The sequence below is a fragment of the Peromyscus californicus genome, unplaced genomic scaffold, assembly GCF_007827085.1.
Source record: "Peromyscus californicus insignis strain IS unplaced genomic scaffold, ASM782708v3 Scaffold_4__1_contigs__length_199733344, whole genome shotgun sequence".
Taxonomy (NCBI): domain Eukaryota; kingdom Metazoa; phylum Chordata; class Mammalia; order Rodentia; family Cricetidae; genus Peromyscus; species Peromyscus californicus.
This window is the reverse complement of record NW_026294562.1, coordinates 18691666-18752613: the sequence shown is the minus strand read 5'-3', so window position 1 is coordinate 18752613 and position 60948 is coordinate 18691666. Positions and strand designations below refer to the sequence as shown.

Here is a 60948-nt window from a genome sequence, read left to right as displayed (position 1 = left end):
TCAGTACCAATAGATCGACTGCCTGAAAGGAGCGGGGAACGCAAGCGGACCGGATTCTGGCTCAAGGTAAAAGAGTTTTTTAACTCAAAGCACTAACAGACTAGAGTGCCTTGCCAAGCTTGGAAAGACTTCCTCACCACACCCAGATGACAGGAGGGTGAGTCAGGGACATGAAGCCAGCTGTTCACGAGGGAAGCGGGGCTGGACCTGGTGACTTCCAGGAGCCAATCATCTTGAAAACTATAGGATTTTATACCTCACGGGAGTCCCAGGAAATACTGAAAAGCCACTTTGAAATATTTTGAAGCTTCCAAGTGGTAACTCTGTTTCTTAAAGTAAGACAACCTTACCAATTTTCCACAACCACCATTTGCAGAGTCCCTGGACTCTGGAAATTGTGACGTGTTTAAGCATCTTTTTTTAAGCATCTTTATTTTTTTCCAATATGCCAGGAGGTGCTCCAGCTCTTACGGGAAGGGCTGGTATTCTAGAATTACTCTAAATGACATCATCCCAGTTTCTTAAGAACATGGCTGTCCTCTGAATGATAAACCCATAAAAGCAACATGGATTCACAGCCATGAGTCCACTAGAGCTTAATATTTCAAGAACACATTTTGGTTTGGTTTGGTTTTCTTTTAGCCATTAGGGAATCCCTCTAAATCCTTCATTCTAAATTGTGGGTCACAACTCATTAATGGAACACAAACTCATTTCCATGTGTCTTGATCAACATTTTTATTTTTTAAATGAAACAGACCACAACAGAATAAACTAAGAAAATATCACAATGTGCTACACATCACAAGAGCAAGTACCATTTAGTGGGACTTTTATTTCAGTTAAATATGTATATCCATTTGTGTGTCATGATGTAAATATCTGTCACAGTTACCTTAAATAAACTCATGTTTCAGACAAGGGACACAACCATGCAGAAAGATCAGGGAGACAAGAGACTCGGGTGGAGATGATGAGTTTTAATGCCCCAGCCGACACCCACAGTCACACCCGGCTCCTCGGACAACTTGATCTTTGGGACTGGACTTTGTACAGAGTCAAGCAACATGCAGAAGCCCATGGTTCCATGGGCAGCACTCCTGCAGGATGCTAGAGGAAGGCAAGCTAACTCCATCTCATAGCAAAGTACTTTTTATTCTTAAGTAACCTTGATTTGCTCTGGCTTCCAAAAGGCTCTAATCCCCGGGCCCCGGCTCATTTCAGGAAGTCTTCTTCATGTGGGGCCAGCTAAACAGTGGCTGCCTCACCATAGTCATTCTAATCCAGGACATGGACAACTAGGTTTGCGCAGGCAGGGAAGACGGGACAAAAAACCGCTTTGGAGGTGTGGACTACGTGGTGTTTCTTCACTGGATTTTGGTAACAGCTTCATGGATGGAGGAAGCAACGTAACTTAGGTTTTTGGTGGTTAAGCCGCACATGTTGATCCGACCGCTGGGCAGTAGATAAATGTGCTTCTCATTGACCAGATATTCAACCTGCTTGGCTGTGAAGAAGACAGGAGAGCAGCAGGCTGACTTGAGCAGTGGACATTCAGAGACCACAGGACAGTTGCAATCTACCCTCTTTGACATAGACAAGCTAAACAAAAGGAGTTAGTTACTCTGTCCTTTTGTCCAATCAACAAATAGAAAACTACTTATTAGATCCTGGAAAGACTTCTCAGTACTTAACATTCAGTTTTCAGGATGTTCACAATCTGACTACAGAAGGGTAGCTTTGAATCTGGGACTACCTCCCAACTGGGCCTTGCACGTTGGACAGCCCTCTCATTAAGAATAACCATCAGACATAAGGACAGTACATTGACAGGGAAAGCTGGTTACACAACGCCAGCTTTGTGTATTCTCCAGTCTGGCTGCTTAGACACGAGCACCTAACGACCTCCAGTCAGTATTTCATGTCACAATACATTTGACAGGAGCCCATCAGGATGTACTGATAAATGACATGTGAATGAACCAATAGGCTGAGAAACTACCCAGACCCCGTGACCTAGGACCATCAGATCCCCATTTACTCCTCAGCCTCCCTGGATGCAATAATCTTTTTGTACACTGAAGATATGTCTTTGCCAAGGCACCTTCTGATTGGTTTAATAAAGAGCTGAATGGCCAACAGTAGGCAGGAAGAGGTTAGGCAGGACTTTAAGGCAGAGAGAGAGAGAGAAGAGATGAATCTAGGTGGGAGAGAGATACCAGAGGAGACGGAGAGGAAGCAGGACATTCAGGAGAGGTAAAAGCCATGTGGCAACATGTCGATTAATAGAAATGGGTTAATTGAAGTTATAAGAGCTAGTTAAAAGCAAGCCTAAGCTATAGCCAAGCTTTCATAATTAATAAGTCTCCATGTCATTTTTTGTGAGCTGGCACCTCAAAGAAAATCCGTCCACACATGGCGCCCAGGCACCACATACAAAAGTGGAAGTGGAAGGCCAGCCACTCTTCCTCAGTCCTACAGTCACTACGGTGATTTGGTTTCCTGCGAAACCGTAACAGAATCCTAGCAGATTTCTGCTTAATTAGCATGTTAAAGACGTGTAATAGAATAACAAAATCACGCCAGTCACTGGGCAAACCCAGCATGCTAGGCCATGTTCTAAGCACTTCAGTATTCTTGGTGACAACCTTATCATCCCCATTTCACAGATGGAGCATTGGAAAAGTTCAGCACCCTCCTCTGCCTCCCGAGTGCTGGAATTAAAGGCTGTGCACCACCACACCTGGCTCTGTATGCTTTCTTAAGAAAATGAGGGGAAGAAAAACACAGGACTGTTGTTTAAAAATGATGAGTGATGTCAAATGCTAAGAACAGTCAGGTTCAGTGTATTCCTCCCAAGTTTCAAGTTACGATAAAACCATTTCCTACTCTGAATAGTAGAACAAGGCTATCTTAGGGTGGGGCTATCCCTTCTTGTGGATACCCCTTTTAGGAGATGACACCCGATGCTCATTTCTGTATCACTACTTTTACGACTGCACAAAAATGACTTCTCAACCAACGGATTCTCTGTCCTCTAATGGTGAGGACACCTACACCTAACTGAGCCGTTCACTACTTTCTGAGGCAGCCCCATTTCAATACAAAGTAGTTCAAGAGGGTCTGGAGTACCATCTTGGTCACGTCTTTCTATTTATCTCCTTTGTTTTTTTTTTTTTTCTCTCTCAGTCCATTTCAAACTAGCACTCTGACAGCCTGACATGACCCTTGGCAAGAGCCTCTCGTTTCCCACCTACAACAGAACCCAACACACATCCATCCCTCGCGAGAACCCCCAGGAGGACAGGTGAGCGGCCACTGTGCACCAGGCTCACAGCAGGTGTCCAGCAGGTGCTCAGGAATGACTCGTTAAATAACTAGCTCCTCTAGCATAGGGGAGCTCTGCTGACAGCTGGCCAAAATCACGCCCACGAGATTCCCAATCAGCTTTTAATCCCAACTACCTATCCAACTTTTAAATTTATGAAAACTTTCCAACATCTTTTTGAAGGTACTACCTGGAGACTGCAAAAGACCTGTTAAGAATTTTGGTCCCAAGCCAGACAGTGGTGACACACACCTTTAATCCCAGCACTTGGGATGCAGAGGCAGGTGGATCTATGTGAGTTCGAGGCTAGCCTAGTCTACCAAGTGAGTTCCAGGACAGCCAGGGCTACACAGAGAAACCCTGTCTTGAAAAAACAAAAACAACAAAAATAATTTTGGAACCTAAGCAATCACGAAGTATTTATGATTAAGGTAAATGATTAAAGTAAAGCCAAAGGCGCTTGACAATTTATGAGAAACTGATTATAAATTAAAGATCCTAGTTATAAATCCTGAAATTTCCCAGCTAGCTCTGACCCACTTTCTAACCCATAAAAATGAAAATACCACAGTCACGGGTGGGGACGGCAGAGCACAGCAGTGCTCCTGAGATTCGAGTAGCTCGGGAGATAATGACTGAGAAACCCTAGCTTGTTCAGATCCACAGTGGCATCTGACCAACTGGCAGCGGCTGACTAAGAACCATTGCATCCACGTGCATACATGTGCTCAAGGGGTTGGGGGCCACTTACGGTTCAACCCAGTAAAGCTGAACATTCCGATCTGCTCGGTGATGTGAGACCAGGTCCCAGGAGTCTTGAGGGCTTCTAACCGCGCCCTGAGTTCAGACCTCATAGTCAGAATCCGGTCAGCCATTGTCTTCACATTACTTGTCCTGAGGCATGAACACTGGTATCAACACCCATTCACATAGATGAAGACAGTTCACAGAAATACATGGGTTTAAAAACTGTAATTTAGTCGGGCAGTGGTGGCACACACCTTGAATCCCAGCACTGGGGAGGCAGAGGCAGGAGGATCTCGGTGAGTTTGAGGCCGGCCTGGTCTACAGTTCCAGGCCAGCTAGAGCTACATAGAGAGACCCTGTACCTAAAACAAAAACAAAAACAAAAACAAAAAAAAAGCAAACCATTCTGCAATTTACACCGAAGGCTTACCACGAGATCACGACCCGTCTACTATGGTTCCTGTCCTGTGTTCCTGGACAGATGGATTAACAGCAGACAGACACAAGGAAGAGCCGGCAAACACTGTGCTTACGGATAGAGCCCAGAGCTGCTCTACGGTACGCCGGCTGTAATACACTAACATCCCTTTCAGGCTTCACTGGGGTGCTGACACCAACAGGATCATGTACTCCATTAGACCTAATTGATCTAACAGCATTACATGAAAGCCACGGTCTTCTCAAATAAGATAAGACACAGGTCTTCACCCTCATCTATGGTTTCACTTCCTGTCATCTCAATTATTTTCAGGTAACCCTAGTCAGAAAACTGTAAGTGGAAAATTCTAAAAGTAAAGATTTCCTAAGACTGAAGTATGTTATCATGGCTCCATTTATTAGTTATTATTATGAGCCTTTTCTACTATGTCTAGTCTATCTATAAGCCAAATTTCATCCTCCTGTATATGCACAGGAAGAAAGGGGGGAGCCCCAAAACGGTCACACTGCCTTGAAGTCGGACAGTCTATCCTTTCGGGAATTCCTGTCCTCCAGCTTACGAAAGGAAGACTGGACAGTGAAGGAATGAAGAACGGAGATCCATCACATTGCAGGACTACTCTACATCTCAGAGGCTGTGCTACCACACACGTGACATGGGTACCAGTCCCACTTTATGGAAATGCCTGAATTTCAGACAGGTTAAAATAATAGCGTTCTGCCTCTCCCACAATAAAAGGACAAGACTTAGGCAAATGTAACTGAACAATTCAGTTCTGCATTCCCACCCTCACACATCAGGATTCAAGCCCCTTACCACTCCTTAAAGAGCTCAGGGTCAGAAAGGGTGGAGGCCACTATCCTTGCTCCCTGGGCAGGAGGATTGGACCAAGTGATTCGCACAATCTTCTCCATCTGGGAAAGGACCCGCAGGATGCTCTCAGATTCTTTTCCGACCACGGTCAGATTCCCCACTCTCTCGTCTAAGGAGAAGAGAAGAGCCAGGCTTAGCAGCTGACACGGCATTGAAGGGCAGGGAGGCAGGGCTGCAACTCTGGAAAGCACTCACTGTAGAGCCCGAAGTTCTTGGAGAAGGACTGGGCACAGAAGAGCTCGAAGCCTTCAGACACAAAGTAGCGAACAGCCCACGCGTCTTTCTCTAGGTCTCCAGACGCAAAGCCCTGATAGGCTGAGTCAAAGAAGGGGAACAGAAAACGGCGCTGCCGGGAAGGAAAGCAAGTCAGGGCAGGACGTCCTCTGGAAGCAGCCTCAGACGCGGGCCCTTCCTTCCCCATTTGGCGCCTGGGAGGAAGTTCTACCCTGAACCTTCCTTGTATGTCTTGTCTGGCTGCATTCACTTATCCACCTGCCACTTTGCATCTAATTCTGTTTCACTGAACAGCAAGCAGGAAACAACCAGTTCAGTCCACCTTCCTTCTCAGCAGCATGCTGCACTCCGGCATCAAGGGGCAGCTTTGCCAGCAGGGCTGATTTCTGGAGGTACTACCAGGTACTGTGTCTGTGGATCCCTCTGCAGGAATTCCTAGTATGATAAGTTAACTGGCAACCCCGGGGCCTCCTCGTCCCAGAGCTTCCCTACCAGCTAGTCAAGATGAAGCAGGCTCTCTATTCTGATTGACCTCATCTCTTCAGAGTCCCCCGCAATGCTGAACCTGTGCCTTCCACACTGAATGAACAAACCTCTTCCCTCTCCTGAACTGTCCAAACCAGAAGCCTGAGTGTACCTTTGCACAAATCCTGCAGCTCATTCCCCACATCTTAGCACCTAATTCCTGCCAGTAGAGTCTCCTGAGGAGCTGCTCGGATCTCCCTTTCCCTACCACCACCTACTTCATCTGGTTGCTAGTGACGCCCTCTCTGGTTGCTAGTGACGCCCTCTCTGGTTGACACTGGCAACATCTAACTCCTCTCCCAGCTATCTCATCTGGCTCCCCTCTGACATATTCTGCACCGTGATATCAGGGTGATCTTAAGGGTCAGTCCTATTTACTCTCTAGACACATCACTTACCCTCCCTTGATCCCCCCCAGAACTCCAGGCGATAATGAAAATGTCCTTCACTTCCTTAAATGGACATGCTGTCTGCCTGAGTGGGGCTGTGGCCTTGACCCCCTCTATCCGCCAGCTTTCCATCAGTTCCCTCCTGACAATATCTTCTCATCTCTTCCTTTCCAAGACTCAGCATGGAGACCACTTCTTCCAGAAAGGCTTTAGCCTATCACTAGCAATAAAATCTGGGCTGTGCACCCCACAGACCTCACCCACGCAGCATCTCACATTATCAAAGTTGCTCTAATACTATACTGTTCTTCCCAAACAGGCTATGTGCTCTTCAGAACAGCGGCTATATCTGCTATGTTTGCTACCAGACCCCAATGGTGCCCAATACCTAACAGTTGCCTACTAAGTATCCCACAAGCATGCTGATGGAAATATACACTTTAAGCTAGAAACTCTCGAAAGCAATTCTAAAGAGATAAAGTTTTGCTACATAAATTGATATCTACAAACAATTATCAGTCCAAGAAATCTAAAAGAAACCTAAACATTCCTCAACTGATTTTCTCAATCCCCAAGATGGCATATCCATGAAAAGGATCATATGACTATGAAAAGTGATGCTGTAAAACATTAAATGGTGTGTATATAAAGAAATAAAAGGGGGAAATGCAGCAAAATAATATTAACAAAATGATTCCACCTCTGTAAAACATATATACATTTTAAAAACCACACAAACCCTAATATTCCACCCACTTAAACACTACTAGTGCCTGTCGGGGTAATATGATTTACAGTTAATATCTTTTTTCTTCTTTGGACTTCTCTCCACTTTTCAGATCCTTCAATAAGCAGGCTGTGCTTTTAAATAATTAAGCAATAATAACTACATAAAATGAAGCCCTGCGTCCTATTTAACAGAGATGCTCCGGAGAAGCAGTTACCTTCATGACAGCAGCAATCTGCTTCCACTGCTCTGGAGTCGGGTCGGTCCCGGTTGGGTTGTGTGCACAGGCATGGAGGACAAAGATGGAGAACTCAGGAGCGTTCTGGAAATAAGAAAGCGACATCAGCTCTGACAGAGCAGGGAGCTCACGAGGTGGTCAGCAGGACACAGTCACAATAAAAGGGCAAACAGTAACCAGTCTTAGCCTTTCACCTCTCTCTCTTACGAGATCATTCTCTGCATGCTATTTCAGAATGCACTATCTGATTTGGAGAAAAGGTCTCAGAATCTCACTTATCAACTGATCCAAAAGCTTCCCCTACTGCTCCTGACACTGTTCTTCTATACCACCTACCTCCAAATCGTCCAGGAAACCCTGGAGGTCAAGTCCTCTCTTCTCTGCATCCCAGTAGCGATAGGACCGAATGTCTTTAAAACCAGCAGCAGAAAACACAGCATTATGGTTCTCTGAAAAGCAGAGGGACAAACGTTAAGAGCTTTTACAAACACAAGGTGGTGGCGTAATCAGAAGGCACACAGGTGAGCCCCAGGCCCTCAGGCTCAGCGCCCACTGGGTGCTGTAGAGGCTAGCCAGCTACTGAGTTGGAATACAAGGAACGAGTAAAACCAGTTACAAGAACTTCAGCCTTGCAGCCTCCGGTGCCGCCTCCTGCATCCACCCTTATGGTGGATGCCCTCAGCACAGACTGAAATGCAAGAATCTTGGGGAAAGGTGTTCCTGGCTGAAATTTGAGCAGCAGCTTTCTCAAGATGCTGCTATAATCCAGTGCCCAAAGGCTCCGGAAGCTGCCTTCCAGGGATGGATTACACCTTCCAAGCCATCACTGAGTGTCCTGAGGCCTGCCCTCCCAGATGCTCTGCTCCCCTCTCCCACAGCTACCAGGCTCACCCCAGGTTGGCGACGACACATAGATGGGTGTGATCTTGTTGTCTATACCGTTGTACCATCGCCCCAAGAAATCAGCTCCGATTCGAAGTGCACCTGTTCCTCCCAAAGACTGCACACCTCCAACCTGAGGGAGATTTGGGGTCACAGATTGACAATGGTGAGATCAGCTAATAGTCACAAGAATAAGACAATAATGAGAACTTACTTTGTGCCTGTTCTTTGCAAATCCCCTAATGTATGAGTTCACCAAAACTTCCAACAAGTACCCAAGGTCCTATTACCTGCTTGTGTTCACAAGTGAGGACACAGAGGTGGAAAGGTGAGAGATTCAGCCCCTGCTCTGTCACCAGCCAGTGAGCAGAGTGGCCAGTTTGAGCCCACAGTCCTGACTCCAGGAGGAACTTCCGTTCTGAACATAGGAAGAAGAAGGACCTAGGCCACGTCAGTGTGCACCTTGGAACGGGGCCCCTCCTTTCGGCACCCATCCCAAGATCACTCCTTTTAGTGGTAGTCCTGGAAACGTACGTCCAGCTGACTCCACTGAGCTCCAGAATGCAGTTTATTAATCCGTGGTCATGTGTTCTCCCTAACAAAGATGACAGGCAGATAGATGCTTCGTTCCCTTCCTCAGTTTCCTCTCAGCTTAAAGAGTCCTAACACAGCCGGGCGGTGGTGGCGCACGCCTTTAATCCCAGCACTCGGGAGGCAGAGCCAGGCGGATCTCTGTGAGTTCGAGGCCAGCCTGGGCTACCAAGTGAGTCCCAGGAAAGGCGCAAAGCTACACAGAGAAACCCTGTCTCGAAAAACCAAAAAAAAAAAAAAAAAAAAAAAAAGAGTCCTAACACAGGCAATACTAAAAACCCCATTTTTACCATTTACAAAAATACCTTCATTGAGGGTCTTATTTGCGCCTCACATACCCCAAAAATAAATTCTATGTCCCCAGTTGACAAATGAGGAAACAGACTGAGAGAAATATATGGTTAGGGTCATGGGTGGGCACAAATGAGGTCTTCTCACTGTGGATCTGGTCACTCTGTCTTCTGTATGTCACTCCATCTACCTCTGATTTGACCCTTCAAATTCTAGTGAGGCTTCAGCATAACTCTTTCAGTAGAGAAATGACATAAATTAGATGTTGTCTAATATGTCTACAAGGTAAGGATCACAAAAGGATCCCGTGGAAAAATCTATAAATAAAAGGAGGCGGCTGGGGATGTAGTTTAGTGGTAAGGCATTTGCCTAGCATGTGAAGAGCTCTGGGTTCAATCCCCAGCACCATGTAATTAAAGAGAGAGAGAGAGCCTGGCGGTGGTGGCGGTGGTGGCGCACACCTTTAATCCCAGCACTCTGGAGGCAGAGGCAGATGGATCTCTGAGTTCTAGGACAGCCTGGTGTACAGAGCAAGTTCCAGGACAGCCAGGGCTCCACAGAGAAACCCTGTCTCCTACCTATGTTGACACTGCTCTACAGGAGATGAAAATGGACATTTTGTCGGAGTCCTAAAGTCTGAAAATGGAAAAGTAATAAGAAGCAGCAAGAGTCCTAGAAATTGGGCTCCTTCAAAACAGGTGAGGAACCTGGTAACGGTAACCCTGGAAAGGAACGCTGTAGAAGGAAGATACCGTTACTGTTTGCCTTCCGGCTCATTCTTCATGTCTTGTCTCCACTCCTCCTCCTCCTATCCTGACCACTCCTGTAAAGAGTGAATCCAGCCTCCCTCCCTCCCCCATGGCTAGCACGCCTCCCTCTCCTCTCTTTCTACAGCTCTGTCAACTTTAACACAGTAAGCTGAAACAAAGGCTGTCCATGTGGCCACCTGTATGGTCACTGCTGGATATGAGCAGCGTCTAGCAAAGTGTCTGACCCTTCTGACAAGCAAGTGAATGACTAACTCAAATACCTGAGATTCTCAGAAGTCCCATGATCTAAATGTGCAATGTGTGCAAAGTAAATAAGCAAGCCATGATCCCTGGCCAGGATCACACACTCAGAAAAAAGCCATATAAAATTAGACATTATAGGGTGCTGGAGACACAGCTCAGCAGCTGCTGCTCTTGCAGAGGACCTGGTTTCGGTTCTCTGCACCTACACTTCAGTTCCAGAGGATCTGGAACATCCCTCTGACCTCCATGGGCACCAGGCACCCATTCAGTTCACATATACATGCAGGCAAAACACTCACACATATAAAATAAAATAAAAATATTTTTTAATCAGACATTATAGTTAGAACATAGACAGCAAACAGTCACACCATAATCAGAGACCATAAAGAACTGGCCACACCTGAGAAAGTGAACAATTCAGCACAGAGGTGACCCTTGGTCAGGTCTTGAAGGTCTCAGAGGTGGGGACTAGAGAGTTGGTGAAGCGAGAAGGGCTTTCTACACAGAGGGAAAGGTCAGGCCGGGGTTCTGGGGCCTGACGGGCCTGTGGGGCTGAGGAACAGCAACACTCTTAGAATGGCAGGATGCACTTGGTCCATACTTTGCAGGCAGCCGTGGAGGAGCACGGTGTGTATGGGAGCACGGTGTGTGGGAGCACGGTGTGGAGGAGCACGGTGTTTGGGGGAGCACAGTGTGTGGGAGCACGGTGTGGAGGAGCACGGTGTGTGTGTGAGCACGGTGTGTGTGTGAGCACGGTGTGGAGGAGCACAGTGTGGGGGGGAGCACGGTGTGGAGGGAGGAAGCAGCTGACACAATTGGCTCTTTTCATAAGGAAGATCTCTCTAACTGTAGTGTGAAAAATGTACTGAAATGAAAAGGAGACTAGAGGCCAGAAGGTCAAGGGAGCTCTTATAAGCCTCTACACGAGCTGATGGCGGGCTGAACTAAGATATGGAGAGAACTTCCAGGAGAGAGAGAAGCTCAACTCTCAGGAGCAGCTGGTAATGCAGCTTCTGGGAAGTACCCCAGAACAGGAACTTTACATATTCGATGCCATAAAGACTGATACTTAAAGTTCTGTAATCAAAACACAGTGTAGATGAACTAGACCAAGGCTATGTTCCCAGGTCAAGGCCATGAACCCCAGCCCAGGTTCTTACAGTAGTCATAAGAGGTCAAAACCCAGATCCACAGACAGAGGAACACTGCCAGCAAAGTAACTGTGTGAGAATGCAGTCTTCTTGGAGGAAACAGCTCCCCAACGTGGCCTCTCATTTGCCAACAACAGCCCCAACTCAGTAATCTATGGCGTATGCAGAGCCAGGCACCCACTCCCAGTCCCTCACTTTCAAAGTTCATTAAGATTGTCTACTACTGGTCAGTCTGCAGAGTGTAAATGTCAGTGGAGTGTTCAGTCACAAATAGGACATCTATAACACACCACACACACACACACACACCCATAAGTCCACACCAGTCAACATTCTAGCATGGAGTGGGAAGGAGTTCATGAGGCCCCACCCCTAAGTGAGGACCTATTGAGAGCTGATGGCTTCTGGAGGAAGAAAAGGTCAGTTTTTCTCAAGGCTGTGGCCACTGGTAGGTAGCATGGCTGGCCCCAGGCTTCAGGGGATGGCCTTACATCCATGAGTACATGGGCAGTAAAACTGGACTTGATTATCTTTTAAAAGACAAAGGCACAATGTTAGAGTTGGGGGAATGGATCTGAATGACATGGGGATGAGTATGATCAAAATACAATGCATGAAATTCTCAAAGGATTAATAAAACTATTATATATAATTTTAAAGAGTGTCCATTTTCTGTCTGGGGAAACACTGGACTTTCAGCAGCTTTTCCATGCCACCTCTACCCCCTAACACTTATATCCCACACCTTCAGCTCCCTGAGGCAAGTCAAACCCTTCCACAGAAACCTAGTCCAAACGGTTAAGTACTTGTCTAATCAGTGGGCTGGGTTCCAAGACCTTGACCAGAGCCTCCCCGCTCAAGACACGTGTAGGAAGGCATGTGCCAACCTTAACTTCACCTTGCCGCAGTTCAGCTTATCAGGGCATCTGGAGAGGAGAAACCTGCTCTAAACAACAGGTGAGGAACACCTCAAATGAGTCCACAGATGTGGTCCTTTCGATGTGTGAACCGTGACCTGCATTACAACGTGGCCTGGGAGGTAACAAGGGCAGCGGGCTCAATTGCATCACACCTATCCGGACTACTGCTCTTCCCTTTCCCGCCCATCCAGCCGGGTTTACCGTCTCAAACAACACTTTCATTAGGTAAGCCCTGCGCAAACTTTAGTCTTTAGGCAAGTCTCTATACACCTAGACTTGCTTCTGTCCACCTCTGCCCCTGGGCTACTCCCCACACTCCTGTCCCAAGAGCAGTATTACTGATTTCTTATTTCTCTACTTTGTGGTTTTCAAACCCGGATGTACTTTGGAGTTGATGGGTGTACTTTTTATAAAAATAATCCCACTGGGGTTGAAGGGAGAAAAGAGGGCGTGCCCCTCCAAGATTCTGATTAAAATGGCTTGGCATGGTGTTCCCAGGGTCCAGTTTACAAACTGGAAGGTAACACTAATAACCGGCAAGAGCTGAGCATCAGAGTCCTGGCTGGCTATACACATCCTTCAAACTCAGCTCAGGTCCCATCTGCAGCTTCCAGGGTCTCCCTCCTCCTCAAATCTCTACACCACCACCTCCTACCATATACACCCTACTTCACAATGTCCACTTCTAACACACTATTCTTCCACGTGTCTGTAGTTGTAACACGGGCAGTTAAATGGGAGCTTCTGAGGGAAAGGCTAGAAGAATTACCAAACATAAGAAAGGTCAGAGAATTCTGGTTCTTGAATGCTGAGGGATCACAGATAGATTTAACCAGATTTAAGAATCTGGTTAAAATGAAGGAAACTTTTCCCCAGAAATAAACAAAATTCTGCATATAATTTCAGAGAAATCCCCTATACAAGAGTGGCGTCCAACGTGGTGGCAAGAGTTTCCACCTAAAAACTGAGAAAAAAGATTCTAAATAGGAGCTAAAAACAGTTCCTAATTGTCTCTCTCAAATGAGCGGCAGCTGCCGGTTTGAGCTACTGGCGGGTTCCTAGCGTGCGTGCATGCTCGACCTGCAGTATGGTGGGAATGAAGCCTCTGCAAGTGGCACATTAAGCTGTGTGGTGAATTTAGCCTTTGCTAGTACAAAACAAAAAAAAAAAAAAGAGGTTTCTGGGCCACACGCTGCTTTGATAGAAGCATAGACCCACTATTTCTGAGAGTTGATGGCTCCCAGAGCTGTCGGAAAACGTACCACCACCGTGTTGGGAAGCTGAAGTGGGCGGAGCCAGCAGCCATAGCGCCAGCGCCCTTTCAGGCTTAGAAGGCTGCAGTTTAAAACAGTAGGCTCAAGCTAATATAAAAAAATAAGCCACGTAAAGATGGCTACCACACAGAGAATCTGGATTATGTTCTCTTTGATATTCGTAACTGAAGAAAAACATTTGATTACAAAAGCTGTTGAGTTATGCCAAAATGTATATTTTAAAGGTACCTTGACTTCAAAATTTGGATGTAAGGATATGTTGCTTTGGAAAGGAGGCTCTGCTTTTGTTTCCACAGAAAGTCAGAGGCTATGGATTTGTTCCAGATTAAGATACATCAGGTTTGACCAGCCAAGACCACCTGAAAGGTCTCCGATGACACCATGGCCCAGATGATCCAACATCCAGAACCGTTTCAAGGCAACTGGCTCAGACGATACACCCTCATGGACTACTCCATAATCCTAAAATGTTCTTTGTGTCCCCATAAGATACAGAGCCCCCCTCCAGCAGGAAGTAGTAAGAGAAGCTACGCCCAAATTCCCAAATATACCAAGCTGACTTTGGAGATGTGTAAAGGTTAAAACCTTCCTTTTTAAGAAAAGAAAAGGGGAAGTGCTGTGGGATGGTCTGTATGTCAAATGTGTTGCTGATTGGTCAATAAATAAATCACTGATTGGCCAGTGGCCAGGCAGGAAGTATAGGCGGGACTAACAGAGAGGAGAATTGAGAGAACAGGAAGCTGGGTGAGGGAGACACTGCCAGCCGCCGCCAGGACAAGGAAGATGTAAAGTACCGGTAAGCCACAAGCCACGTGGCAAGGTATAGATTTATAGAAATGGATTAATTTAAGCTGTAAGAACAGTTAGCAAGAAGCCTGCCACGGCCATACAGTTTGTAACCAATATAAGTCTCTGTGTTTATTTGGTTGGGTCTGAGTGGCTGTGGGACTGGCGGGTGTCAGAGATTTGTCCTGACTGTGGGCCAGGCAGGAAAACTCTAGCTACACAAGAGTTCCTAGTGGGATTATGAGCTGCAAATTATTTTCTTTCTAAAATGAAGATACAGAAACCAAGTAGGTAAATGACTCGCCTAAGGCCAAAAGCAGTGGCAGAGACGAGTCTATGTATCCCCAGATTCTTCGGATTCCATTAGCTTCCTTTTGCTCGGCATCTCCAGTAACTACTTCAAATCCAGCAGCTAACGATGATGTACTGGACAAAACTGAACAAGTGAAGCTAAGCTCTGGATATGGCCATGTTATCTGTTCACACTAAGTAAAAATGTACTTGCTGGGCTGGAGAGATGGCGCAGTCCTTAAGAGCACTGGCTGCTCTTCCAGAGGACCTGGGTTCTAGTCACAATACCCACATGGCAGCTCACAACCATCTGCAACTCCAGTCCCATCTGCAACTCCAGTCCCAGGGGAATGCCCTCTTCTGGCCTCCTTGGACACCAGGCACTCACATGAAACACAGACATACATGCATGCAAAATACCCACACATACAAAATAAGTAAATAAATAAAATTTAAAAGAGGTCAGCTTGCCTTCAAAGAAATAAATAACAAAAATATATGTTCTGACAATTCTCAAGACATAAAATTCAATACCTTCAAGTTGAATTTTCAATCTTTTTTTTTTTTCAATATTTATGGTTCCTAAACAAAAACTATCCACACTGCAAACTCACCCGATTCTCCTTGAGAGCTGGGCTGTTGTCCCCAAGAACTAGGCGAGAAGCGCAGCTCCGGAACTCTGCCAGGCCCAGGATGGGCAGGTACTCGTGGTTGAGGTTACTGTCGTTAGCAATCTTCTGTTCTACCTTCCTCACGACTGGCAAAACCCAGGGCTGAGAATCATCCGTGCGGTATGCTGAGTAGGGGAAAAGAGATATACATGAATCTCAGGCATCATCCAAGCCGGGAGTTTGGAACTGCGAATAGAGAATATTCCACTGCTTTCTGCGAACAGAGAAAATTCCACCACCTTCTAGCCAAAGTAGAATAGAGACAGAAACACAAAGAGCATTCACTTGCTGGGCCAAGTCCTGAGTTAGTGCTGGCCACACGGGACAGCCCTGCTCTTCCCCCTTGCAGATCACACAGCTTTTAATGTGATCTCCAGAATTAGAATACTGAGATAATTGGGACATCACAGACACTGGCCAAGTGAGAGAGGGAGATGTCTATGAACCGCAGCCATCTCTGAATGCCACTGATACCAAGAGTGCACACTCTATAACCATACCTCCAAGAGAGTTCCAGAAAAGTCTAGGTCAGGTGTGTCCAAACTGCAGCCTACAGCCTACATGTGTCCCAGGACAGCTATGGACATGGCCCAACAGGTTTGTAGACAATGACAATGTCATATTGCAATGTCAAAAGGTTGGAGACATCTGGCTTGAAACTACTTCACAAAATCTCTGCACCTCCAAACACAAACACAGAGAGAGAAGGAGAAAATCAAAGAACATTTGCCTCGCTGTTGTCCCAAAGATGCAGAAGCATGTCACACAGGAAGCCAATGTCCTGTGCCTGGTGTCCAGCAACCGGTTACACAATGACCAAGGACCCACTTAAAAACATCTTTGTCCTCTCTGTGTATTTTGAAATCCGCCGATGTTTACCGTTTTCACTGTTCATACACACCAGCTGCCTCACGTTGCCTTGCACTGATCCCATTCTATCTACTTCACGGCATATAATCAGCCTACATAGTACATTTCTAAGCATTTCTTCAACATTTTAGTGTGTTTAACACATCCTTAGGCCACTTTGATCTTTCCTACTTCCCATTTCCCCCTACACTACTCTAAAGTTATGCTGGATTGCAGCTTCAGCAAGCAGCTGCTTTGGCCTTGACCCTCCTCAGTAATCTCTCTGAGCTGATTGCCAACGGGGTCACTTACCTCTCCAGTCAACAATCCTATGCCGGAGGTGAGACCAAATTCTAATACTGATTCTGACTACATTTTATTTTGTTCATTTCTGTCCAACATCAGTCCCTGTCTTTAAAAAATAGAAACTCCTATTTTGGGGTGACTTTACTGAACAATGCACATTAACTGTAAAAAGTTTAGGTTAGCCAAAAAGTAAACAATGCAGAACACAATCTCAGCATTCCAATATAGGAGCATGAATACACATCCTTCTCATCTTTAGTGCCAGTATGTATATTCTTTTATAAAATATGGATCACCCTCATCATCACAGGGTTTTTTGACATGCGGCTTTTTTATTAACATATTTTATGAGTATCTTTTATCATCAGTAACTATTCTGATAGGTAAAAATCAGGTTCCTCCTGATGAAGTAAACTTTTTATATTTGCTCAAGGGAGTTAGTTCGGTTATCGGAATGCTATGAATCATACTCTGAGATTGATTCACCAACCAGAGGCTGTAAGAGAGGGAGTGGCTGTCCCAGTTTGGAACCCAGTTACGTTTCTATTACACACTGATACATTTCTCAGATTTATAGAGCTCTTGGCCCAGATCACCTAGTCAGATCCCATGGCTATCACTGTCAAAGTACTCCTGAAAGTCTCTGGGGGACTTGATTTTAGAGGAGATGTCACTACTGTGAATGTCTTCAATACTGCCAAATCTTCATCTTTTGAAAAGCAATTTCACATTGGGAAATGTGGAACTTAACGTCAGTCCTGGTGAGAAGAGTTGTTCAAACTGGATGGCATGTTATGGAGAGACAATTCTAGAGAGATGGTCTCTTGTGGGAGAGAGCCCTACCGCTCAAGGCCACTTCAAAAGAGGGCTCCAGAAGTCACAGAATGGACGCATGTCTAGACCTCGCAGAAAGGATACCATCTAGACTCACCAAATGTGAGCATTTTTAGAAAAGTCAGGCCTATCAACTTCAGACCTGTGACTGAGTATTACACACAAGATACAACACAGCTATGCTGTATGTTAATATTTACAAAAATGCCATTCTTAAGTTATTGTAAAACATGCAGAAGAAAGAAAAGGCCATTGTACTGCTGTTCTTACCATTGCTATATACTCTAAAACCCTAAAAAACAACAACAACAACAAAAAAAAAACCCAACAACCTGCAGTGCCTGAGAGGAGGGTGGAGAGAGACACTGTCAACTACTGTGAGAAGAGGCGAACTGCCCAATTCAGCAGCTCCCTTCTCACCTTCTCGTCACCCAATTTCTCCCAGGTTCAGTTCCAGACCCACCCTAGGGTGTTGCTATCTTAGTGAAGCAAGATTGTAGACTACTCCCGAATGACTGGAGCACAGAAGGCAAGCATTCCACACAGCCCCCGTTCCTCTCGGCTGGGGAGTTCTTATTCCTGTTCTGTTTGGTTCCTGCTGCTCCTCCTCCCATCTCTCACCATCATTCAACAAGCTCTGCTGCCTATACCAGGCCCTGGCTGGGCAAAGCCACACCGAGGTACCCTCTGTCTTCTAGGAAACACGGCAGCACACTGGGCCTGAACTCTCCACGATGGGTCAGGGGAGCTCTTACCGAGGATGACGTGGGAATAAAGAAGGGTTTAAAAGGTGGACAAGGGAAGAGGGCCATTCCAGTCCAAGGGACGGCTGTGCAGGGAGGGACAGGACGGCAGAAGACGTCTGAGGCTCTGCATTTTTCTGCCTTGTGGGGAGCAGGCCATGTGGAAGACCGGCAGGGAGTTCACGGTCAAGGATCTTCTGTTCTAATGGAACATTCAAAAGCAGTGACATCAGCAGCTCTACATTTTAACAGAATCATCTGTGTGACACCATGGAAAACGGACTCCAGAGAGAAGCAGCTAAGTCAGGAGGCTCCCAAAAGGAACCAGAAGAGAAATAATGAAGAGCTGAAATAAGGCAGTGGCGATGGGGGATGAAGACCAGGAAAGATACACAGATGGACTTCGGAGGACGCATAAAACTAGAACCCAGCGACCAAACACGTACAGGTGGACCAGGGAAAGGGCTGCTACAGATCCCGATACTCATCTAGTCTAGACAATGAGTGGGTACGTGGGGGGGTGAGGGATGGGGGGAGTTGATGAAGACCCAGAACATACGGTGAATAAGAAGAAGGGTACTAGGTGAGGAGATCCAGGATGGAAAGCTCTCATAATTATAGACACTAGTGGAAAGTGAAGCCACGGTAATAACAAGGATTTACTAAATACTCTGCACATTTCTTTATTCTCATTTAATTATTTTAACAAACCACAAAATAGATGGGTATTAGGAATCAGGAAACTGAGGCCAGAAATTATTTGCCAAAGATAAGAAGAGTTAGGCTGGTACTACTGAGTTCAACAAAAGCTTGCTTCCTTTCTGATTTTTTTTTTTTTTTTTTTTTTTTAGTTTTTCAGACAGGGTTTCCCTGTGTAGCTTTGCACCTTTCCTGGAACTCACTTGGTAGCCCAGGCTGGCCTTGAACTCACAGAGATCCGCCTGGCTCTGCCTCCCAAGTGCTGGGATTAAAGGCGTGCACCACCACCGCCCGGCTTCTTTTTGACTTTAATAGGCAATACCTAAGGAAATCCCAAAGCACTCAGCACAGAGCACTTTATCAGGAGCCTTCTTATCAGCATGCCGCTGAGCTCTGCTCTGTGAACCATGGTCTTTCTTCCTGAGTAAGCTTCTGGGGCAGTCACACAAGCTGTAAGCAGGCCCAGCAGTCTTGCTTTGCAGAAAGGAAGACCAGAGAGTTAAATGATCCAACTATCGCCCCTCATCTCCTCCTAAGGGTTCCACCTCCCTCACCTGTCCACACCCAAGAGCCCGTACACATATGCCCCTGAGACCCTTCTCCACCTTGTGTCTGAGAAACACCCGATACAGCTCATGTGAGCAACAAATAACATCTAAGGAGAGAAAATGCCACACGGAAAATAACTACTAAACTAACTAGACCAAAGGAAGGATACGTTCACATTTAAAAAAAAAAAAAAGGACTGAGGCTGGAGAGATGGTTCAGTCGACCGAGTGCCTACCACACACACATGAAACCTGACCAGATCCCAGGCACCACATAAACAGCTGGGCATGGCCGTGTCGCCTAAAGCTCAGGTATATAGTTATTGTATTTATTGTATATAGTCTTTTTTATATTGGTTATCTTTTTTTATTGTAGATATTTTGTTTGTGATCTAACAAATAAAGCTTGCCTGAAGATCAGAGTACAGAACTAGCCACTAGATAACCATAGATGCCAGGCAGTGGTGGCACACACCTTTAATCCCAGCACTTGGGAGGAGGAAGCAGGAAGATCAGGAGTTCAAGGCCACCCTGGGCTACACAAGATTGATCCAGTCTAAAAGAAACAGAGCCAGGCAGTGATGGCTCATACCTTTGATCCCAGCCTTTAATCCTAGCACTAGGGATGTGGAGACAGGAAGTGATAGAGCTGGGCAGAGAGAGGAATATAAGGCAGGAGGAGGCAGGAGTTCAGGTCCCTTTTGGCTGGTTGCTCTGCTTCTCTGATCTTTCAGCACTTACCCCGATATCTGGCTCTGGGTTTTTATTAATAAGACCAATTAGAATTCGTGCTACAGAGGAGACAGGCAAATCCCTGAGATCACTAGCCAGCTAGTCATGCCGTCAGTGAGCATTGGGTTTGGTGAGAAACACTGTCCCAAAAGGTAGAAAGCAGTAGTGCAAGGCAGTGTTAACAGCTGGCCTCTGTAGATGTAACCGTCTCATTAAATAAGAAACACGAAGCCAATTGCAGAGTTAAAAGCCCAAGAGGTCAGAGCAATAGCTAAAAGCTAAAAATCCTTTCTTACCCTACTGCCGCTGCTGTCCTTCCTCTCAGCAAGAGGCCTACTTCCTGTCTGTCTGTCCTTTTATTAACTTTCTGTTCTGCCTTCTCATTGGTTGTAAATCCAATCACATGACCTCCTCATCACTGCCTGTCTGTACAGACCTCAAGGTCTCTATGGTTGGTATTGAGATTTAAGGCATGTGTCTCCAAGCTGGATGTATCCTTGAACACACAGAGATCTGCCTAGCTCTGCCTCCCAAGTGCTGGGATTAAAGGTGTGTACCACCACCGCCCAGCTTCTGCTATGGCTTGCTACTAGCTCTGACCCCGCAACTTTATTTATTAACATACAAATAAAATCACATTTCAGTACAAATAAAATATCACCATAGACCTCCACCTGAATATATACACTCACAATACACACACACACACACACACACACACACAGAAGAAAGAGAGAGAGAAAGAAAGAAAGGAAGGAAGGAAGAAAGAAAGGAAGAAAGAAAGGCTTTGCATCAGGCTGGACTTGTGTCTCTCTGTCCTTAAAGGTACTCCAGACAGCAGTCTTGAAAAACACTAAGGCCATCAACTCCATAAGCATCGCATTTCACAGTGAAAAAAATCGACACACTGCTCTGTTGAATGACAAGAAAACTATTGGAATCAGTCCAGCAAGAAGAAAAATCTCTGGGGAAACTATCTGCAAGCGGGAACCAGCTAACAAGATACAGTAGCAGCTTGTTCTAAAACTGTCCAGCATCACTAGAACCGAGAGGGGAGCTTCTACTACCTTTGACCTTGGGAGGAAGCATCATTCTCAAGGTCAGTAATTAATCAATCTCCTTTAAAGAGTGCACTGGAGTGTGTGTGTAAGTAAAACAGGGCATACAAATGCAGAACGAGACCGTTTATCCTACTGTTTTGATTAGACTCCTATCTGCCATCTGTCACCCACACAGAACAGGTCACAGTAATGACCATATAGGTTTATATACCGCACCTTTCATTTATATATCACATTTCACACGTAACTGTTCTTTCACTCCATGGTTAATTGATGGGGTCAATACAATTACCCCACACTGTAGAATGACCCTAGTAATAGAATCACAGAGCGTGCTAGGGAATCTTGGAGTAGACTTTTGATAGATTCTAATGGTCATTCAGTCCTGATACCTCATTCTTCCTCAGCTTCAAAAGCATCAAGTAACCCCCATTAGAGCACCCAGCTGCCAAGCACCCAGGACTCCTGCCTCTTCTCCCTGCAGGTTACTGGTTACCCCCAGGCCAACTGAAAGTATCCCAGGCAGAGATGAGGCCAGAGACCCCAGGGCCTGAGACCTGGCTAGCATACCAGCTCCTCCATCTAGGGGTCAAACTATACTTTCTCCCGGGCTGAATTCAGCCTCCTTCCTTGCAAACAGGAGAGCCAGAAAACAACTCCCAGAACTGCTGTGGGCAGAAGTACACTTACTCACACAACTCGCTTGCTCATGTTCTTAGGTTCCCGGAAAAAGTGACAAAAGGCATGCATGTCACTGCTGAGATGGGTATCTGAGCTATGATTGATTCGGACTGTCTGGACTGGATGCTCCAGCAGGGAGGTTGTGGAGTGCGTGAGCATTTTATTTCTGAACCAGTGTCAGCAACTAGTTCACTTCTCAGTTCTTAGGCTGATAATTTTTATTCAACTTCTTTTAAGAGACCCACTCAAAGAAAAGCCAAAATAACAACAGAAATAGCTGCAGTTATGTAACTCCTGCTTATCCACCAGACCTCATTCAAAGCCTGTGACTGCATTGAGTTTCGGCAAAAAACCCTGTAAGATGGGCCACGGCAATCGACCTCATCAGTTCTTCTACATAAATTAGGCTGTAAATAAACACTTGGAGGTTCTGGACTGGATTTCAACAGAGCTTATATAGTGAGCATTCTGATTTTTATTCAAGACAAGTAGTATTTCTCCTGTTCTGCTGGCTGCTAAAAACATATTTCCCTCCATTGGAGGGACAACTAACACTGACTTTTTAATGCTTTTATTTTGAGAAGTTTCAAACACATAAAAGTTGAAAAAATATGTATGTCATTTACGCCCACTCACCATCAATAAAACAGGACTTCAGGATTTTCTCTCGCCCCTCTCTTATTCCTTGATAAAGTGTGTGTGTGTGTGTGTGTGTGTGTGTGTGTGTGTGTGTGTGTGTGTTAAAAGGGTTATGTACACACATTTCCTATAAGAATCTTGATTCTGAATGCCCTTCACATCACCCTTGGCTACAGAACAATTCCGTTTCTTCTTTCAAACCTTCTAGAGACTTCGATCCGTCACCACCTACTCACTCTCCTCTCTTGGCTGGCCTCTGTATATGGGCAAATGCAAACCAAACTCCGTGAGCTTCCCACATCAAAGTGACAGTTATAACAAAGTCGCTGGAGGCTCGAGTTAAAAGGAGTGTCAGACACTTTCCAACGTCCTTAGGAGAAGGCTAAACTGGTTCAAGGAAAACCATCAGGAAACGACCAGATGTGTGGGCCCTGAGCTGGGCTGCATCTGCTCCATCCTGAGAATAAACCAAACCCAGATCTCCTCCCACGTGGTTTGACAGGCTTCCTAACTGGTACCTGCTGCTCACTCAGCCCAGACCACAGCTCCATTAGGCTAACAGCTCTTTCATTTCCCACTCGCCGGCTGACCACGACCCCAAAGCTGTTAGAATTCTCCCTCCTTTAGAACGTGGACTATAAAGAACGCAGGATGGAGAAACAGAAAAACTACGTTTGTGTCCCAGATTCTACACCTGTTCTGCGTGACCTTGAACACACTGCCTCTTTCCAAGGACTCCGTATCACCATCTGCAAAATGGGTAGGTCGGTGGATGCCCTCGTGATCCCAGCCTTCTCTCCCGGGTCCCCTCTCGGGGGAGGCACCAAAGTAAGCCTCGGCTCCTCCCACGGTCCCCCCCATGCTGTTCGCATTCCAGGGCACTGCATCCTTACCTCCCACGCCGAGGTTAACCTTGCGGGGATCTGGATCCTCCCGGAAGTCCGCAGTGAGCTTAAAGACCAGAACTGGAGGGGCCTGCGGGACCTGGGCAAAGACTGACGGAGGCGCCATCGCGACGGAATCTGCCGAGACCTCGAGCGGGAGCCCAGAGCCGCTCGGTGCAGTGCCGGGCGCGGTGACCGGAGGAGACTCTCACCTTCACCGGCGGGCGGGGACAGCCCGCGGCTTCCAATGGCCGAGCCGCGTCCGGAACTTGGCAACGCGCTTAACCAATCACAACCTTCCGACGAAGATGGGTTAGGCGGGACAAGTCTCTATTAGCCAATTCAAGAAGAGGATCTTATCGGAGGCTCGTATGATGCAACCAGTGCGATTTACACCGGAGGAGGTGTGGGCGGGGACAAGGGTGATTGGCATAGCTTGTTCCAATCGCTGAGGCTTTTATTCCTTGGGGTGATGAGGATGTTGCGGGTGGCTGGAGTCCCAGAGGACAGACTCCTTGCCCTTCTGGCGCCTGGAGACCTGGGGCAGGGGCCCGCCGGTGGGAGTTGCAGAGGACAGGTGTTCCTGTACCTGCTGAGCAGGTGGTTGTACCCGCCGGGCCCCCGCAGTGCTCACGTTCCTGAGCTGGCCAGGCAGGGCTGACAGCCAAGCCCCCGGCATTTGTGCGCAGAACTCGAGTGGTCCGCCTGGACACGCTGTACCCGAGCGTGGGTGACCTTGACCATCTCCACTCAGTGTTTCCCCAGAAAGAAACCTGGGAGTGCTTTCTGCCTTGAGCGCTGGCCGGGGAGACCCTGCAGAAAGTAAGGGATGAACGCATGCTAGTTTGAGAATTTTACTCCCCGGCTACTTACAGAAAGGGGGGGCCTAGTCCTCAAGGACCTTGAAGGATCTGGCGAGGCCTCCCTCTGAAGCGTTCCTCCCACGTGTTCTGTCATCGATTGGCTGATACCCAAGCTACTGCTTCTTGTTGTCAGGCGGCTCCTTCCCCGAGACTATTTCTGCCCAGATCCTTTCTCCACCTGTTGACCTTGAAGATTCCTGTCTGTCAGCCCTCCCTAAAACCTTTCCTCAACCCTCAGGCAGGTTAGAAATCTCTCTTTTCTATGCGTCGGACGTTTCGTTGTCGACATTACAATTTTAGAAAACGTCCTGATGAGTAGGAACCTCGCTCGGGAGCCAGGAAGGTTAGATTTGGAGCTGGCTGCCACTTACTAACTTGGGCAGGCCTGTTCCTGCTCTGTAAAGTGGAGATAATAGTGTTTTCCTCGGGGTTGTTGTGGGGATTATGTGAGTTAATACACATAAAGTGTTTAGTTGCATACAGTAAGTGCTCTCTAAATACTAGCTTTGTTACTGCACACCATCCACACCCCCTTGTAAATGATATGCCGCTTTGCCTGGGCTCTGGCAAACCTCCCTCCGTTCTTACGCTAAATATTCAACAGATGTTGGAAGGAGCCAGTTCCTTGGTATTTCATGAGAAAACAGTATCATGGCTTTCTTGGGAGAACATAATAAATCTTCACAAGTTTTCCATCCAAACATAAGCCTGGGAACTTTGAGCAGTACCTGCTGACCTTTTCTGTCTTTTTCTTTTTAAAAACACGGCCTCGTTTTTTAAGGTGACTGCCCACAGTGTTTCGCTGTTTCCCTCTAACAGTCACAAGCTAACACTGAAGGTCCAACAGCCTTGGTGTACTCTCAGTGCTTCCAAAAATCACAGCCTGAGGGCAACTGTGAAGAGGGGTGTTTCTGCAACCTAGCCTTCCTGGAATTTGATTTAGAAGTATGGTCTTCATGGCACTAGCCAACAATGTCACGGTCACTCCCTGCGTCATTCCCAGAGTGAAAAGCAACCCTAGGTTACCTAAACACTGTCAGTGTGGCTATGCTCAAGTAAATATTTCTCTGTGTGTGTGTGTGTGTGTGCGTGCGCGCATTCGTTCTGTTATGTACAAAGCAGCACTGTGTGGGTGAATATGCACATGTGTGCACAGGTGTGGGGCCCGAGGTGAACGTCAGGAGTCTTCCTCAGCTCCTCTCCACCTTATTATTTCAGACAGGGTCTCCCACTGAACCCAGAACTCACAAACTCTACTAGATTGTACAGTCAATGAGCTCAGAGACTTGCCTGTCTCCGCATGGGAGTTACAAGCATGCTATCACACTTCGCTTGTTCATGGGTGCTGGGGGTCCAAACCCAGGTCCTCCTGCACAGCAAGCACTTTGACCAACTGCGTCATCTCCCCAAATAAATATTTATCGACGGTCTAATCGGCTCCATAGTCACACCTGTGGTGATAGTGTGCTGGGGAGTTTCATGTCCACTTGATACAAGCTAACGTCATCTGAGAGGAGGGAGCCTCAGTTAAGAACATGCCTCCATAAGAGCAGGCTGTAAGCAAGCCTGCAGGGTATTTTCTTACTTAGTAACTGATGATGGAGGGCCCAGCCCATTGTGCGTGGGACTATCCCTGCGCTGATGGTCCTGGGTTCTATAAGAAAGCGGGCTGAGCAAGTCATGAGGAGCAAGCCAGTAAGCAGACCCCTCCACGGCCTCTGCATCAGCTCCTGCCTCCAGGTTCCTGTCCTGTTTGAATTCCTACCCTGACTTCCTTTGATGATGAACAGTGCTGTGGAAGTGTAAGCCAAATAAACCCTCTCCTCCCCAAGTTACTTTTGGTCATGACGTTTCATCATAGGAATAGAACCCTAACTATATTGGGACAAAGAAAGTGTTGTGTGCGGTTTCTCTTCCTGTCCCATTTTACACCTGAATTTTAGGGGATTAGAAAGGTGAGGAAGGAAGCCTATGTTATGTAGGACTCAAATGTTCATCTTTCTTTCTCAGTAATGTGAGTCTTGGGGATTGTGTTCAGAACTCTTCTGTCTTGAGCCTTGTTAAGCTACCCCCTAAATAAAATACCAAACTTGAAATAAACAAAATGCCTTCCAGGTCATTGCTAATTTTAACACTTTGACTTAGAGTTGACTCAACACTGCCTCCTGGCGGAAGAAATAATTCAAGCAAGAGGCAGATGAAGAGCAGAACCAGGCAATCAGGTAAGCCAGGGAAAGGGAGGCTGAGGTCCTAAGAGGGAGGCTGGGAGTCTCAGTGCCTCCGACAAGCTTCTAAAGCTGTCCAAGGGAGTCAGTCCTTCTGGCTCCCACCCTGACCTCTCTCTCTCTCTCTCTCTCTCTCTCTCTCTCTCTCTCTCTCTCTCTCTCTCTCTTTCTCTCTCTCTCAACTGTAAAAGAGGAATTGGGAAGCTACGTGACCACAGCTGTATCCGGAATGAATTCCTTTAGAATATGTTCTTTTAGAAATCGGAAGCCTCCAGGGCCAGCAATATTGTCCCAGAACACAAGACCCAGAGCATCGGTGGCAACTGACCAGACCTCTAAGCTAATCCACACTTGCTTGTTTTACTCAGTCTTAACCCGGAGCAGCACCCAGGATGTTTAAACTTAGCAGCAACAACTCAGGGGAGAGAAGTTTATCACCCATGGCACTCAAGCACAAAATGCTTGGGGGTGGTTATATTTGGGTGTATGGATGCTGTCATGATGGGGAGGATGTCATTTACAAGTTGAGTTTTCTGCTGAACACATATTTCTTTAAAAACCGAAGTTGTTAGGAAGATACATTCAAGAGTCACTGTGTGGCCAAATGGTGGATTCAATAAGCACGAACCCGCTAAGGGGTGTGTCCTGGGATGGTAACCGGGCTCTCTTGCTAAAGAGAGCAGTTTTAAGCTTCTCCCGGATTAACTAGCTGGTGTGCCTGGGTGAGCCTTGGTGAAAGCTTAACTCTGTGCTTATCTCCAGATTGTCTTTCTTCTTCATGTACAACTCCTCCGCCAGCATAGCCCAACCCCTCTCCCAACCCCTACTACTTCATGGTTCGTACCAAACCAGGATGTGCCTCGCTGTGTCTTATCTCACAGAAGGACATGCCCAGTGAGGCCTGGAGCAGGCGGGATCTATACTTAGTTCCTGAACTGGATACTCACGTGTGCAGGTTTTATTTAAGGCTCCAAAGACCTTTGTGTTCCAAAGATACCAACGGGCCTGTGCTGTGAGCGCTATCATTTACTGTTGACTGTAATTAACTCCCAGAGCGCCATTTAGAAATTGTTATGCTGTGTAATTTTTGTACTTAAGTATCATAGTACAATGGTTAAAAAGGCCTGACCTCTGGAAGTGGATTTCCTCTGTGTGTCTCTGTTTCCTCTCCTGCAATATGAAGCTAATAATAGTTCTGCCGGGTGGGGGGCGGGGGTGCTGGGGAGATTAACTTGTTTAATGCAACTAAATGGTTTCATGCGAGAACTCTTTGAACTGTAATTCACAAGAACGCAGCAAATGTTAACGGGGTTTGCCGAGTGTTAATAAGATTCGTTGTCGTCATCATCACTAATGTCAGACTCTTTGCTCTGAGAGGTATCTGGCTTTTTATTGAATGAGGAGCTGCACGGATGCATTATACCTACGCGTGGACTCAGAATCAGATTCCTCTTACTAGTTGAGATGCTGAGTTACTCAATTTTGTCTGAGTTTTACAATTCCTAGCTGTTACATTGTAGCAGATAGAAATGTATTACACAGCATAGCAGTAAAGTTATTATTATTGTCATAGAGATTACACTTCAGTCCCTAGGCAGCTGGAAAGTAATGGTTGAGCTCTCTTTGAAGTCTCCTTGATCTGGCCTCTTGGAGGTATATACTCAGATATTTTTTAAATGGAAAAGAGGCCAAGTGTGGTTGATGCATGCCTATAATTCCAACACTTACAAGGCTGAGGTAGAATTTGAGGTGAGCCTTAGCTACTTAATGAGTCTAAGAAAGAAGTTTTTGTAATTGCTTGCAAAATTTAAAGGAAACAAGATAATATATTCAAAATGAATTAAAATATAAATATATTAATAATAGTCTTTTATATCTTTCTCTGCAAGAGAAAAAAATGCTTTAGAAACCATCCCATAATTCTCTCAATATCTGGGAAAACCTTCATTTCCACTTAAGACAGTAGTGATCAACTTACTTAATGGTGTAACCCATTAATACTTTTTGATATCTTTAATATGATTGGGGGCTACCTCAACAACATAAAATTATTTTGTTGTTACTTCATAACTGTAATTTTCCTACTGTTATGAATTGTAATGTAAATATCTGATATGTAAGGATCTCTGATGTACAATCTCGAAGGGGTCAAAACCCACATGTTCAGAACCACTGACTTAAAACACCACCAACAGCCGGGCGGTGGTGGCGCACGCCTTTAATCCCAGCACTCGGGAGGCAGAGCCAGGCGGATCTCTGTGAGTTCGAGGCCAGCCTGGACTACCAAGTGAGTTCCAGGAAAGGCGCAAAGCTACACAGAGAAACCCTGTCTCGGAAAAACAAAACAAAAACAAAAAAAACAAAAAAAAAAAAAAACACCACCAACAAAAAAAAAGTCCCAAAGTAGATTGCCTTAGCAAAACAAACAAAAAAAAGAAAGAAAGAAAGAAAGAAAGAAAGAAAGAAAGAAAGAAAGAAAGAAAGAAAGAAAAGAAAGAAAAAAATCACTTCAAAATGACAGAAGAATGGGAAGGCCATAGGCCTTAAAAATCAGAATGTTCTCCTCACATTGTCCTGTTTCTACCTAGATGTGTTATAAATGTGGTGACTTAACGCAATGCCTACTCCTTTGAAGATTTATTTTTATTTATTGTGTTTTTGTGAATGTATGCTATGTGTGTGCATACACTTAAAGAGGCCAGAAGAGGGCATTAGATACCTTGGAACCAGAGGTACAGGCAGGCCTGGAATGGAGTCCTTGGAGCAGGTTACAGGCAGGCCTGGAATGGAGTCCTTGGAGCAGGTTACAGGCAGGCCTGGAATGGAGTCCTTGGAGCAGGTTACAGGCAGGCCTGGAATGGAGTCCTTGGAGCAGGTTATAGGCAGGCCTGGAATGGAGTCCTCTGGAAGGAAGATCAGGACGTGGCCTGACAGCTGAGCTCTCTCCAGCCCCAGTGCCTTACTTTTATGTCTGAGTTGTGGTGTCCTTTTCCCCTCTAGTTGGACATGACCTCAAATCCTGCACTTTGGTGCAAGGTGGATGCAAATGAAAAGACAGACAAAGAGCACATCAATGTCTTTGCCGGGAACACGGTGTCTCTCTCTTAACTCCTAAAGAAATATTTTAAGACACTGCGGGATAGATGAGATGGCTTTACTCTGGCTGAAAGCCAGCAGAGACACAGTTCTAACATTTCAGCATCCAGCAGTAGAGGGCAGCACTACCCTTTTTTTTGAAAAATGTTGAGCATCAAGGGAAGTGGGGAGGGGGGGTCCCCAGCAGTTGCGATTTTTGTTTTGATTTTACTTTATCCATACATGTCTTTTCAATTTTATTTTCCTTAATGCTTATGTGATTTTTTTATAGGAAGAATTCAGTGTCTTCTATTGCTTAGTACAGGAAGACTGAGGAATTGGTGAAAAACAGAGAAGGTTTCAGGTGTCCTGCCAGCTTTCTTTCTGTCTGGAGAAGGTAAACAGTGGCTTGACCTTAGGTAACCAGATAGCGGTATTATATGAACAAAGTAAATGCTTCTGAACTTTCTAGATAGAAGTGTTTCTGAAGCAGGGTGTTTTGGCTTTTTTTTTTTTTAAATGTGTGTGAATCATATGGTCACACCCCTGATGATGGCTTCTAAATTCTTACTGATTTCATTCTGCTGTGTCAGCGTTCATTTCTAGCACACCTGGAATGGATCAGGGCAATCACTGATGTAACACAGGTATTGTGACTTTCAGGAAAGATACTCCGCACAGTGGGGAAGGAACTTCTTTGCTGAAGCGGCCGTTGACTGAAAGCTGTTCAGAAACAGCCACCAAATTAGTCTTGTATGCTAGAGCCTCATTCTATTACACTATGGTTTGAATTTCCCTAACCGATAACAGGGGGGAAAAACTGACTTTTGTACTAAATGTAACTAAATCTCATTGTCAAGAACACATAGAGGAGGGAATAATCCTAATTTTAGCAAATACATAACCAAAGTATTCTTAGCATATTTGGGTTCTGTCCTGACCCTGAAAAGATTTTTGGCAGCAAGTCTTCAATTCCAGCTTAAACAAACCTCGGGAGGAGTTAGCGGCAGCAGACATCAAGTCTGGTCCCGGCTCTGCCTTGTGAACTGTGTGAATTATACCCTCTGAGCCTCTGTTTCCTCCACTCTTAAGTAGAGATACCTCTGGATTTATTAGAAGGGCCAACTTAGAAAATGCATATGAAACCAGGCGGTGGTGGCGCACGCCTTTAATCCCAGCACTCGGGAGGCAGAGGCAGGCGGATCTCTGTGAGTTCCAGGACAGCCAGGGCTACACAACACAGTGAAACCCTGTCTCAAAAAAAGAAAGAAGTGAGGAGGGAGAGAAAGAGAGAGAAAATGCATATGAAAATGCTTTGACTTACCTTCTTGTAGGAGGGAATAGGGAGTGGGTTGAGGGGGAGGCTGGAGGGGCAGGAGGAGGGAAGAGAGAGATCTGTGATTGCTATGTAAAATGAATAAAAAATTTTCTTAATTAAAAAAAATGCTTTGAAAGGGCAGGAGAGGTGGCTCAATGGTTAAGAGAGCTGGCTGCTCTTCCAGACAATCCTGCTTCAATTCCCAGGACCCACATGGCAGGGCACAACTGTCTGCGATCTAGTTCTAGGGGCTCCAATGCCACCTTCTGGCTTCTGTGGGTAGTAGGCACACAGACATTCATGCAGACAAAACACCCATACACATAAAAATAAATTAATAAGTTTTAATTGGTCTAAAAGCCATTTAAGTACCTAACAAGTATTTCTTTTTTTTTCTTTTTTTTTTTTTCTTTTTTTTTTTTTTTTTTTGGTTTTTCGAGACAGGGTTTCTTTGGAGCCTGTCCTGGAACTTGCTCTGTAGCCCAGACTGGCCTCGAACTCACAAAGATCTGCCTGCCTCTGCCTCCTAAGTGCTGGGATTAAAGGCGTGCGCCACCACCGCCCGGCCCTAACAAGTATTTCTATCATTGTAGCACAAAGAGATTAATAACTGTTCGAAAGTCCTAAGACTGTCTGTCTTTACTCTTACCTGGTGTCTGTACATTGCCTGGGGTTGTTAGTTAATTGTCATGTATATTTAACTATCTCCTTTACTCAATTACTAGTTTCCTAAGACTCAAAGCCATCAGACCTAACTTTACATTTCCCATGACAGAAAGGTATTTGATGCATAATTAGAACATAAATATTTGTTGATTGATTAAAGACAAGCTGCAATACAAAATTAGCTCTTTTACTGTGGTTAAAAAACCCACGTAGCACACTATTTACTATCTTGACCATTTGAAGTACACTATACAGTAGTGTTAGTCATGTTCACATTGTTGTGTGCCAGATCTCCAGACCTTTCCATCCAGAATGAGCTCTTCATAATCCTCCCACATTGCTAGTTCCTAGTCTCAAGAACCTTCTTCACTGATTGAGTACAACACAAAAAGAATACAGGAGTTCCTCTGTGTGTGTGTGGGGGGGTGTGGATGTGGTCACCCGAGGACTTCCAGCCTGCTTTACATTCCTTTGGTTCGGCTTCCCTTGTGGACAGTCTGTGCTTGTCTCCTGAGTTGTCGATCAGCCACAGGCTAGAGGCCTGGGCAGAGGCACCAAAGAAGGTACCGCTGAAAAGCACTTTCTCGGACTATTTCTCTCTTATTCATAACTGAACACTTAAGAGAATGATTAGGGTAAAAATATAAAATTTATTCTCATAATTGTTTGATTTTTCAGGATAACTGAATATTGTTGCTTACTGAAAAAATATTTTTTCTTTTTTTTTAATGTGTATGACTGTTTTGCCTGTATGTGTGTGTGTATGTGTATTCACCATTTGTGTGCAGTGCCCTTGGAAACCAGAACAGGATGATGGATCCCATGGAGCTGAAGTTATAGACAGTTGTAGATCATGATGTGGGTACTGGGAACCAAACCCAGGTCCTCAGCAAGAGGAATAAGTATTCCTAACTACTGAGCAATCTCTCCAGAGCCTCCCCCAACCCCAAGAAAAACAGAAATTGATCACAAATAAAAACAGCCAACAAACATCCCCAAATCACCCTCATTATTAAACTGGAGTCATTCCAGTTTGTCAATATTTACCCACCAGGCTGACAAAAATGTAAAATATTGGTTAGCGTTGGGGGAAACAGCATTGGCATCACTGTGGAGTCAGGGCCTCTTCAGAGACTCTAATACAAATTAGTCAAGTTCAAGTGTGCACGCCGTTTCTACTGTAAGAGTTTACCCCAGGGAAACGTATACAAGTCTGCGAAGACAGGGAGGTACACAGACGCTCTGCAGTCTCTACTTTAACAAACATAATAAGTAGTGGGACCATTTTTATAAACTCTCAAATCATACTTTTGTTGAAAACCAACAGGTTTGAAAAGGATTTCATAAGGATACAAATTAATGTAGAGTCTAACAATGAAAATTGGGTAGAAAAGAGGAAAAAGTGGAATATTGTACTGTCAAACATATACTTTCAAACTCAGAAAATATTTTTCCATAAAGTTCACAAGGCTGGCTTGGAAATGCAGAAGCCTTAAAAAGCACTTGCTAGCCAGTCATGGTGGAACAAGCCTTTAATCCCAGCACTCAGGAGGCAAAGGCTTCTCTGTGAGTTCGAGGCCAGCCTGGTCTACACAGTGAGCTCCAGGACAGCCAGAGCTATATAGTGAGACTCTGTTTCAAAACCAAACAAACAAGCAAAGCCCTTACTCTTAAAGTGATGATTTTTAAAAATATAAATCCTAGGCCAGAGAGACGGCTCAGCAAGTAAAGACCCCTGCCACCAAGCCTGGCCACCTAGGGTCAAGATCCACATGGGTGGAAGAAGAACACCGACTCCTATAAGCTCTCCTCTGACTGCCACATCCGTGCTGTGGCATGGGGATGCATGTGCGCACACACAAATTAATAAGTAAAAATAAATATATGTCCTAAGATACTCCTTCCCAGGATTTAGATAGCTCCGAAAATAAATAGTAGCTGTAAAATGAGTATTACTGTACTACCAGAGTTTTTACAAGAGTTGATGCCAATTCTCCTAAGTGACGAGTGCCTACCAAACACCAGTGTTTAGCAGGTAGCAGGAGTTCCGTGTTTTCCTGGATCCATTGGTGCTTCCAACTGCCTCACCCATTGTAGGGCTTTATTTATTTAACAACAGTTATATAGTGCTTACTGTCTTCCAGGTACTGGCTAAGTGCTTTACAAACACTAGCTCATTCTAATTGTATAACAACTGAAGTAGGTGGTCTTATCCCATCTAACAGATGAGGTAATTAAGGCAAAAAGCAGTCAAGCAATCCATCCAAGTTGGCACAGTTAGTCAAAATACTAGGGATATGAACACAGGCAGTCTGGTTCCAGGGTTCCCATTCCACTTTGCCAGGCTGCTTCCCACGTGACAGCATTTATCCGAGGCATGCATTACTGGATTGTAAAATCATACTGTGATAGCATTTATACAAGGCATGCGTTACTGGATTGTAAAATCATACTGTGCTTTTGTCAGAGGATCTTGGAATGGTTTGTTGTCATACCTGGACATCATTCCCATAACCCCACTTTGAGAGAGAAAAGAGCCTTGAAAACGTGTTGCGGTGTGTGACTGGGCCATCGTTTGTGGATTCAGGCGAGGATGGCTTCTGCTGTTTTGTTGCTTTTTTGAAACAGGATCTCACTGTGTAGCCCAGGCTGACCTCAAGCTCAGGTTCCTCCTGCCTCAGTCTCTCAAACGCTAAGATTGCAAGCAAATGCTACCACACCCAGATATTATTTTATAAAGAGAGGGAGGTCCTGTTCCCATACATGATCACTGTATTTTCTTTCTGACATCATATTAATTTCAGTAACAACAGTTACAGGTTCTGCACAGAAAATTAAAACAAAACTGCTCTAGAAATGGAAGAAGCATGAGAAGAATTATGCAAATGCCAGAACTATTTAGAAGGAATAAGGTGTGTGTGTGTGTATGTGTGTGTGTGCTGTATATATGTGTACTGTGTGTGTTCTCCGTGTGTGTGTGTGTGTGTGTGTGTGTGTGTGTGTGTGTGTGTGTGTGTGAATTTCCATGTAACTAAGACACAGGGGTCTCCAGTCATCCTCTAGTCCTAAGTTTGGTAGACTTTTGAGAGTTTGCATTTTCTTCAAGTTTCATTTAATTTTTGTTTTACTCTTAGTTTAATTTCCTCCCATAACCTAATATCAGTGTTTCTTTATCTTCCGACTTACTCATCCTGTCCACAGGTATTTATTGAACATCTACAATGTGCCAGTGTTACATTTGATGCTAAAATAAAATAATCAGCAAAAAGACAAAATATCTATCCTCAGACATTCTAGAATATAACAGAGGAAGACAGATAATGATGACATGGCAGAAATAAAGGCGCTGAGATGCATCTGTGATGCATGCTGCATTTCTTCATGGAGGGGTAGAGGACAGCTCATGAAAGGGGAATTCATCCAGTTAAAGCCAATTCTTCTTCCCTAGGCATGCTCCCTCCTGCAGAGGTAGCATTAGTTCCGATCCAGACCAAGGAGAACTCTTACCACCTGCATATGTTAATCTTAAAGAAAACACATTAAAAGTGTTAATATTTCTTAACTAAATATTAATTTAATATGATGATAGTCAAAGTATTATCTTTGACTTATTTTGTTTTATTGTTTTTAGCTCTTGTTCCTAAAGACAAAAAACACAAAGGTATCACTTCACATATTATAATTTGTATTAGCAAAATACAAATATTTTTATTATGTTAAGGAATTGAAGAAAGTTAAAAATATAAGCATGATATACGTCTTTCTAAGTCATAGAGAGAAATAGATGTGGTGGTGACATGTGATCCTAGCTCTTGGGAGATGGAGGCAGGAGAATCGGGAATTAGAAAGCTACAAAATGAGTTCATGACAATTCCAGGCTATGGGAAACCCTCTCTCAAAAGTGATAGCTAGATGGATGGATGGATGGATGGATGGATGGATGGATGGATGGATGGATGGATGGATCAGAAGAGGAGAAGGAGAGGAGGAGGAAAAGGAAGGGAAAAGGGAGAGACTGAGACTGAAACTGAGGAGGAGGCTGGGGAAACCACTTAATAACAGTGTTTGCTGCTTAAGCCTTGGAATCCGAATTCAAATCCCCAATGCCCACGGATAAAGCTGGACGCAGTGTGCGTTTGTAATCTAAGTGCTGGTGTGATGGAGACAGGTGGATCCCTGAAGATCGATGAGCAGTAAGCCTAGCTGAACTGGTGAGCTCTAGGTTCATGAAGAAACCCTGTCAAAAAACAAGATGGAGAGCCAATGAAGAAGACACCAAACATGAGTCTTTCAGCCTCCACACGTGGGCATACTCACATCAACACATACGTACACACAAGAAGAAAAGAGGAGGGGACATATCTATTTGTGGTAGTTTCTTTCATTCTACATAGGATCCTTAAAGAAGCTCAAGGAGAATTAAGGACTGGCATTGCCCAGAGAAGTGAGATGGGCAAGGAAGCCAAGAGGAGCTGCAGGCTCTTCTCTGGAAGATCTTACATCTCAAAGAGTAGATGATGGCAGAGACAAGTTCACAGTCGGGATCTCTGGTTTCCAGGGGTGATGTCAAATGTTAATATGGGAGGCCAAAGGACATTTTGCTGTGCAAACTTCTACATATCTTACAAGAACATTTCCACATACTACTAGTGTAACTATTCAGAACACATTCCAAGGTTGTTGGTTCTCACACCATCCGTAGTCCTGGATAAAAAAAAACTACTTAATTACTATTTTAGTATTGTTATATTCAATGCAGAATTATGTAGTGACTGGTAGAGTTGGCTGGTAAAAAATAAAACAGCAAGCCCTGGAAGTGCATAATGAGGGAAGCTACTTAGGAATCCCAGTCTCTCCGCCCCAGGCCACCTCCACGGCTCTCAGAGAAATCACCCCAACAGCAGTGAATAAAGTTAGACCGAGGCAGGACAACAGGGAGAGAGGCTTCCAGCCCCCAGAGAGGCCCAGTGGACAGCTCATTAGAACCTGTCCGTCACCCTCGCCAGCTCCCCTTTCAAGTTACGGAGCCTGACAGAGCTCGACAGGAACACTAAGGCAGTGACATCCCCCGAGGGAGGAGAGTCCTGCTCATCTTTCTTTGATAGTTGACAATAGATGCCACCTACAAAACACTACTCTCACCTGAAACAAGCACACCAGGACAGTCCTGTCACCCTCTAAGGAGCCAATAGGAAGATACCAGACCGAGACTCATCTACCACGATTGAGATTTCTTGAGAAATAAACTCATTTTTAAGCAGACAGTCCCTGCAAACGGAGTACTCATTTTCTTCAGGACAGTGCGGAGCTGCCAAACAACGCAGGAAGAGAGGCTTTCACTCCACAGCCCTTTTCTCCAGCAGCCCCTCGGGCTGGTCTTTGAGGGCTGATGGCCATTTAAGCGCTGAGAAACCAGCCGGATGTTCCATGATGGGGAGTCTGGGCCTTCGGTTTTCTCACCTCACATAGAAGAGGAGTGTAAAGAATCAAAAAACACCTGGCCACGCCCCCACGGAGGCGGGACTGGCCAGCGTCGCCAAGTCTTCTCAAGATGTCCCTTGTTCTCTGATTTTAACATGCCTCAGAAATAATGAAAAAAAAAAAAATCCACTTAAAGTGCAGAGCCCAGGGCCAAGGAATCTGCATTCCATGATTAGCTAATTCTGTTTATTTGTTTTTGAAACACGGTCTTATTGTAGCCCAGGCTGACATAAGGCCCCCAAGTTCACACAGGTGGTAAGTGGCAACCACAGAGTTTAGAATTCAAACTGTCTCTAATCTTGAACTCAGTATCGCAAATATAATTTTTCCTCAGTATCTAAAATTAAAGTAGATATAAAATATCTGGTTTTTTTTTCAGGAATTCATTACACAACAAAAAGTCTGTTGTGTAATTATCGAGAGCATCCCTGGGTTCTGTTAAGGAAGCAAACTCCTGTCTTCTGGTTGCCTGGCCTCATCCTGTGCGGCAGCCATGGCTTCTGCGGGGCTGGACCTTATGCTTTACCTCAGAGTGTCCCCTAGGGGATGTAGCCCATTAACAGATACTTAGGAGTTTTCCTCAGAAGTCCTCCCATATGGCACCAGGGCATCTACACACATCCAGAAGTCACTCTGGATAGCCACAATTCTCCAAGGAGCAAACTAAATGTTAGTGGTGATCTTGTTTCCTATGCCAACACATATGTCTCTTTCAAAAGGCAGATTAATGAGTGCCACTTCTATTGTTTTATTAAAATGAGCTATTCTTATTCTTAAACATGTGTGTGGATAGAGAGATGATAGAGAGATAATGATAGATGTGAGATATAAGACATTCCAGGAGTGTTGACAATTTTAAAGGCTTTTAACTTCCCTTTCTACCCGCCTCCCTACCCCACTCATTACTATACCTTCACTAATCTCATTAGACCTTGTTCTTTAATTCACTTGAGAGTAGGGTGCAAGGGTCGGAAGCCAAGGCTTTGCACATCCCATGAAGGCACTCACCACTGGACTACACTTCAGCCTGAGACTTGCTTCTTCAGCTGTGTGATGGCCGGTCTTCTCATGTCAAGGAGGATGGCTTCCTCAAGCTATCCCCTTCCTGCCAACCAGCCTGTGGGGTAGAAAAGCCATTTTAACCATCCCGTTGAGTCTGTGTGAATTGTTCCTGGGAGTCTTTGGACTCCTTTTGTTCTGCAGGTGAGGAGCCCAAAAGAATGTTGTTTTGCTAAGTTTTAGACTATGAATTGGCCAGGTTTGTCCTTCCCTCCCTCTCTGAACTTGCTGGGTGTTTCCCTCCCTGCCTCTCCCTCTAATCTTGCTGCTACTCAGAGCAAGGGATGTTTGTTGTTTTAATGCTCTCCTTACAGAGTCTAGGACTCTGGAGGATGTAGGTTCAACAAACAAACTATTGTCCTAATGTTACATTCTTATTCTAGAGGATTCAGGAGGCACTGGAGAAGGTCTCCTGTTATCTAGGAATCGGCTTTAAAACTCTAAGTCATGTTTGAGTTGTGCTTTTCAATCCCCTTTAAAGAACATTCTACCTAGAGACTGGCTGGCCATATTTAAACTGAAGCCATATCCTATAGCCACAAAGGGCTGATGCTCTAAAAGTCTGTTAAGGAGGCAAAATTAGCATTAGGGAAGCAATTAGAGACAGGTTGGCTGCCCCGTTGGGAACGATAAGCCCCTGGGCAATAGAGAGGGGAGCTACCTCACACACAGTAGCTTGGCCTCCAGGGCAGAAGTGGAGTTTGAGCTAGGGTTGATCAGACCTGATAAACTTAGGCAGAAGGAGGCTTTCCAAGTCCCTGGTAAGCAGGAAGTGATTAATATCTTCTTATTATCTGAAATTTTAAGTTTCTGTTTAGGGCCTATCTAAGGTAAACTTGATAAGTGCAAAGACCCTGTTGTGTTTGTTCACTAATGAATGCCCAGTTCCTGGAACAAGGCCTCATACACAGTTGATACCCAGTGGATGGATGGGTAGATGGAAGGGTATGTGGGTAGTTGGGTGGGTGGGTGGAGAGTAGATAAATGAGCAAACAAATAACCATGTTCAAGTGAGTAACAGATCGGCTTGTGTCCCTCTCTGTTGGTGGGGTATTTCCACTTGAAGCACAGCCAAGTGAACTAAGAAGATCAAAACCTTCAGAGACGTGGAACCAGTCAAGAGGGACAAAAGAGCTGCCCATTGCAAAGCTGGTCTATACATTACAATAGGGAGCTTAGGCTGAAATCAGCCGACACACAAACAAGACAAAATTAGTCTGCACGGCCTTCTCAACTGTGTGCCTGGTCCTCAGGCAATAGTGAAAGAGGAAAGGAAGGAAGGAAGGAAGGAAGGAAGGAAGGAAGGAAGGAAGGAAGGAAGGAAGGAAGGAAGGAAGGAAGGAAGGAAGGAAGAAATGAGGGCGGGTGGGAGGGAGGAGGGAGGGGTAATTAGATTTGCTCTGTCCCACTCTAATTTCCCTTATTAACAGCACTACCATGACAGTGTCACTTTTATTGACACCCTGCTGTAACTGCATTCACTGGTTAAGCTCATAGTCATTGCTGTGTCATTAACAGCCAGCCCCAATTTTTTCCTTCTCCATAAATTCATAGGTTTTCCATCCTCTACCTGTGTAATTGATTACTGAAGCAAAATGCAGTGTTTTACGTTAATTCCCAGTGTGTCTTCTTATTGATTTGAGACCATCTTCCAGTTTACACAGTTCCCTTGAAACCTTGACCCTATCATCAGTCACAGGAATGACTCCTTTTCGACTGGTGTGGTCCATCCGGACAGATGATCCGCAAATGCCCCCAAGGATTTGAATGCTAAAGAAAACTAGCAAGTTCTAATGGAGGCGTGGTCACCACTGACACAGCATCACGTGTGGAAAAGAGAATGTTTGGAACTAGGCTTGGGCACATGGGGCAAAATCTGAAGGTCCAGTTGGGAATGCAAGAACTGCCAAATTCTAGGTTGAAGGAAGCCAAAGTGGGAACTTGCTATATTAGTAACCTGTGAAGATTGATCAAGGAAACCACATTTCAGAAGTAAAGGGGGGGGGGGGGGGTGGCCAAGTTTGAAGCAAGTAAGAAGGGGAAGGAGCATATTGTTCTGTTTAGTGGCAAAAATGGGGGCAGAAAAGATGGCCTGGCAGCTTCTATAGAACACAGGGCTCCCCTAAGGGGCATATATTAAGTTCTCTAGAATTATGGATAGGCATCCCCTTAACACTCCAGCAGGTGCTCCTCCATCAGGTGCCCTTAGCTCCTTCCCTTGGATCCTGCACGCTTCCTACCTTTCCTTCTGCTCTGCCTGTTGCAAAAATCAATTACAATGTGTTTACATCTCCCGTGATTGATATATTTTCCATCTGCTCCAAATGTGCACAGGCTTGGACCGGACGGCACCATCCGGCCCCTCCCGCCTCTCCCCTCTCCTGTGAACTGTCTTTCTGCACAGCATAGGCACACAGATGTTTTCACCCCGCTGCTCCAGCGCAAGGGTAATTTCCCCAGTGCCTCTGTGTGTGTGAGCTCCAGGCACTGTCTCTCTGGGGAGAGAGAGAGTAAATGTTTTCATTCCAAACCCTCAGGGTCAGGTCTTGTTTGTCTAAACTGTGTTTGTTGTCGTAATTATCAGATTAGCTGATCTCTGGCAGCAAGTTGGGGGGCAGAGGAGGGAGGATATTAACCCTGAGTAGGATGGCGGCTCTGCTTTGTCTTAGGAATACCTCTGAGAGGAGCTGTCGTCTCCTCCAACCTGAAAGATTTGCCTGGAATTCTTCTTGCCAAATGGGCCGGGTCTTCTCATTGACTGTTCTGAGTAAATTCATGCTTCTGCTGGGATCCAACAGGTATTCAGCCCGAGGTGGGGGGTGAAAGGTCATCTCTCTGCCGATCTGCTGAGGGAGGAAAGAAGGACACTCTAAGATGTGCTTAAGTGATTTCATGAAGGTGTGGGTGTCTCTCAGACCCAATAAGGAACCAGGAGCTTGAGCCTGGGGACTTCAGTTTGTTCCCCAACCCTGTTGGCCATTCCTCCCCCTGGCATGCCCAGAGTACATAGCACGACTACTGGTTCCATTTAGTGTTTGGGGATTTTCTGTTTCTGAGAAGGTTAAGATAGTACATTTTCACTACTATCATTTTAACAAAGTCAAGAGTCTCCCCCTTGTATAGACATTCATGAATCTTGTTCTTCAAGCCCAGATGACTGGTTATCTCAGTTTCAAGATGTCCCCACTTCTCTTTCCTCCTACCTACCACACCTCTGAACGTCTGTCTAGTCTCCAAAGTTAAAAATAGATAGATTCTATTCCCCCACTCCCGATTACAAAAGTACCATGCCTTTGCATCCTGATTACCCGATTTACAAATGAGTAAGTCTGGTCTCCTCAGGTGTATTATAGGCAGTCAGGAAGGATGAGGGCCACATGCTGGTACTCGGCAGGGGATCCCAAATGCACAAATAGGTCTGCATTGTAAGCACTCCTGGCGCTTGCTTTCTCACTTCTGTTCCTCGCTGATTTTGTTGTTATTGCTAGCAGTGTTTGTAGTGTTGACGGTGATAGTAGTGTTTTATTGGGGGGGGGAGTGCTTGGACAATGTCTTATTATGTAGCTCAGGCTGGCCTCCTCCAACTCTCTCTTTTTTTAAATTAATTTATTTGTTTTATGTGCATTGGTGTTTTGCCTGCATGTATATCTCTGTGAGGGTGTCAGATCCTCTGGAACCAGAGTTACAGACAGGTGTGAGCTGCCATATGGGTGCTGGAAATTGAACCCAGGTCCTCTGAAAGAGCACCCAGAGCTCTTAACCACTGAGCCATCTCTCCAGCCCTTTGTGTTTGGCTCTTACTATGCGCACACACACACACACACACACACACACACACACACACACACACACACCATATGAAAACTACCATTTATTGGCCGGGCGGTGGTGGCGCACGCCTTTAATCCCAGCACTCGGGAGGCAGAGCCAGGCGGATTTCTGTGAGTTCGAGGCCAGCCTGGGCTACCAAGTGAGTTCCAGGAAAGGTGCAAAGCTACACAGAGAAACTCTGTCTCGAAAAACCAAAACAAAACAAAAAAAAAAGAAGAAGAAGAAAAGAAAAGAAAACTACCATTTACTAATTTACTGGCCATCTACAGCACTGTGAGAACTGACTCCACACACAATCTCTCACTAGAAGCCCACTATGGCTTGCGAGGTGAGTACTGTCTCGTGTATGGAAGCTGACTCAGAGAGACGTGCCATAACCAAGCTCCCACAACTGTTAGTGGTAGAATGAAAACCAAGCTCTACTGTGTGTGTATATGATTTTAAAACCCATACAGTCCTATCTTTCTAGCTACTAACATGAAGAAACATCTGGACAGCTAGAGAAAACATGCTGTTGCCCAAAACTAAATTGAACCCAATCCATCTCTGTGTATTTTTCCCCACACAAATACAGCTATAATAATTTCTTCATAAAATTTGAAAGTGCTCAAACGCAATAAACACATTCCAAATAATATTTTATACAACAAAATAGTTTTTGCTCTGTTGTTAGTGTTAGTTTTAAATAAATGTGACTCATTTGTCCTTGTCTATACTGTTTAAAAATCTGTCGCCACTGGAAACAAATATGATTTTTCAAATGTTCTATGTAGTTCCCACTGATTCACAAAAGCCCTGTTGAAAAGCTACCCCGACTGAGACTAGCCATGAGCTCTGAGGTCTCACTTCTCCATTTGTGTTGCCAGGATAGAGGCTCTTGAGAAGAAATGTTCGGAACCAGAACTGGGCAGGGAGTTTCCATGTGGTCCTCCTGAACTGTCTAGGGAGCAGAATCCGAGAGGGTGGGTGTCCATGGAAGGCAACAGCCACGGGGCTGGTCTGCTCTGTGCTTGGAAATGTCCCTTCATCCTCCAGCTAGACAGAGAGTTCTCTACAGCTCGGACCTCCCTGGGTCTCCTGTCCCTGGGACTTATCCCCCTGCCTCCCACAAGGCACAGTGGAGCCAACCCAGCAGTTCTCATACACATCTTCTGTCGGTTATTCTGACAAATGTTGATGGCAGGGAGTTTAAATGCTCATCTTACTGTCACCCCGGAAACACTGCCTTCCTTCAAAGAAACACTCACTTGGGAAGGCTTTTTTTAAAAAAGCATAAGAGTTTATAGAGCAGATGTTTGTGGTCCTCGCTACAGCAAAATGAATTTGGGGTTGCTAAAATACCGTCGTTGATACTGGCCATGAGTGGTGAGCTTGTTCCTGCTGTGATATCTGAGGTGCCCACATGTTTTCTGCAGCAGAGTCCAGGGGGCATGACTAACAGTTGTGAGCCCCTCCTTTTGACTTATCTGGAAAGTTAGGGATTGAATTAGATGAAACAAGATCCTTCTTTTATGATGTGCTATCATACTCTGTGCCCTTGCAGACATGCACTTAGGACAGCTTGTTTAGAAATAAGACAGTATGTTTTCTTGGTTTAATATGTACAAAGTACTCAGAATAATGTCTGGCACCTAGGGGTATAAGCTACTACTATTTTCAAGAGATTCATATACTGCAAACATTTTTACACACATCCTTCTGGAAATTTTATAAAACAAACAATCCAGGACTGTGGAGATGGCTGAGTGGGTAGGAATGCTTGCTACATAAGAATGAGAAACTGAGTTCGGATCACCAGCACTCACATAAAAAGCAGGCGTAGCCCCTGCTCTGGAGAGGAGGCAGTAGAGACAGGTGGAGCTCTGGGGCTTCTTGGTTATCCTACCCCCAAAAATAGGAAAAACAGGAAAAACAAAAACTTAGCAAACTACAGGTTCAGATCCTGTCCCAAGGGAATAAGGCAGAGTGACAGAGGAGGGCTTCTAGCATCCTTCTCTAACCTCTGTACATGTGCATGGGGGCACACACCTGCTCAGATGCACACACAGGTACACACACAGGTACACACACACACACACACACACACACACACACACACACACACACACAATGCACATGTGCACACTCTTTTTAAAAAAAGAATCTGGTACTTGGATAACTTAAATGTGTTTCTCTTAAGACCAATAGAAAAGAGATGAGCTGTGGATCCTACAACCTCGAATAACTACTAACCAGTGAAGAAGAGTTTCCTAAACAAGTCACTGCCATGACCAAATGCAGGAACACTCCATTTGAAAATTGGCTTTACTGTTTGGCCATGGAATGGACTTGACTGTCTTTCTGAGCAGCTAATTTCCCCGCTCTGGATCTGGGGAGTCAGGCATCAGATGGCTGGATGAGCTATGTGACATGAAAGAATTTTGCTCCGTAAGTCTCTGATTCTAAAGGAAATAGTACTACCCACCAGGACAAAGTGTCCTCAATGCCTGTGAGCAATAGAGAGTATAGAGTAGGCTGTGGCCAGAGCATGCAGACCTGTAAGAACATCATATCCACCTGCCATGTCAGTGGGGTCATTTCAACCTGGACATTGCACTGTAAACAGTGAAGCTATGTCTTCTGGACCTCCAGTGGAAAGGTGATTCATGGAGTGTATTATGAGGCAAATGTCTTGATCCCTTCTCTCTTTGACTCTGAGGCTCAGAACTGAAAATATTAAGGAGATATCAGATTCACACAAATAAAGGAAGGACCAGAATCCAAAAGAACCTTGAGTTTCTGCCTTTGAACAGAAGAGCAAAAATGCAGAAAACAGAGAAACAATGAAAACGAGGAAGCAAAGGGGATTTTTAAGAAGAAAATACATACTGAGTACAAGAAAGATGTAGAAAGACTTAACATTAAACTAGAGGAATGGGTTGCAAAAAGAAAGATGGTAGCATGCATCAAACACTAAGAAATATGCAAAATACTAATTAGGGAGAAAATTGTTATTATAATTAACCAGTGATGTGATGAAAAGATCCACAAGAGATAATAGCTAACTTTCAGTGGGGACACATACCTTCAGCCAGAGACCTCGGTTATCTGGGCAAGAGATTCTCATCTCTTCACTAGGAACCTTGGCCATCCAAATTAAAGAACAGCTGATTAGATGTGGTGGCACATACCTATAATCCCAGCATTTGGGTGGTGAGAGGCAGGGCAGAGACAAGAGAATCAAGGTCATCCTTAGCGACATGGATTTGAAGGCTAGCCTGGAGAACACAACATCTAGCTAACCAGAAGTAAAGTTGCTGTTGAACCACAGTGGGATTTTACCCCTGCCTCTCTTCTTGCAGCACTGACCCCCTTCTTTCCTCCTTCATTTCCCTCCATGCCTTTGTTGACATTACTGTTCTTGTTCTTACTGTCTGTATGGGGTGGGTGGTGAGCCTTTAAGGCCCCTTCCAACCTTCTGAGTCTACAGTTCTTCACTTCTTATATAATTCTCTTCCTTGCTTCCTCTGCTGTCCCTTACTTACTAATATCTAAAGTCTAGGTAACAGTAACACAAGGTTGGCTCATGTGACGGGTTAATGGTTTAGCTGTCTCTTGGCCAGTGGAAAAAGTTGGTTCCAGGTCGACAAAGAGGTTGTTTGGCATCAGATATCAGTCACCTCTGCAAGCAGAGGTTGTATTTCCAAATAGCTGAGCATTGCCTTATTAACAACAATGAATGGTGACAGATCATGTAATTTAATGAGCCCTTAAAGTTAAAGCAGTAGAAGCCATCCTTGAGCTCAAAGAGCAAATGGGGCAGTTCTAGATACCCTCCGGCCTGGGTGCAGCACCACCTAGGTGCTGTTTACCACATGAAGCATGTGAAGTCATCCTCAGAACATTCCAGTGAGATGGGTGCTGTCACTGCCACCCTTATTTACTGATGAGGTACTGAAAGTCACTTTACCCAAATCACTCAGCTTGTGACAACCTGAGATTCAATTATATAGAAAGCACTTTACTAATTGCTTTCATGGGTCCCCTCTGTGTCAACCAGTATCCATTTAATGACTCAAGGTAGACTCTAAGAGGCATAAGGTCCCCAGATCCATCTCACCCCTACTCCAGCACTAATTCTGAGGATTCATTGCAGGAGCTGCTCCCATGTGCCCTTTCTCACCATGTCATCTGAGAGCTAACCTGCTTTAACCTGTCTCTTGTCTTACCTGTCTTGACCTGCAGATGCCCACACGGAGGGATTCTTGCCCTGGGTTCCTCCCCTTCTTCCTACATCTTCCACTCACTTACCTACAGCCTTGACTGCATCAGGCCTTCCCAGCAATGGTAGTGCCAACTCCCTACAACTAACAGCATGCACTTCTGATCCTTGTGATTTCTACCAGTGCTTCTTGTCCCCTCTTAATCCAAGTGAATGGCCCAGGCAAGGCACATAACCTTCCAGACAATCCCTGGAATCTCTCCAACACCTGTAGGTGGAGCATCTTCTCCCAAACTCCCTTCTGCCCACAGCAACAATCCAGTGTGAGCCTTCACTGGGTCTCCCCCAGGACTCTAGAAGTGCTTAGCTTCGAGACATTGTGAAGTGTTTCTGGGTAACAAATATTTGAAGATAAAAGTGGATTTTAAAATGTTTTAGCATACTATTATAATTATTAAAATATCATATTACATCATCATTTTTACTTTAACAATACCTTTTACTCCAGTTTGAGGACTAAAATTACCTGAAAAGAATGAACTAATATTAAAAATTACAATTGTGAGTTTTTAAAAAACAAATTTTCCATTCTTTTCATTGCCCTCATTGCCTTCTCCTCTCCCTCTTGGTGTACAAAGTGGTAGACTCTGCATTACTAGGGGGAGATACTCTATGAATACTTGGCAAATATTAGCCAAGAGACTAACTGAATTACTCTAATAGCCTCTGGTATTGTCCTTTTGCTGTCTTGCAATACAAATCATTTCCTTTCCTCTTACTAACATCGGCATTCACGCATTCAACTCAAACAGCTGTTTACTTACAGCTGTCAGGGCTTCACAGATGCACAGTCCACCGAGTTCAAGACGACAGGAGAATGCTTGCTCAGGCAAGGGCTGCAGCAATCCAGAGGACCTTGACAGACAGGTTCAAAGCCCTCCTCGTGGGTAAAATGGAGGCACTGCACGATGCTCTCTGGGAGCATTAATGACAGTGAACACCTTAGGGCAGTGGTTCTCAACCTTCCCCCACGCTGTGACCCTTTAACACAGTTCCTCATGTGTGGTGACCCCCAACCATAAAATTATTTCGTTGCTACTTCATAACTGAAGTTTTGCTACTGTTATGAACTACAATGTAAATATATGATGTACAACCCCAAGGGGGTTGTGGCCCATAGGTTGAGAACCACTGCCTTAGGGCCTCATGGACCACTGTGTCCTCTGACCTCTGACCTCAGTCTCCCCTGCCCATCCTGAGACCTCACAGCCAATGGTGGGGGTTCTGGAATTTGAGCACATTCTCAACTCAAAGGATGCTGTGTGGGACAACCTTGAGGGTTAGACTCCAGTCAGCTCCCTCTCTCTAGTAGCTCACCACGTGTCTCCCTCTGCCCCTCCAGAGGAGGAAGGGACCGTAGGCTCCTGGTGTGGAAAGTGTCTGTTGCTGCTGTACTCCTGCAGAAATGTGAGCTTATCCCCTGAGGTCAATGAGGCGCCCAGGCCCTCAGACCTGCTAGGAGCCAGGGAAGGAGGCCGGGGTAAGAACTGTGCATCCTTCTGCTCGTGCATCAGTTTGAGGGTACAGGGAGGCGTTCAGCCAATAGTGATGAAGATGCCCTACCTCTGCAGAGCATCTTCTCAGAGTTTTTGCTTTGTTTTGTTTTCTGGTAGCTTAGTTTGGCTTTATCTTACTTTTGTAGTAAACATTTCTTTATTTTTGGAAAATGCAATCCTTATTTCTGCTGAACAAGGGACAGAGATTGGGCCTAAAAGGAAGATCAGCATGTCCTCCGGGTTAGGTGTGGTGATGTCAGCTGGAGTACGGAGAAGCGATGCAGAGGAGCTAGCATGGTGCAGAGGGGGAAGAGAAGACAGAGATGAGGCAGGACACTGATGACTCATCCCTTATCACAGAAGCCCTACACACACACACACACACACACACACACACACACACACACACACACACACATACACACACACACACCCCACACACACACCACAGCTCTTAGCAGGCCTTGCTTGGCTCCCACCGAGAGCAGTTCAGACCCCAAGAGGTCAGAGATGATCACCTCATGTCTTAGAATAGCCTGGGTGCAGGCAGGGCAGTGTTGGGAGAGCAGGCAGGGCAGTGTTGGGAGAGCAGGCAGGGCAGTGTCGGGAGAGCAGGCAGGGCAGTGTCGGGAGAGCTTTGAGCCAAGGGTGCCATCTCCTCAGAGATCAGAACATTTACTTAACTTCTCTGAGTACCCATGTGTGACAGTGATACTGTGTAGTTCTCAAGGGAAACTGTGGTTACAAATGAGGTCCTGTTCATAAAGGGACTGGACATCTGGGGAGGGTGTGGTACTAAGATTGCAGTCCCAATAAGTGTCAGAATTTGGATAACTGAATCCTATCCAAAGCTAGTTGGACTGCTCTGACCTTCCAAGGAAAATATTACAATGATTGGGGGGGGAGCACTAAAATTAGTCTGTTTGGGGAGAAAAAAATAGAGTTGCAAAAGGAATTTCCCTCAGCTGAGCAGGTACAAATGGAAAGGAGAGTTTAAGAAGAGCACACAGTAAATCCAGGATAGAATATAGAGCACCTCCATACAATGTCTAAACTTAATCTTCAAAAGCATAATAAACTTGATGCCTGGGGTGGAAAAAGCCATCTTGTCTGCTGACTGTCAAAAGAAAGAAAAGTAACAGGAAGCCAGCTTGTGGTGGCACACACCTTTAATCCCAGCACTTGGGAGGCAGAGGCAGGTGGATCTTGGTGAGTTCAAGGCCAGCCTGGTCTACAGAGTGAGTTCCAAGACAGCCAGGGCTACACAGAGAAACCCTGTCTCAAGAATAAATAAATAAATAAATAAATAAATAAATAAATAAATAAATAAATAAATAAATAAATAAGTAAGTAAGTAAATAAATAAATAAACAAACAAACAAACAAACAAACATTAAAAATAATGAAAAAAAGAAAGAAAAGGAACAGGAAAGAGCTTCTAAGAATATGATGGCAGAAGACAGGTTAAAAAGAAACCACATACATTTTGGTGGTGTACAACAGAGAAGCCATGGTGCTGTGGGATGTTCTGTATGTCAAATGTGTTGCTCTGATTGGTTAATAAATAAAACACTGATTGGCCAGTAGCCAGGCAGGAAGTATAGGCGGGACAAGCAGAGAAGAGAATTCTGGGAAGTGGAAGGCTGAGGAGAGAGACACTGCCAGCTGTGCCATGACAAGCAACATGTGAAGATGCCAGTAAGCCATGAGCCACGTGGCAAGGTATAGATTTATAGAAATGGGTTGATTTAAGATATAAGAACTTGATAACAAGAAGCCTGCTGTGACCATACAGTTTGTAAACAATATAAGTCTCTGTGTGTTTACTCGGTTGGGTCTGAGCAGCTGCGGGACTGGTGGGAGAGAGAGATTTGTCCTGACTGTGGGCCAGGCAGGACCAGAAAAACTCTAGCTACACCATGGAGCCATGTAGAAGAGATGACTGATGGCCTCTCACAGGCCAGGAAGGCCAGTCTCTCTGCCTTTCCAGGATTCCTGTTGAGTTGCAACGTGAAGAGCAGGGTCAGAGGTCAGAGGTGTGTCACAGGTGCGTATCTGCCTCACAAAGCTCTCTCAGAAGCCTTAGCCATTAACTTTAATCTACCACTAGCTACCTCTGGGACAGGTGGTCAGCATAGCCACAGGAGAATTGGGGTGATTTTTTTTTTTTTTGGAAAGCCCAGTGGTGAGTTCTGGTGGTGGAAGCAGACTGTGCTCCTCGGTGTTGCCAGTTTCTATGGTTTTGAGCTACCATTACAGCTACTGATTTGGAAGAAGCAGCCGGGAGGCCTGGGGTGGCTCCTGCCCATCACTCCTCACGTAAAGGGATGTCGATGTTCTGTAGCCCTAGGACCGGAGCAGCACGACTCACCGCACTGTCCCAACAGGCCTGCTTGGTCATGTCAGGACCTTTCTGGAAAGCAGGTGTGTGGAGTCCAGGGTGCTGGGGACCTTGAGCCCTGTGGCCAGGCCCTATCAGGCCACCCTCGGGAGATGCAGCCACTAGGCCAAGAGAGGGGCCAGGGATGGCCTCCCCTTTTGTGCCTTCAGCCCAGGAAATATTATTTGCTTGGCTTTGCAGAAAAAAAGAATTAAAAAAAAAAAAGAAAAAGAAAAAAGCTAGGGGGTTTCAGGGACCACTAGACACCCCTTTCTGGCCTCGTGTTCGGAAACACTCGTCAAGCTTGACCTTACATCCTGCAGTTAGGTACTAAGAGGTACTGCGGCACACAGTGGGTCACATGGGCACCACTGATGCCTGCTTCTCCCCCCACTAATCCTAAGGCCTCAGCCTAGGAAGAGCCACCAGGAACAGAGCACTTGGCTATGAGAAACAGAGAGGCAGTCCAGGAAAGCCTCTTCCAGGATGCCCTCTCTGATGCTGAGCTGGGCACACGGTACTTGCCCAGGAAGCCAGTAAACAGCTCTACTCACACCTTTCCCCCTCTAAGGGAGCTGGGTCCCCACCACAGGCCTCCAGTTCCTGGGATGCCAGCCAACACTTGCTAAATGCCTATTTGTGACTTTACCTCAAGTTTTAAAAACAAGAAGGAAAAAAAAAAAAAAAAGAAAAAAGAAACCACACATGACTCCTAGCTCTTGTGTGGTCAAATACACATAACATAAAAATTACCATCTTGCCCACTTTTAAGTACACAATGCAACAGCATTAAACCCACACATATTGTTGCGCAACAATCGCCATTACCCTCCTCTAGGACTCTTCTATCGTGAAACCGATACCGGATCTATTAACCATCGCTCCCCGTTCACTTGGCCCTCCAGCCCTCCCAGCCACCTGGCTGCTTCTTTCTCTATAAAGATGACTTCTCCAGGAATGTCACCCAAGCGAAACCACACAGTATTTGCCTTTTGGTGACAACCTTTTGCTCAGAATGAGAACTCCCAACTTTAAAACTAGATCTATTCCAAAATCATTTGCAAAATGGCTTTGGCACATGTCACAGTGGATGTTTAAAGTGTCCAGTTTCAATATAGAAGAAGGAAGGGGCGGCTTTTCCCAGATCTGAGGGAGGGCATCAGTGCAGACGAGAGATGCTCCCATTAGCCACGAATGCAGCGCTGGAACTACGCACTTCTGCCCTGTCTTAAATTCCTCTGTGTTGCCACAACATGAGTTCAGAGAAGAGTTGACCTTCAGATTGACAGCATTTCCATTTATGCTTTCTGTAGCGCCTGCCCCATCATTACCCCTTCCCAGAAGGCTCACGGTAGCTTTAATACGTGGGCAGACATGCAGTTAGACAACTCATATTTACTGAGAACTTGCTATATTCCAGACATAGCCAACAGTTAGAGTGAACAGTTTTAAGGAGAAAATTGTAGTGAACAACAAAGTTACCTCCCGTAACCTCTATTCTTTCCTTTCCCAGATTATGAAGCAGTTATATAATTGGGATGGTTGGTCCTTGAGCTCTCGAGATTTAATTAAATTGGTGCAGCCCATCATCTTAGCCTCTGTGGCTGGTTTGGTAATGAGCTCATGACATAATCCCAACAAGTGAGATGTGTCCATTTGTTGAACCGGGAAGCGAGACATCTGGAACATTCCAAACATTAAGCAGTCTTACTCACGTTTTCCTGAACCAATGTAATTTCTAGCTGATTTCTAAATACCTGTCCTTATTCTCACAGATAAATGTAGCACCTACCCCTCACCAATGCAGCTTCTTTTCACAGCAGAAAGAGGCTGCCACAGTAATCCACAACAGTCAAAAGAGAGAAGTGACTTTGTGGACCCAGTCCCAACTGGTCCAGGGACAACACAACCCTGACACCTAAATCTCCACAAACACTGAGGAAGAGGAGGTGGAGAGGTTTTTAAACACAGAAAATCCGAGCTCCTGCTGTAAGATACTGTGTCCTAGACATGACAGGCATACTGCACCCGTGCATCACAACAAAGCTGTTTTCTAAACAAGACCTCATAATGACCACACCAGTCAATATGCCAAAGCTCACAGGGCAGTTTCACAAGGCCCAACCCTAGGTGAAGAGCTACAGACAGCTAGGGGGAGGGGAGGATTGATTCTCCCCAAGGAGGAGTCCCTGATGGGTTATCCAATTATCCAATCCCAAGTGGTCAGCCCTAAACACTTGTACATATGAGCAACACTAAATAGATACAATAACGTGTGTGTGTGTGTGTGTGTGTGTGTGTGTGTGTGTGTGTGTGTGTGTAACAATAATAATATAGAAAAGGTCATTAATTCCAGAGAGTTGTGGGGCATGTGGGAGGGGTTGGAGGTGAGGGGAAGGGGCAGAAAGAATATAAATACAGTGTACTCATGTATGAAATGAATAAAAAAAAACATTAATTAAAAAAATAACAGAATGGTCAGTCTTCAATTGAAACCCATGCTAGGAACGCCAGAGTCTCGGCCGGCATGGCACGGGCTGCTCCTGACTCTGCTCGGGAGTGCCTATTCCTGAGGCCCACCCTAGCTGGCCTGCAGCTACCCAGGCCAGTGAGTCCCTTTGTCGCTTAAGCCCCATTGAGTTGGTTCTTCTGCTACTTTTGTGCTGACTGTTTGCAATGCACTAAACAGTGTCTCCCCACCCCCACCCGAAGTCTTATCTGAAGCCCTGCTACTCCCCAGTGTAATGGTATCTGCAGACCAAACCTTTGGGAAATACTTAGGTTCAGGTGACGTCATGACGGTGGGAGTCTGTGAGAGGATTAGTATCCTTATAGGAAGATAGAGTAGAAACCCCCTCTTTCTTATAAGGACACAGCAAGAAAACAACAGTCTATACTCCAGGAAGAGAGCTCTCACCACAACCTGATCATGCTGGCCCCTTGAGTGATCTCAACTTCTAGCCTCTAAAACTACAAAATTAAACCGTTTCCATTGTTTGAGCCACCCGGTCTACAGCATTTTGTTACAGCAGCCGGAGCTAACTCATATACCTACATGGATATCTTGGGATACATGCTTGAGCAGAGTAGTTCAACTTCAGGTCCATCTTTACCCAACGAGGGTGACTAAGTCCAGGGTGTGACTCAATCTCTCCCCATCTCTCTCTCCATCACTCTGGAAGAGCTGGCTCCTCCTGGAACTGTAGTCCTGACTACAGCCTTGTGCTTCTGAAATCATCTCACAAGCAAGCTGCCTTTGGATGCTGGGACACTGGTGGCACCACCACCCGAATAAAGGACAATAATGAAAGGACAAGGAGGAAGAAGAGGGACAGGAAAGGAGAAGAAGGGGATCCTGGTAGAGAAATGGCACCTCCTACCCAAATGGCACAGAACGTCAAGCACATTAGAGAGTGTGGCCAGAAGGGGCGATGCCACTGGTACCAGTGTCTTTGAAATGTTGCAAGGTCTTGTAAAAGTCATGTAAATTATGCATTCTACTTCATAATGTATCATTATTTTTGTAAATAAAAACGCTCCCTTAAAATCATCAAGAAGGGTCATTTTATCCTAAATATCTGAAATAATTTCCTGGCTTCACACATCTGCCTGATGTTTATATCCCAACACAAGAAGCACACATATATCAGAAAGGGCCCTGGTCTGGGAGTCCCCAAGCTGCTTTTATCATCCTGCTCTATTGCTTCCTAGACACACAAACTTCTGTTTCTTTCTTTTCTGGGAAAGATCTCACTGTGTAACTGTGAGATCTGCCTATCATCCTCCTGCCTCAGCATCCTGAGTGCCAGGATGCCAGGCTCATGCCACCTCCTGCTGGCTTGTCTTCTTTGTTTAACTTCTCTTCAGTCTTGAGTACAGGGTAATGCCTCCACCGCCTTTTCCAGTCAGCTGTTAAGCTCCAAGAAGCCTATATGAGACCAAGATCCCCCAACCCTTTGGCCATGTGGGGGTGACATCCATATTATCCCAAAGTAACTTTGGATATGTCCCCAGCCCAGACTTGTTCTTGTTCTGTATTTTGCTAACCACTCTGGTCCCTTCTGTCCAATCCTTGTACCTGTGCTTGAGAAAGGGTCACAGGAGGCAAAGAAGAAGGAGGAGGAGAAGGAGGAGGAGGAGAAGGAGGAGGAGGAGGAGGAGGAGATTTGTATGAACCATCAGCCATCATGTCATTGAGGATGGGAGAGAAGTCATATTTTTAAAGACTTACTTTTTTATTTTTAAAAATTACATGTATGTACATGTGTCTGTGTATGTGCATGTATGTACAGGCGCTCGTGGAGCCCAGAAGTGTCAGAGTCCCTTGAAGCTGGAGTTACAGGGGGTTGTGAGCCACTGACGTGGCTTCTGGGGATTCAACTTGGGTCTGTGCACTTAACCACTGAGCCATCTCTCCAGCCTCGAGAGGTTAGATTTGTATTTCTACATCTTAGTTCTCTGAAAGTCTGTATCTGTCTATATCTTTCATTAAGAGACCAAGTTTCTCTGCTCAGGGGAATCTGAGCCTGTCCTTCATACTTGCTTCATGAACACATCACCTACAAAATAGGGCCAAGCAGGAAAGGGAAGTTGATTTTGTTTTTAGCAACTGATTCATTGGTTGCTTGGAATGCTGTATTAAGAGGTAAACACTGCGCAATGGAAAAGAATGTGGTAATGGATTAGAGATGTCTGCCACAGGCACACGGTGAGAATAGAAGCGTCGTGTGTGCTGCCTCTGGCTGTGCCATTTAGAAACTCAAGATTAGTTGATTCTAGAAGTTCCAACAGCTATCAAAAGCTGGAAGGGTTTCAGAAAAATCTCAAATGTTGAAGTTCCCTTCCTCAGAGACTTGGACCCCTGAGGCAATTACAAAGTCACTTAATAATGGTTTGTGTCTTATTTTTGATAGCACGAAGGCCCAACTCCCTATCTGGGATTGAGTTGACTGGGTTAACTGAATGTCAAGTCCTTTTCCTTCTGAATAGAATAGTATCAGCTCCATTCACCGACCCTGGGTGTATCAGACCAGTCACTATGATTTACATTTGCTGACATCACAGAAATCTCTGGAATGTCATTGGTCAGCTTGACAGTCCAGCGTGAGTCCCATTGAATTGAGAACTGTAGACAGGAACAAAGAGTAATGACCCAAGATAAGTGACTGACTGCAGAAACACACCCAAAACAGAACCCGGCTAGAGGTGGCTGGCAAACACTGGTCCGGTGAAACTCAGTGTCGATCTTAACACAACTAATTGAATCCCACCCACACTTTAAAAAATTCCAGAGGCTTTTAGATCCGAGTGTGTGTGCCCTGATTTCACTTCAAAATGCCTCTTTCAGTTTTAGTGAGAGTTGCCTTGCGAGTTTTTTTTTTTTTAAATAACAGAAAGCTTTATTAAATAATTGTCTCTTTGTTGTGGAATTCTAAAGCCTTCCTGAAGCATTGTAGTGTGCAGTGCATTTAGGCTTTTAGGAATTGATTCTGCCACTTTGGAGTCCCTGTGTGCTACAAAGCAGGCCCTGGGGTGGATCGTGGTGCCTGTTCTTAGGCACAAGCCTTCCTGGCTGAGCAGAGGATGTGTTTCACTCTGACTGTGTCCTATTGTGCCTCCACAAAAAGCTACACACAACAATAAAAGATCTAGTGATGAAATATTTTTAGAATTTCCCACTTGATGACTGGCTTCCCTGGCTTCCTCTCTCAGGCCTGTCATCTAATGCTCTGCTTTGGGCCTCCCTTGCAATGAAATGTTATTACACCTCAAATGGTAGCTATTGAAGACTTCTGTCTTGCCTTCCATTCTAACTCTTTCTGCGAGAGATTGTCCCCTTCCCCTTAAGTCATCAGGGGGGTTTTTCAAGAGTGTCCCTCTGAGCACTAGACCCATGAGATGCTCAGTAGAAAATGAAGTGGGTGGGGAGGGGCTGGCTATATACTTACTTAATACGCTCAGGAAACAGACATTGTCCCTCTTGGAACTCTGGCATGCACATTAGCCTGCCACAGGTAGAGAGGAATTCTGCTACCCAGAAACTGTTCTGAATTGGTCAATCCCAGTGTCTCCAGGACATCCTTGACTTCACAGTCTTTTCCATCTGATTAAATGTCACTGAGATTCTATCTGGGGAAAGTCCCTAGTATCTCTGGCTTGACTCACCTTGGGCTTCTGTGTACTGACTTCAGCCAGCCAGCCCAATACTAAAGGGTCTTGCCCCTTCCTGATGCTCACATCCCAGTATTCTTGTTGAGCTGAGCCCTTCACTGGCCACGTATTGCCCACATCTCCTGTTCAGTGTTTGTGGTTCCATGTTCTTCTGCACTAGCCCCCCACAACAACAACAATTGCCAAAGATTTCTTTTTTTAGACTACTATGCAGAGTGGCAAAGGTGTAGCAGAGGAATATCTTGACTACCTGCTGGTGGTTGTGTAAATGGGTTTAATCATTCTCGAGGACAATTTGGCATTCAGCAGCCAAAGCCTTAGAAATCTGTCTTAGAAATTTGTCCCAAGGAAACAATCAAGAGAGAAGCAAAGATTTAGCTATACAGGTTGTTTGTGTTTATGTGCATGTTTGTTTCTAAACTAGAATTGTATTTATAATAGAAAAAACTTGAGAACAAGAAGAGACTGGCGGAGCCCACAGTGGCTTATGCACAAGACAGCAAATTAAGCAGTCCTTTAAGAGAAGAGTTTTAGCAGAGAATTTATTGGCATAAAATCAATGTCAAATTAACTCCTGTAAACAAAATATACATATGTACAGTGTGGGTCCCTTTCCATCAAGTCAATATATATTAAGTATGTCATGATAACTTCAATGAGAAACCTGGAGCGAGCATTCAGCTATACTTGAAGCAGCTCCCACTGGGCAGTTCACATCAACTGTTTATCTGTGCTCTCTGTTTTTTATATACAATGTTTTTTGTATACTGCAAGGAAACCATTAGAAAAATTATCAAAAATGGTTGGTGATCTTTTACAAGCTTTGTTAGCATTCATAGTCCCAGCTCTTCTAAATAGGGTCCTGTTAACCCCAATTGGGACTTCTCTGTCTCTTGGGGGATAAGTATTCCATGAGGAGGGGGGCCAAAGAAAATGTCAACTTCCTTCTGTCTGCAGAACTTTGGATACAAGAGCTGGCTTCTGGAGTATGATACTGCAACTTACTGAAAGGGAAAAAAATCAACACATCCCACCATCTATTTATTTAATATTAAAAATAATATTTCACTGAGTTTGGCCGGCGTCAGCTTGAGCGGTTACTCATACAGGAATTCAAACAAAAGCAGCCTTGGCCCCAGGCCAGTGGGCTGGTGCTGGGTGGTCCAAATCTGTCCTTAGCTCCAAGTAAGTAGCTCCTAGGCTGTTTGCAGACCTGCTTTGGGTTGGGAAGATGATGTATTCATTTATTTATTAGAAATGTTTTAACAGGAAATGCTAATCGTTTGCATTTAGCGAGAACTGCCCCAAGACAGCTGGAGGAACCCAGCAAACAGTGCTGGACAGAAAGAAGTTGCTGTTCTTGGCCCTGGAGTCAAGTCAGTGTCTGTTGTAAGAATGTTCTAGAAATCAGCACACCAACTTAGCGCAAAAGTTCCTGGTTGTCTTGCTTCTGAACAAAAGGAAAGAACGGGTCTATTCTCTAATGACCCTGCCTCCCTTCCCAGTTTCCACGTGTTTCTCAGGGACCTAAGGGTGGTTTGTGAGTATAGATGCTGGCTCTGTTAAGTGTGGCTGAGTCTGGTTCACACCTCCAGGTAGGATAATGGCAGCAGAGGTGTGAGAAACACATGTGTAACTCAGAGCAACTTTTACTGTGACTGTGGGCTGGAGTTGTTTGTGGGTTCAGAGCTTTTGATGAGGTTAAGACTGAAAGGCACCAAGGTGTGGTGGTGCACACTTTTAATCCCAGCACTTGGGAGGCAGAGGCAGGTGGATCTCTGTGGGTTCAAGGCTACAAAGAGTTCCAAGGCAGCCAGGGGCTGTTATACAGAGAAACCCTGTCTCAAAGAAGAAGGAAAAAAAAGTAAAAGGCAAGTATCTCCAGGGATTTCAGGCATGTCACCCAGGAGTGGGGTGCACTCCAGTGTTGGGTCATATTTGGGGTGATTTTGTTGCACCAGAGAGAAGATAAAGGAGAGAGAATAAATCGGACAAAGATGTGTGCATACAGGAGGGGGCGTGTGAGCAGATTTGTGTTTTTAAGAATCCTCTTCCAACTACTTTGGAAGAATGTAAGATTTTCCTTATGGGGGAAGGGCGTGGGGCACGGGGTCCAATGTCTGACCCGGTCTGGCACGACAAAATTGCTGTTCCTGTGTTTCCAGATAACAATGGAGGTGAAGCGGGCCCCTGGAACCCAGTCAAGATTCCCAGAGATAAACCCTGGGGCAGCAAGCACACTGTCAATGAAAAGTGGCTGACCTTTCGCCTCTTGAGTCACAGAATTCCCACAAATGCCGTGTCCCCACCAACTCTGGCAGGACTCACCGCCACAGTCCAGACTTCGAAGCCACTTTGTAAACAAAGAAGAAGGAGCGCTGTACTGTAAGTCAGAGCACTGTCACCTTGAGTACCTCAAGATACAGGGTGCACCCTCTTCTAGAGGCCACCCTTCTTCCCAGGCTCAAAAAGTAACGAGAGAACTTTTTAAACAGTGTGCCTCTGCAGATGCGGTCTACAGCCATCTAGGTGCCTTTAAATGGATTCGAATACAGCGCTCCACAACCTGAACCAAGAGCCTTTGGAAGGGTTGTGCTGCCTTGCACATGAAGCAGAGAATCTCAAGGCCAGGGGATCAGCGGAGTGCTGTGAAAAAAGAGAAAGAGATGCTATGGTTTCTGTGTGGTTTGCCCATCCCGAAACTCACGTTGGAGTTTAATCTCGTTGTGGGGCACTTGGAGGAGGGGTGCACTCAATCAGACGAAGTCTTTGGGAGGTGCCTGAGGTAAGATAAGGTCATCAGGGTGGAGCCCCGTGATTTAATACTGTGGCTGTATAAGAACAGGAAGAGACCAGAATACACACACGCACATGCTCTCTGTCCCTCGCCGTGTGATACTCTGCGTCACCAGGACTCCATCAGCAAGGCTATCACCAGAGGCAGCCATGTGACCTTAGACTAGAGCCATGAGCCAAAAGGAGCTTCTCTTCAATGTTATGTAGCCTCCACAGCCTGTCGATGTTGTGTTACAAGCAACAGGAAACAAAACCCCGGTGGGTTTGTACTTATGACAACAGAGAAGGGTTAAATAAAAGCTGAGAATTCACTGAGTGTCTCCTAAATCTCTTTGAGCCTTGGGTCCTTCAACAAAATGAGAATGCTTGGGAGTTTTCTGGTCTTTGAATCCACAAACTTGAATTTCCCCCCATGACAATTGTCTCATTATACCATCACACAGCTCGAAAACAAGCACACCATTCAACACCATGTTTACCTCTAGAACAATGGTTCTCAGCCTTTGCTGCCCAGGTAGTCACTTGGAGAGTCCTGAGCAATGGTAGTGCACAAAGCCACCCCCAGAGGTGATGGAGTGGGCCTCATTGAGGCCCAGACACCAGGGTTTCTCTTTCTGGCCTTTGGAATCATGTCCTTTTTTTTTTTTTTTTTTTTTAGTTTGAACTAGCCCATTCTCTCCCTGGCCGTTTTCCACTTCAGAATCCCTATATATCTCATTATTTGGAATTATTCCCTTGCTTCAAAGCCTAACTCAGCTTCCACCTTCTCAAGGCCTTCCCCCCGATGATGCCCCACGCATTCGGCAGCCCTTCCTCCCTCGCACACAAACCTCTCCAAACAGCAGCAAGAATGAGGACGACGGTGACCCCGATAGCCAGGCTGTCCACCAGGCTCACTGTGGAGGGTGTCGCACACACCGTGGTGTCTCATCCCTGTGAGGGCAAGAGCATGCAGCAGCTCCCCTGAGGTTACACAGCTGTAACTGCCGAATCCAGGCTCTAGAGAGAACGCTTACGCTCTAATAACTCAGCTCCAGTCTGAAACACCCCCGCCATTCCTCTGCTCCAACCACAAGTTTCTGTCCCTTCACTGTATTTTATGCTCCCTCACTTCACTAGCACTCTCAATCGCCAGCACTTGCTGCCGTCAGATTTCCATAGTCACGAGCGTGGTCAGGATTTTGCCTTAGAGAGGTCCACTTTACGTTGAAGTCTTCAGGGACACTTCATCGAAGAGCAGGGAGCACATGTTTATAAATCTTACCTCTGAGTTTCGTCTTCCTCATAATGTCATTGACGTGTCAGCCCTACAGCAAACCACAGAACGGGCTGTGCTTGAGTGAGGCCAAGATTTAATGCCGCTGCTCCAGCTCAAGTGGCTGTGCCTAGAACTACAGTTGTGTTTAGCAGTCATCGGGAAGTACACACACGGTGATTTAGTGCAGCTTTGGTTCAGACTCAGCGTAGCTGTGTTCTGCCATTTTAACATGAGCAAACGGCATTGCTACCGAAGCAAAGGACAGGTCACTTGGTCAAGAACAATTTTCCAGTGAGCAAGCTCATTGGTTTACTCGATGAATCCATAGATGATTCTTATTCCACAAAACATGCAAATAACAGAAGTGTGTCTTAATGTTTAATTGCAGGCCTTTACCTCCGGCCAGTATGAAACAGCCTGTGGGGGCTGGCTTCCCCTCCCGCCTAAAGCAATTGAAAAGTTAACAAAATACATTAAACAACAATTTGAAAAACACCGGCTACCGGAAGGACCATGATCTCCGAGAAGGACGGCATGCATGACAATTCCCCGTTCACCGCCTTGAGAGAGTTCCCAAGCCACAGTGTCACAAAAGAGACCCAGGCAGAGCTGGGCAAGCTCTCGGAGTTGAGGACCAGAGCTGAGGGTGTGGGGAGACCAAGGTCGCTAATGTTCTTAGGACAGAAAGGAGGAAGGAGAGCCCTAACAGACAGTGGACA

At 45.4% G+C, this 60948-nt stretch overlaps 1 protein-coding gene and 1 long non-coding RNA gene across 3 annotated transcripts; one reads left to right on the top strand and one right to left on the bottom strand.

Annotated features, from left to right (window-relative positions):
- Positions 1-719: 719 nt before the first annotated feature.
- Positions 720-23566, bottom strand: Got1 (glutamic-oxaloacetic transaminase 1). The gene is made up of 9 exons (XM_052713443.1): positions 23359-23566; positions 15317-15498; positions 8392-8515; positions 7837-7949; positions 7480-7584; positions 5583-5733; positions 5331-5496; positions 4080-4222; positions 720-1507 (listed from the first exon to the last, which is right to left on the bottom strand). Exons 1-9 carry the CDS (start codon positions 23474-23476, stop codon positions 1368-1370), a joined length of 1242 nt encoding a protein of 413 aa, XP_052569403.1. The 5' UTR covers positions 23477-23566; the 3' UTR covers positions 720-1367.
- Positions 23567-23687: 121 nt separating this feature from the next.
- LOC128094852 (uncharacterized) lies at positions 23688-28766 on the top strand. Of its 2 annotated transcripts, none has more exons than XR_008213097.1 (3): positions 23688-24171; positions 26358-26434; positions 26629-28766. It is a non-coding gene; the product is annotated as an uncharacterized LOC128094852 (long non-coding RNA). The 2 variants fall into 2 exon arrangements; XR_008213096.1 differs by having other exon boundaries at positions 23688-24454.
- Positions 28767-60948: the final 32182 nt, after the last annotated feature.

What these genes read in the sequence shown, in the direction of transcription:
- Got1 (XM_052713443.1), bottom strand. Translation starts at nt 23,476, where the DNA reads ATGGCGCCTCCGTCAGTCTTTGCCCAGGTCCCGCAGGCCCCTCCAGTT. An exon ending in CCTGAGCTCTTTAAGGAGTG is followed by an intron (nt 4,223 to 5,330) that starts GTAAGGGGCTTG and finishes TTCATGCCTCAG; the next exon opens with GACAAGTAATGTGAAGACAA. An exon ending in CAGCTTTACTGGGTTGAACC is followed by an intron (nt 1,508 to 4,079) that starts GTAAGTGGCCCC and finishes TCTTCTTCACAG; the next exon opens with CCAAGCAGGTTGAATATCTG.